This window comes from Diabrotica virgifera, chromosome 5, assembly GCF_917563875.1.
Source record: "Diabrotica virgifera virgifera chromosome 5, PGI_DIABVI_V3a".
In the NCBI taxonomy this organism is placed as follows: Eukaryota; Metazoa; Arthropoda; class Insecta; order Coleoptera; family Chrysomelidae; genus Diabrotica; species Diabrotica virgifera.
Window position 1 is genome coordinate 157,288,659 of NC_065447.1, and position 72,089 is coordinate 157,360,747.

Here is a 72,089-nt window from a genome sequence, read left to right on the forward strand (position 1 = left end):
GATCCAAGCAGAGAATACATCAGGATAATATATTCTGTGATCCAAGTATTTTTTTGTTAAAGATGTTCAAAATTGTAAGCGTTCCATAACAATATATTATTAAAAAATCACTTTAACACTTTTTCTCTTTTCTCGATTGAGTATTAGTTTTTGTTGTACAAATAAATTATTACAATCACTGAATACATAGTTAGTAAAAAAATTATCACATTTATTAACTGAATTAATAATTTGCAATTATAAAAATAACAGTTATCCAAGAACATTCAAAAGCCATCTCTTTAAATTATTGATGACATTTTCAAGTAGAATGACATTCTAGTAATATTTACATATCCATACCAGTGTGAATTTTACTACACGTAATTTGCCGTGTAAAGACAGAAAAAGTAGGGATACATGTAAAATATTTGCGAATTATGTACCCATAGCCTTAATTAGTTCAGTGACAGTTTTACCTACTATACTAAATTCAAATAAGTCGTGCAGTGCATGTAAACAACAATTTAAGTCTACAGTATACAGTTGAGTCCGGAAATCTTTAGCCGTGCGTCATCATTTAAAGCATACGGAATAAGTCGATGATAAGTCGGAAATTGAAATTTACTAAACGCAACAGTAAGTCACTTACTGTCACTTGCTGTTGCGTTTAGTAAATTTCAATTTCCGACTTATCATCGACTTATTTCGTATGCTTTAAATGATGACGCACGGGTAAAGATTCCCAGACTCAACTGTAGATGGTACTCGTTTATTTCATACGACGTTGTATTAATACAAAAAATTATCTACAGACACTTTTAACTAATTTTTTCTACCAAATTTGGTATGTATGAATTAAAAAAAAAACAAGTTCTTTTAAAATCTGCAAAAATATACAGGGTGTCCCATTTAAATTAAATAAGTTACGGGTATTTCCGGTGAAAACGGAAGTGGAGTAGTAACAAAAATATGGCAACAGATGCCTTTTGCGTCACTGTACTTGCATGCAAAGTTTCATAAATATTGTTCCTTTCGTTTTAAAGATATTTGCTTGGTTTCACACTTTATCCAAGTCAGTTATTAGGCCAGCCATGACTTACACGGCCGAAACAAGACCAGATACAAGCAAAACACGAATACATCTGGAAACCAACCAAATGAAGATCTTAAGAAGGATTGCTGGAAAAGGACTACAGGGTAGAGTAAGAAGTGAGGAAATAAGACTCATATGTAGGGTAGACAACATAAATACCTGGGTAAAGAACAGAAAAAAAGAGTGGAATGAGCACACAAGCAGGATATCTGAATCCAGGGAAATATCTCCTAACTTAAAATGAGACATGCTAATTAATAGGAAAAGTATAACTAGGCCTCCAAGTGTGTGTAAGAAATTACACCTGGGCTAAGTAACACTGAAATTCAGATATTGTAGGCAACAATGGCATATTATAAAAAGCTAAATTTGAAAAAACAATAAAAGTTTGCTTGTCTTTTTTTAAGAATCCTCCCGAGAAAAAATGTCACATCACAATATAGTCTATTGCACTAGGTGTTACAACGTTTTACTGATTATTATTATTAGGGTGGATATCAGAGCCAATCCACCGTATGAAAAATATAAAAATAGACATAACAAACACAGAAATAAATTTAAATACCGGTATTTCGTCAACTCTCCATATTTGCCTACTAGCCGCGGAGGAAAACCAAACGGTGGATTTGCTCTGATATCCACCCTAATAATAATAATCAGTGAAACGTTGTAACACCTAGTGCAATAGACTATACTGTGATGTGACATTTTTTCTCGGAAGGATTATTGAAAAAAGACAAGCAAACTTTTATTGTTTTTTCAAATTTAGCTTTTTATAATATGCCATTGTTACCTACAATATCTGAATTTCAGTGTTACATAGCCCAGGTTAAATTTATTACACACACTTGGAGGCCTAGTTATACTTTTCCTATTAATTAGCATGTCTCATTTTAAGTTAGGAGATATTTTTCGTGCTTCTTGTAAATCACCACCTTCTCATTAATGGGATTGTTGCAAATTGGAGGACCACTTACTCAGAACTGTTGCCTTTACCATCTAATATTATTACTTCACATATAAATGGACTGATGATGTTTTTTGAACAAAAAAAACGAAACGTACCCAACAATATATGAATTAGTACAATATCGTAGCTTTTTTTCTCCCCTGTTCTGACTGATATCTTCAAGTCTCACAGTGTAAAAGGTTTCCACTTTTTTCACTGTCCACTTTACCATTGTATGTATGTATGTATGTCTGTATGTATGTGGAAAAGTTACACTGATCTAAAAAAAATTTCTGTGTTTCAAGAGAGGGTCAGGGCCGATTTAGAACCGGTGTAGTTTGTGACTTTTGACCACCCATAAGCCAGATGTAGGGCTTGGTAGATACAAAACGGCATATTTTTTGGTCGTATATATCTTAGGTTCAAGGAGAGACAGGAAAACCGAAAATACACCAAATCAATGGCGTTCAGTTAGGCTTTCAAATAGTGCCTAAGCGGTTAGGATCAGACATACACGCGGCTCAGTATAGCCGAAAAACTGAAAAACTAAATCAAAAATGAATAACCATTTTCAATTTCGTTGCAACACGAAACTACAGCCGCATCATATTCTAGTTCAATCAGAGAGTGCAGCAACCACCCCTACTGGTTTCTAAACTTATTAGTCTCTCATCAGGGGGCACATATGCTGCTTTCTCTGACCCAACCAGGATAAACTCCGGCGTGCAGTCACGCATTGCAACGAACGAAATGGCAGGGATGCCTTACGGCAACTGCTAGCAAAAGACTAAGTTTTAAATCTAATAGCACATAAAATAACACTAAAAATATTACTCTACATCCCACCAGATTAAAAACAATGGGAACCTTCGCCGGTTACACATCCGAGGCTTTTACAATTTGCAAGCCATAACGGATGCAGAGACTAAAGAAGATGAGGGAATTGTACAATTTATAATTCACGTCTCATCTGCTCAGCGAGGTAAAGTTCCAACGAGAACGGTTCCCTTAGTACTCCAATCAGAGTAAACATGTAAATAAAAAATGAATAACCAGTTAAACCTCCGAGAAGCCTAGAAGATGCAACCAGAGAAGGTTCCCATTGTTTTCAATCTGATGGGATGTAGAGTAATATTTTTAGTGTTATTCTATGTGCTATTAAGTTGAAAACTTAGTCTTTTAAAAAACTAAACTTTGAAAATTTTGTTTTTTTGACATTTACTCCAAATTACAACCTACAAATTGCGCCAATAACTGAGCGTTTGTAAGAGGACTCTAGACGCGTCTAACGGTGTATATAGGCTTCATAAGTATGATCAAATCTATTTCTTATGGTCTTGATTAGGAGTTATAACCCTTTCACGGTCTTTAGCGGGTTTCTCGAGGTACTTCCAGTAACAGTAACACGTGTTAAGGCTCTTGAAATGGTTGACTCAGTGACATTAAACTGTTCAGTGAGTTCAACTTGACGGTATCCTTCTTCGCGACGTAACGATTCTAATTAAGTCGCTTTCTGACAAATTTCGATTTTCTTGCTCAATTTAAAAGGAAAAACACTTAATAAAATTTAAAAACTCCTTTGAACATTCAGAACAACGTATTAGAACCAAACCAAATTCGAATTAAAATGAAGCACAACTGCATATTTTTAATTTGTTTGCAAAAAACACCAGTATTTGTTACTGTCCTTTAGATATATTTCACAATATACCGACGGTAACAATAATATACCATCACAAAAATCGAAAATTAAAATTATTTTATTTATCAGGATTTTTTAAATTATGCGTTAATTTTGGCGCGCAGTGTATATTTCTTACTTTTCTGAAGACATTGTAAAGTTTCCTACATTGTAAAGTTTAATCGCAAAAGTTGAGTGACGAAATTTGAAATTTATTTTTTTAATCACATTTATGTTAAAATATAGAGCAAAAAGAAGTTTTTTGGAAAGTTTGGAAAGTTTTAGATTAAATGTGTTATCAAAATAAAATGGTGTAACTTTTAGTATTGATGTTATAAATCACCAAAATAACGCTTATTTTTTAATATACTGACCATGGATCAGTATCTCTAATTTTTGTCTTGCTTTATGTTTTTGATGGTGCTGAAAACGAAAGTGAAGTTTATTTTGAATTCTATGTGGGGAAATATTGTCAAAATCGCAATTTTACCCTAAAAATAAAAAAATAAAAAATGAAATCACGTTTTTCGTACAATTAAAAGTTTTTATCTATAAAACATTTTGATCTGAAACTCAACAAAACATTTCTTTGGACTCTATATTTTAACATAAACGTAAATAAAAAGCTAAATTTTAAATTTTGATACAAAACTTTTGCAATTTAACTTTGCAACTCACGAATCTGCTCCTTTTATTAAAAAAAAAAAACAAAATTTTTACATAATAAGACTGAAAGCTTACCACAGTTTCATAGTGCACAAAGGTGAGGAATATCCGCAGTCAAAATTTCAGAAGAAAATATTAAAATGGACCAAATGGGTAGTGAGTTAAAGGCAAAAAAAAACGTGATTTCATTTTTTTTTTATTTTTAGGTTAAAGTTGCAATTTTGACAATATTCCCCCAAATAAAATTCAAACTAAACCTCATTTTCGTTTTCAGCACCATCAGAAACATAAAGTAAGAACAAAATTAGCCATTCACCACACCCGTGGTCACCATCTGGTCATTTTGGGGGTGTGTGCCGCCCGCCTACCAGAAAATAAGGGGATTCTATGAACTGCAACAACAGAATTTCTAATTCATTCTAAATGAATAAATACTATTCTTTGTTAAAATCAAAATCAAGAACTTCATAAAAACTAATACATTTTTATGAGGTTTATTATCTCAAATCAAATTACCTCTTAATAAATAATATAATAAAAATTTCAGATGTATTTATAAGTACTAATTAATATTTAATTATTATTGTTTATAAAAAAAAATTTGTACCTACTAATAAAAAATTATAGATAAAATTTGGGTTATATAAATACGAACTAAGATTATTTAATTAAATCAGCAATTAACAAGTTTTAATTCTATAATATATAATCGCAGCTCTCGATTGATATGTTTAAAATTATAATTTTTTTTTTCAGTGTGGTAGCACTTGGTACTGGTAAGTAAATTAAGTTTTCTAAGTCAGTAAAAATTTCGTGGGTGAAAATTTTTGGTATATACGAACTAATTTGAACAATATAGGTACAATGTGAAACAAAACGGCAGGTCATAAATTAAAGTATATATTCTGGGACCAAAAATAGTTCAATTGAACCCAACTTACAGTATCCTCAAACTAAGTAAAAGACCTTTAAAGTTATAAAATGGAAATAGACTTTTTTCCAATATATCGAAAATTTTATAGATATTTTATTGAAACTAGACATAATATGGCATTCTTATGACGGGAACATCTTAAAAAATATAACAGTAAAATTTGTGCACCTCATAAAAATTTTATGGGGTTTTCTGCCCTTAAACCCCCTAAATTTGTGTGTACGTTCTAATTAAATTATTATTGTGGTATAATATAGTGTTAAACAGAATGTTTTTAAACTTTTTTTACCTTTTAGTACCTTCTCGATAAGCCAGTTTTGATCGAGATATTTCGAATATTTGTAAAATCCACCATAATATTTGTATATGGTTAATAAATAAGATTTTAGAGACCAGGTAATAATTGTATGAAAATATTTTTCATGCAGAATTACCCCTTAAACTTTGCCAAATTTTTTTAAAAACATCCTCTATTGATAAAGAACATGTCTAGTTGTTAAAGCACCTAACTTTTTTATTATCCAACATAAGCGAATCAGTCAAACAACAAAATATTGCGAAAGCATGAGGCTATAGTCAGGTTTTAATTTCAGTATTCTACAAATGCTAGAATATTCCACAGGATGAGGCGAACTTTGAGAAAAAAACACAGTTTGATTCGTACACCCGGTATACAATGAAAATTTACCGCTTTAGCAACAATAATATTATAACGATATTGTCAAGGAATAAGGCTATAACATAGTAAAAAAATCGCTTAAATCGGACAACAGGTTTAGGAGATATAAGACATCAAAAATTATCCATCTATAAGGTGGCCGCTTAATTTTGGCCCAGAGTGTATGTATATTACTAATACATGCAATCTTAAGATTCGATTCCAGCAATAAAATAGCTCGTAAATACCTGTTCCCAAAAATGCCCTTTTTTCGATAATGTTCCCAGACTATAACCAAGCATTGAACAAACGTTGCGTAGCCAATGAACAAGAGGGACAATCCAAATTTTGAGCAGTGTCAAAATGATAAAGTAATTATCCCCAGTTGTAACTAAAATCGAAATGAATAAGAATCGCTAGTGATTGCGACTGTCATGGCGTAGTTGCTTTTAAATTTCGACGTCAAAATAAAATAGAATCAGGGCCCACATCACCATCTTTGTTGGATATATCTTACAACTATGTTCTATAAGTAGCAAACACCAAGACCAAGAAGATCCATTAAGCTTCTAGAAGTTCATTTGTTCCTAGCACAACGCATTATAAATTGAGTAGTGACAACGACTTTAAAATCAGAAATTAATGAGGGTGAAGAGGAAAAGAAAAAAGAATTATTGAAATCCCACAGTCATAGGAAAACAAAAAGAAACGTGTAAGAGATGAAAATAGGTTGTAACGAAATAAAAGAATAAAAAAGAGAATGGCAAGCCAAAGATATAGAACCAAGAAAAAAATATTCAGAACTGGCACGTCACGATGAAGGTCAGACAAGATGGGGTTATACAGAATACGACAAGTGTGACTGCGGTGTAATGCAAAATCCCAAACATTGATTGGTTTGCAAGAACTTGATCCAGTGGTAAACTCGTTTGGCCTAATGGAAGCTAATGATAGGCCCATCGAAGTGGCAAAATATTAGCAATAAATAATTTTAAAGAAGTGATCCGGACACGAAAAGTAAGTAAGTACTGATTTAATTAGATATTTATTGCTCCACTGCAGCCTTAGAAATAATACTAGACTTTTTCCCACTACATACAGGGTTATCAACTTCTGTGACAAAATCCAATATATCTGTTATTATACAATATATGAAAAAAAGTTGTTAATAAAAGTTGTAGACACTTTTAAGGTGCACATTTTAAAATTAGTGAGAAATATACAGGGTCCTTCATAACACGATGCCAAACCAAAGTTATGTTTTTTTTTAAATGGAACATCCTATATTTTATTTCAAAATCTGGTTTCTCTACATTTTTCTGATTCTATAGATATAACACTTGTCTACGGTTATACTGAGTGTTTCAAAGTTACGAGCACTTTTATTAAAAAATCATACTGTTTTGATCGCCGTGTATGTTTCTAACGGTGTGATATAAACTTATTTTTTTAATGCTTTTTACTGTCAATGTTAAAGTAGTTTTGCAAATTTTTTTACAACTACACAAATTGTATACAGGGTAAGTCAAAATGTAAATACAAGATTTTCTTTATAATTTTAAATGGAACACCCTGTATTTCATATTAATATAGAAAAGTTTTATCACTGTACTTACATATCTTTTAAATATTCCCTATACCTAAAGTTATTAGTTTTCGAGATATTTTAGTTTTATTGTTGATAACATGTTTTACTTAGTTATTAATAACAATACATTAATTTATTAAAATTTATTAAAAAAACTAAATTCAATAAAAAAAATATTCAACGTACTTCTTATGTTATAAAAGGTGTTTAAAAGTGACCTCCCATAACGTCTACACATGCCTGGAGACGAGTTTCCAAAGATCTACTGATGTTTGTAAGCATTAAATGCATTAAAAACAAAAACAAATTTTGTTGTGTGACACTTTGAAAGGCGTTTCGAATCCTTATTTTCATAACGTCAACTATTGTTGGCGGTGTCCTATACACTACGTCTTTAATATAACCCCAAAAAAAGAAGTCAACTTCGTTTAATTCTGGTGATCTGGGTGGCCAGGGAACTGGCCCATCTCTTCCTTTCAGGAAATAGTTCATCGAGTTCACCGTTGACAAGTGCGTTGTGGTGAGTAGGGGCTCTGTCGTGAAGGTACCACATATGTTGGCGGATGTTTAATGGTACATCTTCAAGTAGAATAGGTAAATGATTCACTAGAAAATTTAAGTAAACCTCACTATTTACCGATTCCTCAAAGAAAAAAGGACCTAAACGTAATTGCCTATGATTCCACCCCAAACATGTAAGAACCATCTCGTTTGACTATGTGTCTGAGCACATTACGGATTGGTTGTGGAATAATAATGAAAATTGTGTCTGTTTACACTACCATTTTTGTGGAATGTTGCCTCGTCTCCAAAAAAAAGAACAAACTCAAAAAAATCTCTCTGTATAACTATTTGTTGTTGTGACCATTGACAAAATTGTACTCTTCGTTCGGAATCATCCCCAACAAGTTCCTGATGTAATTGTATATGATGGGTGCATGTTGTTTTTCTTGAGTATGTTTTGGATAGATCCATAACTTATATCTTGCTCTCTTGTAATATTTTGAATACTTGTATGAGGATTTTCTGTAACAGGCAGTAAAACATTTAATTCATTTTCATCCGTAGTAATGAACTTTGTTTTTTCCTTTGCTTCATAAACTTCCTTTGCTTCCTTTGCTTCAGTAGGTACTATTAAACCTGTGTAATAAGTTGTTAAATGCTCTCTTATTTGGTTGTTGACGCTATGGACACCGTTCCTTATAAATTCTTGTGGCAACTAATGAGTTTTTGAAAAACTCTCCTAAAATCCATATCATGTCTGTCATTTCTTCACGACTAAAATTCATTGTTAGGTAATAATTATAACAATATGGCAAACAATTATAATCAATAACAAAAATAAAAATGCACAGATAATTAAAATCTTACATCTGACAGTTCTTGTGTCTATTATTTCAAAGCCACCTTAAACAAGAACTTGCAGCAATTTATAGTTCCCATTTCTTCGCGGAAAATTAATATTATTTTGTTAGTAAATATAAAATTGTCGTCTGTACCGGTGCTAAGGTATCAGGTGCCCGCCTGCAAAACTAGCATAGGCGCCCTTCGGTTTTTTAAAATTATTATTTTGTGTAACACCCGCAGAAAAAAGCTCATTATGGCGCCCCCTAAACAACGGCGCCCGCCTGCAGTGCATCCCTTGCAAACCCATTATCGCCGGTCCTGAATTGTCGTTATTGTATAGAATTTACCATAAACTTGGAGAAAAAATGAAATGCAGTCTAATTTTAATTATCATTAACAAACTCATTGGAGTTTTCTAATATTAAGGGTAGGTAATTAATTTACTGTAATAAACGTATCTATGAGTTATCAACAATTAAACTAAAATATCTCGAAAACTAATAACTTTAGGTATAGGGAATATTTAAAACAAATGCAAGTATAATGAAAAAACTTCTCGATGGTAATATAAAATACAGGGTGTTCCATTTAAAAATATGAAGAAAATCTTTTATTTGCATTTTGACTTACCCTGTATACAATTTGTGTAGTAATAAAAAAATTGTACGTTGTTGCAAAACTACTTTAATATTTACAGTCAACAGCAGTAAAAAATAAGTTTATATTATACTATTAGAATCATACAGGGCAATCAAATCAGTATGACTTTTTGATAAAAGTGTTCATAACTTTGAAACACTCAGTATAACCCTAGACAAATGTTATATCTTTTTTATCAGAAAAATGTAGAGAAATCAGATTTTGAATAAAATACAGGGTGTTCTATTTAAAAAAACATAACTTTGGTTTGGCACCGTGTTATGGAGGACCCTGTATATTTCTCACTAATTTTAAAATGTGTACATTAAAGGTTTTATAAACTTTTATAAACAACTTCTTTTCATATATTTTATAATTACAGATATGTTGGACTTTGTCACAGAAGTTGATCACCCTGTATACTTGTATGAATAAATCTAGAAAGTGTCTTGAGACATATTATAGGATTACCGTCTATAATCTGGCAATCACGATATCGACGTGGCACACCCTCCAAATTATTTCTTGAGATACTGATCACGGTGTGGTGAATGGTTAATTTTAATCATAATTTTTGTTTTTGATAGTGCTGAAAACGAAAATGAGGTTTATTTTGGATTTTATGTGAGGGAACATTGTCAAAATCGCAATTTTGCAATAATAATAAAAAAATAATAAAATCGCGTTTTTTGCTTTTAACTCGCTACGACTGTGTTCTGTTCTAATATTTTTTGAAGTTATACTTCTTTACGCGCGATATGAGGGTGAATTTTAATAGGATTAAAACCTTTGATCTCGGCGCAGTCGCATTACAACTTTGTTCTGATTGGATGTTCAATTGACATGACAAATATTATCCAATATGGCAGCTGTGGCACAGCTGTGGGACTGTGGTTTGGTTATGTATGGTTGTTGCGTTTTAAAATTTGTAGGAAGAGAAACAACAAACAAAAAGTTAGTTAATGGTTATACTGACTTTTTAAATAGTTTTCATATTATATTTTTGGACTTAATAACATAGAAGAGATGATTGTTGCATGCCAATGTGAAAGCCTATCAAACTGTGACTAGTATGAGTGCCGCAAAATTACTGATAAAAAACCTATTAGCTCGAAGGCGTGGAGAACTGTGGATAACAACAATCAACCGGGACGATCTACGATCTCGCTTAATCAAAGCTAAAGAATCTTACACTAGTAAGTGTTTTAAAAATAGTTGATCAAATTTTGTTATGATATTTGAACATAGCCACTTTGCACGATGCAAGTGATTGCGAAATTTATTAGTCGTTATACGGGCTCTGATTGGGTGTTGAAATGATCTGTCAATAATAAATAATTGTTCAATTTGAAGGTAAACAAATGTATAATATATTAGTTTTATTGTGGTGAGGACAGAAACAAAAAAGTTTATAATTTGTAGTTATTTTTAAATAGTTTTTAAAGCAACAGGTACGTAATAATTGTAAATGTATCATAGGTACCTACCTATTTGAACCTACCAAAATATATAGTATGTAATACTTTTGTTTACATAATTTGATTACCATCAAAATTTCTATCAATATTCACCTAATATATTGTTTTCTTACTCTATGTTTTGTTGTATTTTTTCAATTCTAAATCATTTCAATTCAAAATCAAAATAATTTGATTTACATAATTCATAAATGTCAAAAGTTTAATCCGTTTATTTAGTCGATCTTCGCACATAACGACACACTGTCTCCGTGGCGAAGCTTTTAATGCGAGTGAACCCCAATACAACGCCAATACCAGCCGCGCTGGTAAGTTGGTTCGAATCCCAATAGAAACTTTTATTTTTTTATTTTTTTTATACATTTTATGATTGTAAGTATATTTATTATATAATTTTATTTTCAGAAAATACGTATTTAGTTAAAAAAATTTCCGACAATTAATGTTCAGAAATCATTTGAGGCATTTTTAATGTGTTTGTGTGTGTTTTATTCTTTTATTATTTTAATTTTTGGCACTGTTTTAATAAAAATGTTTGAGAAGTAGTAAGTATAAATTAGTTTAATATTTAAATAAAATATAAATAAAAAGTATATTAATTTCGTTTATAATCATATAATCATATAATAGAAGTATAACTTCTTACGTGCGTACGAAGTACACACACATTCTTTTTTTCTGAAATTTTTACAATATATATTATATTTCTTACTTTTTTGAAGACAATGGCGCCTGTGTCAAGCTTGTAATCTTATTCTAATAAAAGTTATGATTTTTTTAAAGTAAAATGTGCAGATTCCTACATTGCAAAGTTTAATCGCAAAAGTTGAGAGACGAAATTTAAAATTTAGTTTTTTAATCACATTTATGTTAAAATATAGAGCACAAAGAAGTTTTTTGAAAAGTTTTAGATTAAAATGTTTTATCAAAATAAAATGGTGCAACTTTTAATATCGATGTTATAAATCACCAAAATAACGCTTATTTTTCCCAAAACTGACCATGGGTCAGTATCTCTAATTTTGGTCTTGCTTTATGTTTTTGATGGTGCTGAAAACGAAAGTGAAGTTTATTTTTAATTCTATGTGGGGAAACATTGTCAATGACAATTTTACCCTAAAAATAAAAAAATTAAATCAAGTTTTTCGTACAATTAAAAGTTGCACAATTTTTTATCTATAAAACATTTTGACCTGAAACTCAACAGAACATTTATTTGGACTCTATATTTTAACACAAACGTAATTTAAAAGCTAAATTTTAAATTTTCTTACAAAACTTTTGCGATTTAACTTTGCAACTCACGAATCTGCACCTTTTATTCTAAAAAAATCAAAATTTTTAAATAATAAGACTGAAAGCTTACAAGAGTTTCATAGTCTGCACAAAGGTGAGGAATATACACAATAAAAATTTCAGAAAAAAATATTAAAATGGAACAGAGCTGTAGTGAGTTAAACGCAAAAAACGTGATTTTTTTTATTTTTAGGTTAAAGTTGCAATTTTGACAATATTCCCCCACATAAAATTTAAAATAAACCTTATTTTCGTTTTCAGCACCATCAGAAAGATAAAGTAAGACCAAAATTAGCCATTCACCACACCGTGGTCACCACCTGGTCATTTTGGGGGTGTGTGCCTCCCGTCTACCAGAAATCAGGGGATTCTATGGACTACAACAACAGAATTTCTAGTTCATTCTAAATGAATACGATTCTTTGCTAAAATAAAAATCAAAAACCTCATAAAAATTAATATACATATTTTTATGAGGTTTATTATCTCAAATCAAATTACCTCTTAATAAAATATATATACTAAAAATTGCAGATATATTAATAATTACTAATTAATATTTAATTATTATTGTTTATAAAAAAAAATTAGTACCTACTAATAAAAAATTATAGATAAAATTTGGGTTATATAAATACGAACTAAGATTATTTAATTAAATCAGCAATTAACAAGTTTTAATTCTATAATATTATAATCGCAGCTCTCGATTGATACAATGTTGAAAATTATAATTTTCTTTTCCAGTGTGGTAGCACTTGGTACTGGTAAGTAAATAAGTTTTCTTAAGTCAGTAAAAATTTCGTGATTGAAAATTTTTGGTAGGAAATAATTTGAACAATCTACAAGGTGTAACAAAAAGGCAGGTCATAAATTAAATTATATATTCTGGGGCAAAAAATAGTTCAATTGAACCTAACTTAAGTAAAAGACCTTTGAAATTACAAAATTTAAATAGAATTTTATCCAATATATCGAAAACTTTTAGAGATATTTTATTAAAAATAAACATATGGCATTCTTATGATAGGAACATCTTAACAACTATTACAGTTGATGGATTCGACCGTTACTTGATGGAAGTTCATTTTATCTGACAATAAAACACTGAAAACGTTTGTTTTCTATATTTCCACAAAATTTATTATAACTATGTGACTACAGCTGTTACGGCAGAGTGCCTTTATCAAGTCACAAGTCACTTGAGAAAGGCACTCTGCCGAAACCGCTGCAGTCATATAGTTATAATACATTTTAAGGAAGTATAGAAAACAAACTTTTTCAGTGTTTTATTGTTACAAAAAAATAACAGTGAAATTTGTGCACCTCATAAAAATTTTATGGGGTTTTGTTCCCTTGGGCAAGCCGCACACCAAAGAAACATGAAACGTAAAACATGAAATATGAAACGAAAAACACGTTGTATGAAAACAAAACACAGGTAAACAAATCTTGAAGTCCGCCTACCAATGAAACGAGTGTGATTCATGCTCATAAAACATTTTTATTTTCGGAAAGTTTGATAAATGGCCGGACGTTTATTTATTTAGCAGTGTTTTATTTCCATGAAACGTGATTTACGTTTCATGTTTCTTTGATGTGCGGCGTGCCTTAAAGCCCCTAAATTTGTGTGTACGTTCTAACTCAGTGGTTTCCAACCTTTTTGTACCTGCGCCCCCTTAAAAAAAAAATAAAAAATTGTTGCGCCCCCTTAATTTTTGAATCTAATTCCAGAAATACTCAACTGATATTATAATTTATTTGATGCACTACAGAATAATATACAATACCATGTAAAAATATACTTAAAAAATAATAAAATTTGCTTTTTTATTGGGTTTTATCCCTTTTTTGAATTAATTTTCAGACATTTTTTTACAATTTCCTCCTTGTAATAAACAATTGTTACAGCTGCCTGCCCCCCTTGCAACAGTCTCGAGCCCCCCTAGAGGGGCGCGCCCCACAGGTTGGAAACCACTGTTCTAACTAAATTATTATTATTGTGGTATCATTAGTGTTAAACACAATGTTTTTAAACTTTTTTGCCTTTTAGTATCTTTTCGATAAGCCAGTTTTTATCGAGATATTTCGAATGTTTGTAAAATCCATCATATTATTTTTGTATATGGTTAATAAATAAGATTTTAGAGACCTGGTAATAATAGTCTGAAAATAATATTCTATAATATTACTTAACCGTATACAAATATGTGGTGAATTACACAGTTATTCAAAATATCTCGATAAAAACTGGCTTATCAAAACAATACTAACAAGAAAAAATTTTTTATAACGTTGTGTTTAACTAATGGTACCACAATATTAATTTACTTGGAACGTACACAAAAATTTGTGGGGGTTTAAGGGAACAAAATCCCCATAAAATTTTTATGGGATGCACAAATTTCACTGTTATTTCTTTAAGATGTTCCTGCCATAATTGATTTACCAAAATTGATTCCTAATTGGTTCTTACCAAAAAATTTATTTTCATTTTGTAATTTCAAAAAGCTGTGTAACTTGTTTCACATTTGTACCAAGTATCAAGTAGTCCATTTACTCACGGTTTTTGTTCTGATTTTAAAGAACCGCTTGAATTGACATAAAATTTGGCATACACATAGCTAACAAAACAAAAAAAGTGATATTGTGCCGATGTGTGACTTTGCCCTGGAGGTGAGTTTGATCGCTTCTCGAGGGTGAACAAATATACGATTGAAATAAGTCCGGAAGTCGATAAATTGACTAATTCTAAGCAACTTTTGTTCTATAGCGGTTTTTCACCAACACCCGCTTTACACCAACAATAAATTGATGAAAAAATTGACGAAGTTCTTCAAGCTCAAATTTTACGTGTACAAAATAGGTTTTGGTACAAACACAGTGTTCTGTGATTTTACCGTAAATCAAATGTCCTATTATAGGACATATTTTATTTCGTCAAATTTTCTACATTGTCTTTTTATTCACGGCAACATTGGATGTCAAATTGTGTTTCCTGCAAGTCAAATTTGACCTTAAAAGGCTTCGTCAATTTCTTTATCAATTTATTGTTGGTGTAAATCAGTTATTAGTCAATGCTGTTTGAGTTTTTTGCGAGTGAACATGTTCATTTTTTCAACAGAAAAACCACGTCTTTAGACGGGTTTTCCCAAATAACTCAAGAAGTATTTTATCAAAAAAAAAACCATTCTTAGAAAGCATACCTACCTACTAGTCCAAGAAACGGAGCTTTTCACCTCGCAATTTTTACAGAATGGATCGATTTGCTTGAAAATTTGAGAATACGTAGTGGATAGTCTAACGATCAAAATCTATATGATGCCGAAAGGCGCTTTTACCATGGGGGTGGTTGCCACCCCATCTCGAGGGTGGAAAATTTTTATTATATTTTGATCACAAAAGTTGATAAAAACATTCATTCTAATCTAAAAATGTTCTATACATTTTTTTGATAAAAGGAATATTTTCGATTTATTCGCTATCGAAGGTGTTAGTTTTATATCGAAAAAATCAAATTTTTTCGATAATACTCATTTACGATTCACTTAATTTTTGCCGTCGAAAAAAATTTTTTAAACCAAGTTCTTGGGAATTATTTAACCTACAATTTCATATCTAAACATAGTAAACATATTTTCGTATCTCTGATGCTAATCTTTCTATTCTGAAGAAAATGTCATTTTTTACCAAACTACAAAAATTCGTTATTCGCTTTTAACTCCAGTTTTTTAAAAACTAATCATTCTAAGCCCGTCAAACTTCTAGAATCTATTAATAATACATAAATAAAGAAGAATAAATAAGGCCAATGACTAAAAACACCGCTAACTTACATTATTATGCTTCCAATTCTATTTCTCTTTTTTTTTTCAAAAAAATATATTGATTTTTTAGCCGTAACTTTTTTATTTTTTATCTTAGAAAGTTTGTTAAAAAATAATTTTCTAGGTTTTTACAAGATCTATACGCCTGTTAATATGAAATATTTTTTAAATCCTCATTCGCAAAAAGAGGTGACTTTGAAATGGTTGGTAAAGGCAGTTTTTGCATGTTATTAAAAGATTTAATTGTCAATAGCTCACTCAATTTTTGCCGTAGAAAACATGTTTTTAAACCAGGTTCTTAAGAATTAAATAAGCTACAATTCCGTATTTAAACATTTTTTCGTATCTCTGATGATAATATTTCTATTCTGAAGAAAAAGCTATTTTTTTCCAAACTACAAAAATTCGTTATTCGCTTTTAACTCCATTTTTTTTAAACTATTCATTCTAAACCGGTCAAACTTCCAGAACCTATTAATAATACATAAACAAAGAAGACCCAATAAGGTCAATGACTAATTTTAATTAGGGTGGTGATTAGGAGGCTGCTTCCGATCACTTTTTCGCTGAAAAAATAGGGACTGACATTCTTTTCATTATAAGTCACTTAATTTTTAAGCTAGAAACTTTTTTATTACTGGAGATAGATATTTTTAAATACTTTAAATTAGTTTGAACAAGTTTTTGTTTGCTTGAAAATGACTTTGGCAGAGCCAATTAACCAGACTGGTTTGTGATTGATTGCAGATTCATAGTCATAAATTTTTTATTTTATAACGGAAATTACAATATTATTTTTTTGATACAACATATTATTATATTATATTTTTTTATTATATATTTTCATTTGCGGTAATCACTTTTTTACTATTTTTTTTTTATTTTTTTTCTTTTTTTTTAATTTGTCTTTTCTTTTTTTGTTTCTATTTTTTTATTTATTTATTTTTTTTTGTTATTATTTTATTATATATGTTCTTTTTTATATCTTTTTTTATAATTTTTTCAAACCACATTAACAAATTAATCCTAGTTTACAACTTGTATTTACATAATTTAACATGTTTATAAATGAGATGAAGAATTTCCATATCATTTGTTTATATTAAAGTATTAAGGTTTATTGGGAAACAACATTTTAAATTATTTATTTCCTTATAAAGGTTGTTTATGTTACTTATCTGTAAATGACATTCTAATATGACATGTGTTCTTCTTCTTCAAGTGCCGTCTCCTAATCGGAGGTTGGATATCATCATCACTATCCGTACTCTATCCACCGCTGCTCTAAAGAGTTCTATAGAACTTCATCTATACCAGTCCCTTAAATTTTTTAACCATGACACTATCCTTCTTCCTATACTCCTTCCGCCTCTTATCTTTCCCTGTATTATCAGTCTTAGCATTTCATATCGCGGTCCCCTCATTACGTGTCCTAGATATTGTAACTTTCTTATTTTTATTGTGTTTATTATTTCGCATTCTTTACCCATTTCTCGCAGTACTTCCGTGTTCGTTTTCCTCTGTTTCCATGCTATTCTAAGCATCCTTCTGTAACACCACATTTCAAATGACTGTAGCTTATTTATGTGTTCTTGCTTTAATGTCCAGCTTTCAAGTCCATATTGTAGTATCGAGAAAACGTAGTATCTCAAAGCTCTTACTCTCAGTTCTAAGCTAAGGTCTTTGTTGCAGAGAACTGTTTTCATTTTTACAAACGCATTTCTTGCTATTTCTATCCTGGTCCTTATTTCTGATCATGTTTCTCTGAAATCCAGGTTCCTAGGTATTTGTATTTATCAACCCTTTCTATCGGTACATTTCCCAAATGTATGCCTATTTGTATGTTTGTTTTCTTAGTTATTATCATGTATTCTTTCATTGTATGTCTTTTTTATATTCATTTTTAGTCCATATTCTTCACAGAAGTTGTTTGTTTTGTTTAGTAGTAGTTGGAGTTGTTCAGCAGAGCTTGCCATAATCACGGTCTCATCTGCATATCTTATGTTGTTAACAGATCTTCCGTTAATTATTATTCCTTCACTTTGAGAATTCAAAAGAATTGAAGAGAATTGCTTCTTCAAAAATGGCTTCACTATATGCATTAAAAAGTAATGAAGACATAATACATCCCTGCCGAACTCCTCTCCTGATTTCAATTTCTGGACTGGGTTCGTTATATATTACAATTTGTGCTCTTTGATTCCAGTAACAGTTTGTTATTATTCGTAAGTCCCTTTTGTCTATGTTTTTTGTCTTTAGAATTTGGACTAATTTGTCATGTCTTACTTTGTCAAAAGCTTTCTCAAAATCAACGTAACAAACATGCACATCCACATTCATGTCCATGCATCTTTGAGCTAACACATTAAAAGCAAATAACGCCTCTCTGGTTCCTAGTCCGTTTCTGAACGCAAACTGACTATCATCTATTCCTTCTTCTAGTTTTTTTATTTATACGACCATGTATTATTTTCAAGAATAATTTGAGAATGTGACTTATTAATGATATTGTTCTGTATTCACTGCAATCTTTAGCGTTTGTATTTTTAGGGATAGCACAAAAGGTTGAGAGTAACCATTGTTTTGGTATGTTTCCTGTTTTGTACACTGTGTTAAACAAGTCTACGATAATATTAGATCTCCGATTTTGCCACAAGTACAATTGGGAGTATCTGCCAAGCCGATTCTATGCATGTAAGATGGACTAAGAGCATGATTTGCTCTCAGCCGATCAATGGTCTTTATAAAATGTCTATTATATTCTGTGTTAAAACATCTTCTTGAGGATATCCTAGGGTTACAATGAGTAAAATTTGAGCCAGTATTACATTTTTTGTAATGCAATTGCCAATTATTTTTAAGTTTTTGTCTGCTAAAAGTATCAATATCTGAAGCTGGAATTCAATTTTTGTTTACTTTTTCTCCGATTATACATATAAGCTTATTTAGCAAATTTGCCAACTATTTCATTGTCATTTATTCCCGAATGACCCTTAATCCAAGCAATATTCAATTCAATGTGGTTTATGTGTTTGACTGTTTGAATGTTACTAAATCTGTCCACTACGCTTTTACTGTCAGTAAATATAACATAATTGTTAGTTGGATTCAGTAGTACATACTGAAGAGCAAACATTACTGCTATCATTTCTGCTGTGTATATTAAGCATTCAAGGGGTAAGCTATACTGATGATGGTAATTTTTATTTTCGTGGAACACTGCACAGCCCGTTCCATTTACGTCTTTTGACCCATCGGTAAATATGTACTGAAAATTTGACCATTTTTCTCTACTAAGTATATCAAACATATTTGGCGGTAAATGTGAGTTTAAATAACATGTTTTAACCTTGTTAGAAAATAATGTTTTGACATTTCACTGTAGTAATTGAATAAGTTATTCCCGAAAAATGCATAGTTTTCCCGTCTTTTGACTTTGAATCTACAATATTTAGCATTTGACGAAGAAGAGCTATCACGATTACTATTGGTTTTAAAGAAAATAAAAACAATGGTTTTGTTTATTTTTTTAAAAGGTACATTTTTGTTAAATAAAGTTTTTTTAATAAAACAAAAACTTTTGGAGTTATTAGCAGAAAACTTATTAAAAACATTGATTTTTTCGATATAAAACTAACACTTTTGATAGCGAATAAATCGAAAACAAATAATTTTATCAAAAAAATGTATATAATGTTTTTTGTTTCAAATGAATGTTTTTACCAACTTTGCGATCAAAATATAATAAAAAATTTCCATCTCCGCGATGGCGTGGCAACCAGCCCCATGGTAAAAGCGCCTTTCGGCATCATATAGATTTTGATCCTTGGACTCCCACTGGATCCCACTACTTATTTTCAAATTTTCAAGCAAATTGATCCATTTTGTAAAAATTGCGAGGTTTTGTCCTATTTTGAGCTTCATTACTTGAACTACAATAGACTATAAAAAAGTAAAACAAATTATGTACGTATGAGGTCTCTAGACCCAGTAGAAACAAAGTTATAGCTAATGAAAAATTGTAGGTTCATATTCGTCAAATTCCAAATCGAATATTACAACGAGAAATAACCAAAAAATGAAGCATTCTTGGGACAAACTCATTAGATACAACTTTTTTAAAACAAAGTTTTAAATTTTTTAAAAAGTTTCTAGCATCAAAAGTAAGCTAGCTACGCTCAAAATAAAGTTGGTCCCTTCTTTTTGCTAAAAAAATCGGGAAAATCACCCCCTAATTATCATCTCAATGAAATTAATCGTTACCCCCTTCAAATGTTGATTTACTGATGTCGTGTTTATATTATGATCTGTAAGTTTCATCATTTCAAAGGGCTTATTTTTGAAAAATTTGGTTTTAAAGTAAAATTCTTTTAATTTTAATTTTTAAAAAAATGTTTTTTAATAACTTAAAAATGATTAGTGATACCGAAATTTCAAAGAGTAAAAAACTGAAGGTTTAGCTTTTTTATAATTTTATTAATATTAAAAATTTAAATAATATTTTTAGAATTCAATAGAGTAATTTTATTATTTATTTTTTATTATTTCTAATTAATTCTGCGGCACACTTACTGGGATTTGATCTGCCCAAAACCACATTATATAAAATACAGTTCTGACGGTTACTACTACTACTGACGGTAGCGCGTCATCAAAACGAAAAACGCGTTCCAAGATTGCGGCTTTAATTTTGAATATTTTGTAGCGATATTTGGCACACATATTCGTAATATAGTGAAGAATGGCGGTACAGAGCCCAATTTGAGAAATATGTGAGTATGTGGAAATTACTATGGTAGAATAATATATTAGTTACTAAATACATTATTAAAAAACGAGCCTGTACCGCCATTAAGAAGAACAAAAAAAAACAATTTCTTCAAATAAACTTTTTTATCCTATGCCTAGATTTTGTGTCATATTGGAACCACTAAAATTTTTATCTCTAATAAGAAATCGAACATATTATAACTAAATAACACTGTCATTTTGACAGACCTGCGACAGATTTCTAAGTGTAATAGCACGATTTTCTTATCTGTTCTGTTATTGTATCGATATCTATTCAGTGCAGTCGTGTATTATTTTAAAAATTCGTTAGTGTTGACTCATAGGGAAGTAGTATTGATTTTATAATTAATTTAGTATATTTTTGTGCAATAGAACTAAGTTGTTGGACTATTTGAAAAAAAATTATCATTGTTATTGTTAATTATTGTGAATTTTATTTACATAAGAGTATATTTATTTACATAAAAATATTTCAAACTCTAATGCGAGTATATAAGATTTTAGGAGCATTTTTTATTCTAAAAATATTATCAATAGTTTAAAAAAATGGGAAAAGTTCATTTAAAGTTTTATTAAAAAAAAGGGGTTGAAACTAGTTAGATTGCATTTGGCGCTCTATGAACTAAATAAAATAAGACGGCTCTTGCTTCGCTTCACAACCAAATGATTATTTATTATTATTTTATTAATATTTTTTGGAAATACCCATGTTAACATAAAATTTTCACCCATTTTGGTATATTTTTATAAATATTTATTTACTAATAATAAAATTGTTTTCTACTACATCCATTTAGCTCGGCTATGAGTCTATTGTCAAAATATTGATCTTAGTTGTCAAATATTGCCACTGTTGCCAAAGTTTCGCAGAACTTTCAAAAAAGAGTATGATACTATATACCGAAGTCATATTGATGACGCGCTACTGTAGGCTCTTAATGGATACATAATAATGGGATACCTCTTATATTTATTGCATCAAAAATCATAGTTTAATTTGTATTCGTCTTTTTGTCGGACTTCACACATGTAAACCTCAACAGTTTCGAAGTTAAATTTAAATTGTTCTTCAATTAATCCAATATTTTGCAAATATTAGTTTAATTCCGTATCGTTTGCGTAATATTTACATGTGTGTGTGTCATCGAATTTCCTGACTGTGGACTTAATCCATTAGCCGAACTTATTTTTGCTCTACAGATATTTATCTCACATATTACTATTAAAATAAGATTTTGTATTTTAAAGATATACCTAGATTCTATAACAATAAATGGATAATTTAATCTTTAGCTACAATCATACAATATTTCATTTATATACATATATCTATATCATAAATATATTCTAGTATTATTCAATATTATTCTTTATTATGTTTTTTTTTTATTATTTTTTTTTTTTTTTTTTTTTATTTTTTATTTTTATATATATTTTTTTTCTTTCTTTTTTTTTTCTTTTTTTTTTATTATTATTTTTGTTTGTTTTTTTTTAATTGTATTATAAGGAATGTCAACAAGGAGTACTTCTGCTCAGGGGTCTTTCAGAGCAATGCACACACACAAGACTAGACCACGGAAAGGTAGGTAGACAAATGGGATAAACACAGGTATTATAGTTTACAATTTTAATTTTATACTAAGTATGTGTTTAATTAGGATCTCATATACACGTTCGTCTAAACTAGATAATATTGTTATTAGATTAAAAGGTCTTGTAATATTGGTTTCTCTATATACTTGATTCATGAAATGATTTATTTCGATTATCTTTAGTCTACAGTTTAGTATCATGTGTTCTGCAGATCCTAACTCACCACACTCACAAAGATTACTATCACTAAGACCTATTTTAAATTTGTGTTCTGGAATTAGACAGTGTCCAAATCTAAGTCTGCATATATATGAAACAACGATTTTTTCGCCGTGATAATGATTAAACCAGGATTTAGCTGGAATATTTAATTGTATGTTTTTATAGAATAGCCCTTTTGTTGAGTTGTTATACCATTGTTGCCAGGTTTTGGTTTTATTGCTAGTAATATTAGCGTAAATATCATTTAATGTTAATTTATATTCACTGTCAATTTCTTGTTCGGTAGCCTTCTTAGCTAAAGTATCTACTATTTCATTGTGTTTAAGATTAGAGTGGGCTTTTACCCAACAAAATGATATTTGTTTGCCCTTATCCTTAAGTGCGATATATGCCTTAATAATATCAATATATATGTAGTTTGATATGTCCTTCAAACTTTCCAGTTTAAGTAAAGCACTTTTGCTGTCTGTAAGGATTAGGAATTTCTCTTCATTATTGTTTATACTGCTTATATACTGCAATGCTCTCAGTATTGCAATAAGTTCTGCTGAAAATGTTGTAAAATTTTCATTAAGTCGTATACCCTCTTTATACCTTGTCCTAGGGTCCCACACGGCAGCGGCCACCCTCGAATTCATTTTTGAGGCATCGGTATAAATTTGGTAATGTCCCGGAAATAAAGTTTCTATATCCACATTAAACATGGCATTCCTTAAGTACACTGGAAATTTCGAGTAATCTCTCATGTAGGTTGGTTGTATGTTTGGTATATTGTTTAGATTTATCTGAAACATAGATGGCAGAGTTGATGTATGTAGTTTATTTTTAAATTGTCTTAATCTATTGTAACTTTCAGCAAGTAGTAATGTTGTCTTTTTCCTCCAGTATTCTGTGGTTAGGTCATTTATACAAAGTTTGTGGCAGTTGTTACATATTATGCTTTCTTTAGTTATCATTTTAGTTATAAATTTTTCACACAGAATTTTCCTTCTTAACCATAACGGTGGTTCATTACATTCTACGCTTAGGTTTGATATTGGAGTACTCATCAAAGCTCCTATACATAATCTGAGACATTTATTTGAAAGGATGTCTATTTTTTGAAGATGGGTTTTGGCGGCTTGATTGTAAAAGTAACATCCGTAATCTAATATTGACCTTATATATGACCTATACATTAGTAATGCTATGTTGGGATCTGCTCCCCAGGTTGTATAGTTTACTGCTCGTAACGCATTGTACCCTTTGTCAGCTCTTGCTACGATATACTCAATATGATCTTTCCAAATCATTTTCCTATCCAGTATAATACCCAAATATTTAACTTTAGGTTGAACTTTAAACGAGACATTTTGCAACTCCACTACTTCTGGAATGTTTCGTTTTCGGGAGAATATACAAGCTTGTGTTTTTTTTGTTGATATGTTTAATGCTATTTGATCTAGGTCTTCTTGTAGATGTTTAAATACTGTATTTATTTTTCTACTGCCTTGTTCTATTTCCAATTGGTCTACATATATGCATATATCATCTGCGAATTGTAATATTTTACCTTGTTTGCTAGTAATTATGCTTTGACCTATATGCGCTGTATAAATAGTGTATAATATTGGACTTAAGATGCTCCCTTGGGGTAACCCGATGTTTGAAACTCTGGGTCCTATTAGTTTGTTATTGATTTGAAGATAAAGAGTTCTATTGGTGTAAAGTTGATGAAGTTTCCAGCAGAGTGTATCTGGCAGTCCTATTTCCTTCATTTTGTGGTATAGAAGTTGTAGGTTCACATTGTCATATGCGTTTTCTATGTCTATGAATGTAGCAAATACCGACTTGTTGGCGGAAAATGAGTTATATATATCCAGTATTAAGTGCGTTAAATTTTCCATCGTAGAACATGATTTTCTAAAGCCGAATTGTGTTGCAGGTATTTTAGAATTTTTTTCTAACCATAATTCTAGTCTACATTTAATCATTCTTTCCATTGTTTTTAACACACATGATGATAGTGAAATGCCTCTATACGAATCCGGACAGTTTGGTGATTTGTGTGGCTTAAGAATTGGAACTATGATGTACTCTTTCCATGCACGTGGTATATCCATACTCATCCAGATATTGTTTATTACGTTTAGTAGTTGAACTTTCTTATGTATGGGTAAATTATACAACATACTATAGTGTATACCATCTAATCCTGGAGCTGAATTATTATGTCTTTTTAGGCAGTTCTTTATTTCTTCCAGACTAAATGCTTCAGTGAGAAACATGTTGTCTTCGTTTGCTTCGTCATTGTCATGTCTATTATCCGTTGGGTTCCTGTGATTAATTTCTCCTTCTATAACCCAAGGTCTAGCAATTTTATTAAAAAATATATCTGTCCACTCATTTTCAACTATCGGATTATTGGGAGGATTATAAACGTTTTTTAATTTTCTGATTTCATTCCATATTTTGCTAATAGGTGTATTTTTATTTAAACTACTACAAAAGTTTTTCCAAGAAGCTCTTTTGCTGCCTAAAATAATTCTTTTTTTATAAGCTTCTGCTTGTTGATATTTTAAGTAATTATCGTAATTAGATAGTCTTTTAAACTGCAAAAAAGCTTCTTTTTGTTGTCTTATAGCGTCCCTACAATCATCATTCCACCATGGTTTATTAAATTTTGCATTGGGCCCTCTCTTCCTCTCTGGAATAGAGCTTTTACTAGCTAAATTGATTGAGTCACAAAATGTGGAATATTCTTGCTCTGAACCATCTGATATATTATTATTCTTTTCATTGTTTAAGAGATAGGTAAAGAAAGCCCAGTCTGCCTTTTTAATATCCCATGTAATTCTAGATCTAGATATATCATTAGTGTCAATGACAGCATTGCTATTAGTAACGTTACTATCAGTATTATGGTTAAATTCTATTACTATTGGGTAGTGATCAGAACCCAGACTCAAAGTTTCTGTGTGCCAATCAAATTTGTAATAAATATCCCTAGAGCAAATTGTTAAGTCTATAGCAGATCTATTTAAATGCATAGGTTTACGAATTAATGTTTCTGACCCATCATTTAGGAAATTAAGTCCACATTGCTCCATAGCCTCAAAAAGATAAATACCTTCTTGATCGGTGACATCACACCCCCACATTTTATTATGGCAGTTGAAATCTCCCCCTATTAAAAAAGGTTTGTGTAAACTATTGAAAAATTTAACCCATTCGTTTTTTGACACACATAATTTGGGTTTTGCATAAATGGAATATAAGTTTAAGTTTTTATTATTTATCTTAATCTGTACTGCAACGCACATGACATTATTTATTTTATAAAAATTTAAATTGTTCTGAAAATTGATATTTTTTCTTAATAATATCGCTACTCCTGCATAACCATCTGATCTATCTTCACGAAAGATGTTATATTGGGAAAAGCTTATCTTTGAATTTGGTTTTAACCAAGTTTCACTTAAAAGAATAGCTAAGAATTTATTTTCGAAAATGTACTTTTCAAAATGGCCTTTATTGTTCACTATTGATCGTGAATTCCATTGTAAAATCTTATTATTTACTAGGGCCATTTAAAACTTTTTCTATATTACTTTTAATGTCGTCTAAAATTTGTTTGTTTGCTATTGGAATTAAGTTTTTGTCTAAGAAATTTTTAAATATTGTTACTATATTATCAGTAATTTGTTTACTAGTTAGTGAGTTTTGTTGGACTATTTTTGTTTGATTTTGATATAATGGGTTGTTTATAACTGGTAGCGACGGGTAAGCAGAAGCGCTTGCAGTGTCCAGTATATTTTCGTGTTCTTTTGAATAAGGATAAACTGATTTATTTTGAGCTCCTTCGCTCCATTTTCTTTTGGTTGTCACTGTGTACCTATTTCCTGTGTTTGTTGAATTTAGGACTGTTCTATAGCTACTGCTGTATTTTAATTTTGCTTCTTCAAAAGGTAAATTTTCATTTGCCATTATATATTTAATACCCTTTTGTTTTTCAAACTCAGCGCATTTGTTTCGATCTAATGCTGAATGGTTTCCAAAACATAATATACAAGTGGGATCTGTTAAATCACATACATCTGAATCATGTTCCTGTCCGCACTTGCTGCATCTTTTCTTACCACGACATTGTGACGTAACGTGCCCGTACCTAATGCAATTAAGGCATTGTATTACTCTTGGAACATAAGGTTCCACTTGGTATATCATTCGCTCAATGATTACTTGTTTTGGAATCATTTGGCCTCTGAAAGACACCACTATCGTACCCGTCTCCACCAGTTGATCATTTTCTTTTCGCTTTATTCTTTTAACGTTTATTACTTTAAAATTGCCGTATCTTGGAACAATAATACCTTTTAATTCGTTTTCTGAAATATTTTTGTCTACCCCTTTAATTACCCCACTCTTTTGAGTAAAAAAATTTGGAATATATAAATCGTAATTTCTTTCTATTAACTTTTTACATTCCACTAAAATATTAGCGCTTTTATATGTGTTACATTCAATTTTAATTTTATTTTTTCCTATAATATTAATATTAACAATATTATCTTTAATTGCAGGTACTGCACCTAAAATTAAGCGAGCTGTCGCGATACGATGCAATCGGCCGATGTTCCCTTCCTTATTCTGCATAAAAACAAAATAAGGACCTTGGTCACCTTGACTGTATTTATTTTTCACCTCTGACATTATGGACTGGCCTATATTATTATTTGTTTTATTGCTTACCTGATAATCTGGTAAAAAGTTTTTTGGATTTGTTATCGGTACCTGTTTTGATTGTGTATTAATATTAATATTTATAATTTCCTCAGACTGTTTTTGTTTTTCATTAACTTCATAATCCATATTACTAGCAACATCGTCAATCCTTCCTCTGTCAGGTGGATTTCCTCTGCCATCTGAATTTAATTCCATTTTTTGGTAAAAACAACAACAACTCTAATAATTAGCACTTCGATCACACAGAGAACTATTCGCTTCCGCTGCTACAATCGAACTGTAATATTTACATCGATAATAAAAAACACTGCCATTTTGTCAGAATAAAATCAAAAAATAAACTAAACCTGCTTTTAATATTTTTTTCATGTGAAAAAGTTGTACATTAATTTAAAATATTTAAAACTTACGGCAAAAATTGGCAACCTCGCACAGACGCTGTCATAATTCAATGCAAATATTATAATAAAGACAGAAAAATATTAATTAGAAAAATTTATTATTTTGGTGAATATCAACCACTATTTCATTATACCTACTTATTAATCCAGTATTCTAATAAAAATTACGAAATCTTTCGCACTAATATGATATACATAAAAGTTAATTAGAAATATACAGTACTGTGTAACGAGACTCCCCTTTTTGCGTAAATTGACTCTTCCATCTATTTCGTGTCGTGACGAACTAATTTTTCATTTTACCCCAAAATAAAAATTAATATTCCTCCAATATAAAAGCTGCGCTTCAAAAATACATTAAATTTGTAAAAACAATGAAAATGACACTCTTGAGGTATTATTTCGTCTAAAAATAAATTCTTTCTTTAGAAAAATCGTTTAGTCCGAATTGCGTTCCGTTTCTTGGGCCTTGTCGAATTGCGTCCCAAATATAAGCCTGGCCACCGATAACGTCTAGTCCGAATTGCGTTTCATTTCTTAATTAGCCAACCCAATTGCGGTAAGAGGATAGCTTAATAATATAATAAATATTAGGTAAGCAGGGAAATATAATAAACGTAATATCAACTAACAGTTTATTTTTATATAATATATTATATTAAAAAGCACCGAATTTATAACTAACACATTTAACGAAATTGTATCTTGAAAGTTCACCCCTGTTATACTGGTTAATTTTCTGTTCGAGAAAAATATATTTGCTGGAGGTAGTAGCTTTATCTACATTTCCAGAAATATTTTGTTTAACAGAATTTATTTTTATACAAGAATCGGTTTGAATGCGCTTTAATGTTTCAACAAACAAAAAAATATTAGGATGTGGAGACAAACAATAATTTTTAAATTTTGAATGAAATCCCTCACAAGAATTAGTTGTTCTATATATAGATGCACTATTCTTTGCCCAAATTTGTGGAGGAAATGTGAAGTCCTCTTCGATATACGTTTCAACTAGATAGTTTGCAAATGCGTCAACTCGATGATCATCTGGTTTTTCAGGCATAAAATCTTCCACAAAACAATCTCCAACTTGGCTCGGAGGAAACACATAGGCCTACATTAGGCCAAAAATATGCTTCAGCCATTTACCTATTTCTGAGTTCTCGTTCTTATACTCAGAACTCAACCCTACATTTTGTACTTTACGCCACCTCTAACAAGATTATAGAATAAATTTTTTATTTCAGAAAGTACTTGCATTAAAGAAAAAGTTTGAAACAGGTCAAATTTTATAAAATACATCTTTAAAAAAGAATGAGAATATTTAGGAGCCAATTTTTTGAAAGAGGTTGTGACGACATCTTTTTTTATGTCAAAAAATAAATTTTTTTGAAGATATTTTACCTACAATTCTTGTTTTAACTTATATCAACTGGTATTTTTTTGTAAAAAAAAATGAAAAAATAAATATTTGAAAAAAGAAATTACAGTGAAGTTTGAAATAAACATATTGAAATGTTTAGTTTTACAGCAAAACAATACGATGACGTCATAACTCAAATTTTTCTTAACAATCTACTATTTGCCAGTTACATTGCTGTAAGTATTACTTACCAAGCTTGAGCAAGATCGAGAAATCGACAACCAACAACATTTGCTTCCGGAAAAACTTCTCGCACGCTGGAGTGGATACCTAATTCGTAATCAATCACTATTTTCGTTGGATTTAAATTGCATCCCAAATCTTTACATTTTTTCTTTAATAATTCGAATAATGATTTCTAAGTGAATTTTTGCTTATCAGGTAACAAACAAAATGCAACCGGAACATAAATGTCATTAATCAATGTATGTAATGTAAACATTTGAAAAAAAAATTTGTGCAATAATCGAATGTTCCATCCATAAATAAAGTGGAATTGTTACACATAAATGAAAGATTAGGCAGACATGAAAAAACAACAATATTAAACTGTTCATCATTAATCAACAAAAACTGTTCATTTTTGATAGTAAATATTTCAATTTGTTTCAAAAATTCTTGAACATCCTTGGCTGATTTTGGCAATTTTGGAACCGTTTTCAATCTCGTGCGATTAATGTTCTTTTTTATGTATTGGACATCTTTTGTTGACAGAGAGGTAAGTACTTCGCTTTGCTTTTCGATTTCCTTATGTAACAACTTCGCAGGTCGTTACGCAATATCTTCTGTTGCTTTTCTTTTAAGAGAATTGTTAACTTTCTGGCGAATTAATACTTCTTCAGCAAGCTCATGATTGTGTTCACCACTAACTTTTGAAAACACATTATTTAATGTATATAGTTTTGCTTTACACATTTTATTTTTACAATACCACACAGTTTCACCAAACTTTTTTAATTCACGAAACTTTCTAAATTTGAATTTTTGAAAAACTGTAAGTGGTTTTCCCCGTTTCATTTCATTCATCATTTCAAAATCCATTGCGCGGTGCGATTGTCTAAGTTCACTCTTTACCGTTTGGAAATAAACTGCAATTTTAAAAATTCCACCCTATCAAGTTAATGCGGGCCATTCACGATCTGATTTGTAGTACCTCTAGTGGTACGACAAGAGAGAGATAGTGATACGTTGGATCTAAAATCAGACCGTGAATGGGTTGTAGTACTACTAGTAGTACCACTAGTGGTACTACTAGCGGTATTACAAAGAAAGTTCGAGCGTGAATGCCGATGTTGGATGTTGGATTAAAAATTTCCACTACACTGAGAGTCATAAGTTAAGGATATAGAAAATGTATGCTCATTTTCATCGTTGATTTTTTCGTGAACGGATTAACGGATTTCGCTAATTTTTGTTTTTATTATCTTAGATATTTCTTTAGTATTTACACAGTTGTGCAAATATTTAATTAAACTTCTTTTTTGTACTTATACCGGGTGGAAGAAAAGTAATGTTTTTCTTATGTTTGTAGTCTTATGTTTTGTGAACATTTTGTTTTTTGAATCTCCCTGATATCTTTAGCTTTCTAAAGATAAAGAAAATAAAATAGAAAATAGCTGGTTTTACTCCTTAACATGTATTTTAACTGAAACAAAACTAAATTAACAGTAAAAAATAACAGTTAACAAAACTTTAAAAACAGAAAGGCACATAACGTAAACGATTGTCGATCAGGTAAGCGGTATGCCCAGCACAACATAAGAGAGACGAGATTGTTTAATGGAGGCTATATGATGTTTTGGGGTGGAATTTCCTTGAAAGTAATACGGATTCGGTGTCTACCTGGAGGCTCTTTAAATATCGAGAGGTACATTACACATATTCTTTTTCTTTGAACACTCTTTTTCTTTAGCACTATATATAGGAAATATTTTCGTCTTAGTGGTATGATAAGACATGACCTCCTCACATATCGCAGTCGTCAGTTAAAACACATATTAAAAAGTAAAACCGTCTAGTTTCTTTGTTATTAAAGATATCAGAGAAATTAAAAAAATAAATGGTTCACAAAAGATGAGACTACAACATAGTATCGACGCATAACCACCATTTTACCTTTTCCTCCATAAAGGGTGTCTCAAACTTTTGTTTCGGTTAAAACACATGTTAAACTACAAAACCGTCTATTTTCTTTGTTTTTAAAGATATCAGGCACATTCAAAAAACAAAATGTTCACAAAACATAAGACTATAATACGATTCCGATGCATACTCATTATTATACCTCGTCTTCCCTACAGGGTGTTTCAAACTTAACATGAGAAAAACATTTCTTTTCCTCCACCCGGTATAAGTACAAAAAAGAAGTTTGAGTAAATCTTTGCACAACTGTGTTAATACTAAAGAAATATCTAAAATAGTAAAAAAAATTAGCGGGATGTATGTTGTATGTCCATTTTTACTTGCTGCATCATCAATAATATATTCCTTTACAAATAATTTTGTATTAAGTACCTCTACTAATTGGTCTTTAGTGTACCAATCTTCAAAATATAAATCTTGTGATAATAAAAAATCTTGCAATTCATCCTTTCTAGAGTATTTATTTGGAATTTTTTTAAGTTGTCTAGAATGATATGATGCATTATCTAAAACAATAACACTGTTGTCTGCTAAATCTGGTAATAAGTTATTTTTAACCCACGATTCGAAAAGTTCACCCGTAATATCTTGATGATAGTCCAAACAGCTGTCTTTAATGTCTTTTGCATTTAATAGTAAGCCATCGGTTACCCAACCATCTTCCCCTCCACAATGTAAAATCAAAATGCATATTCGTTTGCCCCTGGAAGCTGGTACATTAACTTTGCACTTTACATTGTCATTACTCCAACATTTGCCAATTGTTGCGTTATCAGTCTTGTTATCGGTCGTTCAGAATTTCGTGGAAATGTAAAAACCTTTAGCACAGCAGAGCTGTGACAAGAACCCGACAATCGAGTAAGAGGAGTCATTGATAGGTATAAAAAGGAGCTTATATCGGCAACTTTTAGCAGCAGCGTAAATAAAAACATTATTGTGATTAAAGATAAAAGCATTATTTTGATTAAATAGACCTAACAGTTATAATTATTTAAATATAATATATTATTTATAATTGTACCTAATGAAATTATATTTTACAGTACTTATTTTTGCGTTTTTCTGAATACTATTCTGTAACAAGGCAAAATATTAAAGAGGAACTATTAAAACAGATGTCATTTGATCTAAGCACATGGATATTTTGTTCGGTATACCCTTATAGGATGGAAAATTTTACACGACCCTCTGGTATACCACTTGTACACCAATTGGTATATCTCTTTAAATTTCTCATTTATCTGTAGCCGGGCTTATACTTTACCATCGTTAAATTATTTATTTGGCGATGTGTTTATAAAGATGTCAGAGGACAATGAGGCGAAGTATAAATCACGGCAAATTTCAAGATTTGCCTGATTTGGAGCTTAACAATGAAATATTTTAGGAGGAAAAAAACGACTTTTGTTCATTTTTAAATGCAAATCCCAGCTCCAGTTTAGTTTACTAAAATAGAATATAACTACCCTCCATCTTAAAAAGTCGTAAAAATTACAAGAGTCGTAAAAATTAATTACTTCATATCATCCCTAGACAAATGCTAGAGAAACGAAACTTATGGCATGCTTAATTATGAAACCTCAACTCTTGTACCCAATTTTTAAAAACACAAATCCTCCGAATTATATTTTGCATAGACTTTACTCGATACATTTTTTAGTGTACACCAACGTGAAAACAGGTGGCTGAAAGGTAAGACCTTTGTTGGCGGCTAGAAAGATAAAATGTTGGGGCGTGAATGGTCTGGTAGTACGACTAGAGGGACCACAAAGTAGTGTCACTCTCTCTCTCTTGTCGTACCACTAGAGGTACTACAAATCAGATCATGAATGGCCCGCTTACTCCACTTTCTCTTATTTTTACTAAGAAACTAATTAGGTAAACCCTGTAAACCCAGGTAATACTGTGTAAGATTAAATTTTATTGTTAGAAACGGAACGCAATTGACCATACAAAACACATTAGCGATATTACCTGAAAATACCTCAAAATTTTGGACGCAATTCGGATACCTCCAGAAAAATATGTCCTCTAGAAAGTTTATCAAGTTTGCCAGGAGTAATGTTGAAATTTTAGAGTTCCAGTAGTTTATACAAAAAGAGCTTGTAAGGTCGAAGTACACAGCAGCTAGAATGGGAATGCGAACTAAAGGAAATTTAAGAGTCCTCTAGATTCCTCTAGATTCTTCTAGACTTCTTACAACATAAATTGAATAGCTAATCTTTCCCAAAAATTATTTTACAAAAACTAGTTTTATTGCAAATTAATTTTGTTTTGTTGTAACAGGTCTAAAGTGCTTTGAAGATATGTGTGAGGGTGACGATTGCGATAATTCCAATATGCGCTTTTGGAATAATATTACTGAATGCAGCCATGAATTCAATTATGATGCACCTGGATGGTGCACAACAATAGTATTAAAAGGTAAGATAATCCATCAAAAGTTGCTAAAGTTAAAATAAATTAATTAGGATCACATGTGTGTGCGTGCGTGCATGCGTGTGTGTGTGCGTGTTTAATTGCATAAGAGAGCAGTCTATTTGTCACTTCTCCTTCTAGTATGATATAATTGATCCAAATAATGGCATAACCCAGACATCCAAAGTGAAAGTTGTCCTCCAACACCAAATTGTTCTATATTATGGTCCACATAATGTTCAGAAGAAAGTCACATCATTTTGAGCGTCGGGTTTGTGGGGGTAGGGGGGGTGAGGGTGGGTGAGAGGGGGGTGAGGGGGGGAGAAATCGGTAAATTCGTAGTTTTTTAGGTTTTTCGTCAATATTTCTAAAACTATGCGGTTTAGCATGAACAACCTTCTATACAAAAATGTTCTACATTAAATTTGCACTAAAAAAGGTCCTACGCATAATCCTTTTAAAATGAACGGTTCCATAGTTACGGAGGTAGTATAGTAAAATTGGCCCAAGAAAGACCTAACCCAGACATCTAAAGTAAAAGTTTTCCTTAAACACCAAATTGTTCTATATGGTCCACATATTGTTCAGTAAAAAGTTACACCATTTTGAGCGTCTGGTTTGGGGGGGAGATGGGGAGAAGTCGGTAAATCAGAAGTTTTTTTACGTTTTTCGTCAATATTTCTAAAACTATGCTTTAGCGTAAACAATGGTCTATACAAAAATGTTCTACATAAAATTTTAAACAAAAAAGGTTCATACATAATTGTTATAAAATCAACGGTTCCAGAGTTACGGAGGGTGAAAAGTGGAGGTTTTCGATACTTTTTATATTATCTGGGCAATTGATGATGATTTTGGGTGGTAAAGTTGACTTTTCTTCAAGGTCTTATCACTAACATATCATCGGCCACAGAAAAAGCAAATTTTATTTACAAAGACAACCCTTTTAAAGAAAATTTCTATAAATTGCCCAAAGAATATAAAAAGTATAGAAAACCTCGACATTTTACCCTCCGTAACTCTGGAACCGTTGATGTTATAACAATTATGTATAGAAGATTTTTTGTTTTGAATTTCATGTAGAACATTTTTGTATATAACATTGTGTGTGTGTATGTGAAAAAATGGCTTGGATGCGAGTCCGTTAGCCACAGATTTTTATTTTATTTTTACCTCAATTTATTAGTTTTGTTATATTTATACGTATTTCACTTAAATGATTATATTTGTTTCTTTCAAGTAGTTTATGAGTAATTTAAATATTTCCATTTTATGACAACTTAGTAGATATTCTATACTAATTGGAAAATAAACTTGTGTTTGTCGTAAATTGTAATATATTTGATTTATATATCTCTAGTTAATTTTGCATTCCAAGAAAATATGGTTTAAATCTCTAATCGAAACATTATCACAAAAACATACTGATGAATTAATTATTCCTAATTTGTGCAGATGTGCCTCATATTTCCCGTGTCGAGTTTTTAATCTGACGATAGTAGAAATATCTTGCTTTGGCAGGTTATATTTAAATATGTATTCAGGTGGCGGAGGAAGTTCTTGATGTAAAGAAAAATATAAATTTTTTGACATGCTTGTAATATTTTTCCATTCTTTTTTCCATATTTTATTTATTCTAACTTTGACGTCATTTATTGCATCTGTCGATAAGATGTGAGTTAGTATCTCACCTTTTTTGATTGCATCTTTGGCCAACTCATCCACTTTCTCATTACCCAGTATACCGGCATGCCCTTTTGCCCATATAAATACTACTTCCACTTTAGACAAATTATTTTTTATATTACATAAAATTTTTGATTTGTATGAACTAAAATCAGTATTTTCAATTGCATATATTGCAGATCTGGAGTCTGTTATTATCACAGCTTTTTCAATATTATTCTCTTTGATCCATTCTAGAGCTTTTTCGATGGCTATAATCTCAGCTGTAAAAATACTACTAATACTAGATAATTTGTAATTATTATGTTGATGGGTATTTTGCACATACATAGCACATCCTACTCCTGTTTGATTTTTAGAACCGTCTGTATAAATTACTGTGTAATCCACAAAGCCGCTCAGTATAGATTTTACTAAAATATTATTTAAATGATTTGATTCTGTATATTTAGGAATTATGATTCTGGGTTTTTTTATCAAAGTTTTATACGGAAATTTATAAATTGGTAATAATTTACTCTTGTGTAAATCTGTATAATTCCTGGTTTCAATGAATGCATCTGTTAGTGGTGGTGAATTTTTTATTCTCCAATATTTACTAGTTAAGTTTTCCATGTTTAATAAAGCCAGATTTGTTAAAAGGTCTGACTCAGTGTTTCTTAGCTTTATGCAGTATTTTTGAGCTAAAAATTGTCTACGTAAATTTAATGGGATTTCATTACACTCTGCTAGCATAACGTTTGTTGGAGTGGATACCATTGCACTTAAATATATTCTCAAGCATCTGTATTGTATCCGATCTAAAATTTTTAAGTTCGTATTGCTTGCTGATCCATATATCCAACACCCATAGTCCACGACTGACCGAATACAAGCATTGTAGAACAATAAAGCTGTTTTGGGATCTGCACCCCATTTTCTGTTGGTAATACACCTTAGTATATTTATTTTTTTTTTCACACTTACCTTTGATGTATTGAATATGTTTAGTCCACAGAAGTTTATTATCTAATACTATCCCTAGATACTTATACTGATTCACCACTGGTATAGTACGCCCACTCGAGGTTACGTTTCCCGGTGCGCGCAACCTATGCCTGGTGAAAAACATAATATTGGATTTTTCTGTGGACATTGTCATATTATTTTCATTTGTCCATTGTATAATAATTTCAACTATATGCCTCAATGATCGTAGACAGTCGTCGTAGGTTTTTTGGATGGAGTATATACAGATATCATCTGCATATTGTAAACATTTAATATTTTCGTCAAACAAACTATGAATACTAGCAGAATATAAGTTGAATAATGTTGGACTTAATACTGAACCCTGTGGCAGACCTTGATTTACAACTCTTGGTCCGTGTAATATATTTCTATGATCTTTTAACCATACTGTTCTATTAGTATATAGATTTAATATATTATTACAGATTTCATTATTGAAACCAAGTGAACACATTTTATATTTTAGTATGTTAAGATCTACTGAATCATAAGCTCCTTTTATATCCAGAAACAAACAAACTATGTACTCATTTTTAGACAGCGCAATTTGTATATCTGTAACTAGCTTTGTTACTACATCCAATGATCCAAGACCTCGGCGAAATCCATACTGTGTACTAGGTAAAATACAATTTGATTCTAAAAACCATTCTAATCGAGCTTTGATTAATCTTTCAAAGGTTTTACTTATACATGACATTAAAGAAATTGGTCGATATGACTTGGATAAATTTTTGTCTTTATTAGCTTTTAATAATGGTTGTATGATATATTTTTTAAAATGATCTATGTATTGCTCTCCTACCCACCAACTATTGAAAACTTTAATTAATTGCTCCTTAGCTATTATGGGTAAATTATAAATTAATTCATAGGTAATAAAATCATATCCAGGAGTAGTATTCTTCGCTGTTTTCATTGCAACCTCCAAATCTTCAAGAATAAACGGAATTTGAAGCTCATTGCAATCTATTACATGCATATTATTATCAATAGTCTTTAATATATTTGGTACATAAGTTGGTGCATATGTATCTAATAATTCCTCAATAATTGATTGCGTTAGTGGAGATTTTTTGTGAGTGTTATTCTTATTTGATATTTTTTTAATAAAATTCCAAATTTTTTATATTGGTGTGTTTTTATTTAGTTGATTGATAAATTCTACCCAACATTTTTTTGTTTTTGTTTGAATAGTAGTTTACACTGTGCTTGTATTTTGCGTAGATCTATATAATTTTGAAAATTTGATACTCTATTATACTTCTTTAAAGCGTCTTTTCTATCTCTCACTTTCTCGTCGCAATCTCTATCCCACCACACTGGTCTTGTGTTTTTCTTACTAGCGGCTGTGCGGCATTTCATTGCCTCACAAGCTGCTTTATTAATATTAGAGACTAACTGTTCAAAATTGTCTTCAGTGGAAGTAATACTTTCATTTTCCATGCTGTGTGTTAAAATATTTTGATAGTTTTCCCAGTTGGCCGAAGATTCAATCCATTTTCTACTTGGTTGTATTATGCTGTTATTATATCTCCTTGTTAAGATTGTACTTATGGGAAAGTGGTCTGAGCCTAGCGTATCATCTAAAGGATTCCATCCTATGTAACCGATCAAGCTTGGTGAAGTAAGTGTTAGATCCACTGGAGAAGGATTTTCATTTGGTCTAGTAATTTTTGTAGGTCTAACATCATTTAAAACAATAAAATTGAGATTTTCTAGAGCGTCTGCTAAATTTTTACCTTGAATATTGTCGTGCACCGAGCCCCATATGCTATGATGTGCATTGAAGTCCCCACAAATTATACTTTCTCCTTGTATTTGTGTAAATATGTTCGTCCAATCATTTTTTGTAGCTTGTACATTTGGTGGTTTATATATACATATGATTGATATTTTGAGGTCTTCTATATATATTGCACAAATTTCTATTTTTGTATTAAAGTTGTTTCTAAATTTTATTTCAGAATAACAAAAATGATCTTTTATAAGTATTCCTACGCCACCATATCCATCTGCTCTACTTTTATTTATAAAATTATAATTATTTAATCTAAAACTTTGGTTAGGTGATAACCAAGTTTCATTTAGTGCAATTAAATCAACGTTTTGTGTTTGGTTTATATGATTTAAGAGATTTGCTTTATTTTTTATTATAGACTTTGCATTCCACTGTAATATATTAAACTCCTTATTCATTTTCTTGATTTCCAGCATCTTGTTGAATAGATCCTAATAAATTTTTTAGTTCATTTTGTGTCTCTTTTATAACCTGCATTTCTGTGACATCTAAATTAAGTTTTTTATATATATTTTCGAATATTATAGGTAGTTTTTGCATTACTATCATTTCTAATTTTTCCTTGTATATCTGAAAGTCTTCTCTGTGCGGATTAGGTAAGATTGAATTATTTATTTTAATTTTGTTTTGAAAATTTGGTGTTTCTTCTATAATAATCGGTGAAATAGCTTTACGCTTTTTTGGTTGTGATTGTGGTCGTGGTACCCAATTTTTATTTGAACTGGTTGGCGTAGATGATATGTCAGAGTTATCAATTTGACTCATTTGTGGAAAATTTTCCAAATTGTTCAATACATCAAATCTATTATTAGAAGTTACTTTAGAGTAACTGCTATTTTTTTCTAACAATTCCGCTTCCTTAAAAGATAAATTTTTTTGTGACATAATCTTTTTTATATTTATCTGCTGCAAATAGTTGGGACAATGTTTGGAAATAGACTGATGTCCATTTGTTTCACAATGTATGCAATATTCTTCTTTTGTGCATTCTTGAGTGTCTGCATTTTCGTGTATTTGGCCACATCGTTTACATTTATTTGTGGTACTTCTACAGTACTTTGCTGTGTGTCCATACCTTATACATTTGAAACACTGGACCACTGGATAAACATATGGTTCTACTACAAACCTGACCAAATTTATTTTTACATATTGTGGTAAATTATTACCTAAAAATGTCACGATAAGCATTTGTCTAGGTTCATATTGTACCTCCTTATCTGGGCCTAGTATTTTCTTCGTCATTCTTTTTACCTGTACTACTTCTCTTTCGCTCTCAATATTATCTAATATATATTTGTCAGTTAAAAATGTGTCAATTTCTTTGATTATACCCTTCTTGTGATTAAAAAACATAGGTATGTAAGCAATTAAATTATTTTTTTTAATAACCTCATGTTCAATGATTTTATTTGCCGTATGGAATGTTTTAAATATAACTTTTACTTTGTTTCTACCTATTAATTTAATGTAAACAAACTCGTTTTTAAAATTAGAATTATTAAAAAGAAAATGACCTACTTTTACTGGTGATAAACGATAGCTATTATCTACTGGTTCAACAATGACATAAAAGGGACCTATATCTATTGCTGCATACCTGTTCTGGATATCATAAACTTTACCATTATTTTTTGTTATATCCATTTCTGAGTTCATAACGCTTCTATCAGGTGGATCCTGTTTAGGCGGGGGCTGATCCCCGCCTATTTTATCGTCCATATTACCTTAATACTATAGTATAATAAAATTTCCAATACCTTACCTAATCAGAAGAACTAAATTGTCAGTAAACTATTCAAAACTGCAAATAACAAATTAAAAAAAACCAAACGGGAACACAAACCAACACACTATCTACGAAAAAACCGCCAAAATTCAATATTTTCTGTAAGAGATCCAAAAATTATTATAACTTTGGCATTTGTCAACTTGACACGTGTATATAACATTGCTTGCGCTAAAGCATAATTTTAGAAATATTAATAAGAAACTTAAAAAAACTACTAATTTACCGACTTTCCCGATCTCCCCCCAAACCGGACGCTCAAAATTGTGTAACTTTTTACTGAACAATATGTGGACCATATAGAACAATTTGGTGTTAAAGGAAAACTTTTACTTTGGATGTCTGGGTTAGGCCTTTTTTGGACCAATTATTACTACACTACCTCTGTAACTTTTGAACCGTTCATTTTAGAAGGATTATGCATAGGACTTCTTTTATTTCAAATTTAATGTAGAACATCTTTGTATAGAAGGTTATTTATGCTAAACCGCATAGTTTTAAAAATATTGACGAGAAACCTAAAAACTACGAATTTACCGAATGCTCCCCCCTCTCCCCCCAAACCCGACGCTCAAAATGGTGTGACTTTTTTCTGAACATTATGTGGACCATATAGAACAATTTGGTGTTGGAGGATAACTTTCACTTTGGATGTCTGGGTTTGGGTCTAGTTATACCATACTATTCAGAAAAAATAATAGTTCACTATATGCCTGACATTTTAAATTTTTGTTCAAACAACTCTTATCTTTTATTTTGCACAAACAGGGCTTGTGCCTATACATGTCGAAAATTTCAGACGCTATTTCTTTCGTCCATTGCATATTTTGAAGTTCCAGAAAAACACGTGGTCGAACTTCGGTCGCGTACAAACACACAGTCCATTCCCGCGACGGAACAAAACTACTGGCGATCTAATAGGTTTGTTCGTAGAACGATCAGCAACCGTTGCCAACCGTCAGACGCAAGCGCGTTCGTAGTCTACGAACTCGAACTGTTAACTGCGCAGCGCCAACTGTTAACTGCGCATGCGTCTGATGGTTGGCAACGGTTGCTGATCGATTGGATCGTACTACGAACAAACCTAATATTTCAGCGATCTGGAATGCCTGAGGCATAAACGTGAACATAAAATAGAAGGATTCACAAAGGGATTGGTCGGAGGCAGTCCAAATCTTTTAAAATCCACCTTCGTATGTGCCAAGTTATGTAAGTCCTCTCAAAAATTGACATACTTTGTCTAGATATTGTAGGATAAAGCAAATATGTAATTGAAATAATTAAAGGTGGTCTTGTTACACCAAAAATTTGAAGAATGTGATTGTGTTAATTGGTTTTTTTTCTTTAATTTTGTATATACATGTATGTTCGTGTATTGTATGTAGCATATGTATGGTGGTAGGTATATGAGATTGTAGGTGACTTGTTCTCAGACTTCCTTTATTCCGCTATTGTTGGTATGTTTTTGTTGTTGCCTTCTTCTTTTAGTATTGGCAACCAAAGCCTACTGCATTCTGCTGATAGGATTACTACACATGTTTCTTCGTTAAGTAGGTTGAGGGTTGCTACTTTGACTTTTCTCTTTTTCATGCCTGTTTCTTTCCTTGTGGTCTGTTCTCTTTATCTCAGGCACAGCATAAAGAGGGACAGTAAAACCTCTTACATGTCGGCACTTTGATCTCAAAAAGTAATACCGCGGCAGTATGCAATTGGTAATTCACCAGTGGTGGATGCGGGTTTTCTCTGTTAAAACCCGTATGTCTCTATGCATGCTCTAGCAATGCGAGAGTGGGGCAAAAGCTACTGGGAACATTGCGCGGTCGCCATGCGCGACTAAAGATTTTACTTCCAATTTTTCGGAGAGTGGTTCTACTGTTCCCTTTTTATACTGTGTCCCAGGCATTTTTGCTTATCTGGGATTTATAGAAGTCTCTGTTATTGATGTATGTTTTAAGCTCATTTACCCTGAGACTTAGAGTTGTTTTATAGATTTAAATCTTACTTGTATTATTGGGTTTGGACACGATAGATCTCAGAGTGTTTGATGTTTTGAGTGTTGTTCTTATGTACTTGTTTCCTATCTTTTTGATTTTTTCTGATAAGCCCTTTAGATATGGTACAGTTGACATCTTTGAGTCCCTTCTTGTGAGTCTCTCTGTAATTTTTGTGTTGTTTTATTTTTTTTTCAATCTTGTGGAATTCCCTGTCTCAACAACGGGTAGTTATTTTAGTCAAAACTTTTGTCAGCAGGTTTTTCTTTCTTCTCGAAATACATTGTCCTTGGAGCAGGTGCTTCAGGCTCTATCATTTGCATTTGATAATTCCTTTTTAATGTTGACGTTGTAGGTGAGGTGGTACTTTAAATATCTGTAAGTGTGGGTTGGTTCGATCTTTAAGTATTGAGAAAATATAATTAACTGTTCTTCTTCTTCTTTTTCTTCATCTAGCGATTCACGTCCACATCTGAACATAAGCCTCTTCAAGTCTTTCTTTTCATTGTTTTTTGTTGTACGCTACTTGTAGCCAATTTTTCCCGGCAGTTCGTTTCAGATCATCTGTCCATCTCATAGGAGGTCTGCTTCTGGGTATTTTGTGTTGGTATGGTCTCCAGGTTAGAATTGTTCTGTGCCATTTTTTAGATCGCTCCTAGCTACATGTCCAGCGTATTCCCATTTCAATTTTAATGATTTTTGTACCACATCGGTGACTTTGGTTTTCTGTCTTATCCATGTGTTTGTTTTCCTGTCCTTAAGTGATATGCCAAGCATTGCTCTTTCCATCGCGTGTTGAGTGACTCTGAGTATGTTAATATTCTTTTTTGTGATTGTCCATGTTTGTGCCCCATATGTTAATATCGGAATGGTGCATGCATCAAAAACTTTAGATCTAAAATGTAGTTGAATTTGCTGATTTCTGAGTATATAGTTCAGTTTGCCGAATTTTCTTCTTCTTTTAATTTTTTCTGTTTGAATTTCCCTATTTAGTATTATTTTTTGTCCTAAGTATATATTATATTCTTCAACTTTTTCTATAACTTTGTCGTTTATTATTGTCACGGTTTCTTCGGAGTGCATGACTTTTGTTTTGTTTAAATTATTTTCAGTCCTATTTTAGAAGTTTCTGTGTGTAGTTCTAAAAGCATGGTTTGAAGTTCTTGTAGGTCAGTAGCTATCAGGATTATGTCATCCACAAATCGTAGATTACTGAGGCAGCGGCCATTGATGTTTATTCCCTTATATTTCCAATTTAGATTTTTAAAAACGTCCTCCAAAACTAAAGTGAACAGTTTGGGTGATAGAGTGTCTCCGTGTTTGACTCCCCTGTTTAATGGTACAGGGTTTGTGTATTCGTTTTCATTTAGGTAGTATGTAGCTGTAGCTTGGTTCATAGTTTCTTTTATTAAGTTAATATATCTGCTGTTTATTCTACAGTTTTTCATTGCGTTTATTACGGCCGTCTGTTTTATAATGTCGAAAGCATTTTCGTAGTCTACAAATGCTATAAAAACTGGAATCTTGTATTCGTTACATTTTTCTAATAATATTTTTGTGGTCGGAAGTTGAATAGCCTTTTCTAAAACCTGCCTGTTCATATGGTTGACATTCATATAATTTCCTTGTTAGTCGAATAGTTATGACTTTGGTGAGTATTTAAAACAGTTGCGACAGTAGACTGATGAGCCTTTAGTTTTCCAACTTTCGATAATCAACTTTCTTGTGTAATAAGATTACTTTAGAGTTGTTCCAGCTCTTAGGGACTTTGCCCTGGTGTAAACAACTGTCTATAAGCTTAGTTACAATTGCAATGAGTTCCTTACCTCCTTCTAATAAAATATCTGTGGTAATCCTAACTTCTCCTGCAGCTTTATTTCTCTTCATATTTTCCAATGCTGTAGTTACCTCTGAAATTGTTACTATTTGCATTATTTCCGATCCAACATTTTTTATTAATTTCCGTACTGGTCTCATTTCATCGTCTTGTTGATGTGTTCTGTAGAGTTCCGTGTAAAATTCTTCTAATCGTTTCAATATGTTTTCTCTAGTTGTGATTTCATTTTCGACTTTTCCCATTAATGATATTATCTGACGTCGTCCTAGTGTCGATCTGAGGCATTTCATACTCTTATTTTTTTCAATAGTTGTTGTTATTAATTTTCCTTATTCTTTTCTTTTTTGTTTTCTGATTCCTTTTCTAATCTGCCTATTAAGTTCTCTATTATAGATACTCTTCGGTTCCCTTTTTGTTAGATTTATTTAAGATCTTCCATTTTTCTATTTATTGTAATATTTCTTTGTCTAATTCATTGTATGTTGATTTCGGTTTTTTCAGTTGTAGAATGCTTTTGTTTACTGTTTCGGTTATAAGGTTATTCAAATCATCAATATCATTGGAGTTCATCTGCTGCATGTTAACTTGATTTGATGCATGCATTATCTTTTTATTAAATTCACTATTTTTTATTTCTTCAGATGTCCATTTGTATCTTTTTTCGTGTATTCTTTTTCTTTCTAGTTTTTTGTTTATTACTAGTTTTGTTCTTATTAGTCTATGGTCGCTTCCTAGGTCAAACTGATTTAATACCGATACGTCCTTTACTAGGTTTCTATTGTTCGTTAAGATAATATAATCTATTTCATTCTGTGTCTTTTTATCGGGGCTCATCCATGTCCATTTGCTGCTTGGTTTTTATTGAAAAAGGAGTTCATTGAGTACATGTTATGTTCATTCATGAAATTGAAATTAACTGTTAGTGCTGTTTTATTAGCTATTTTGATGTTTTAATACGATTCGAAGATTATTGATAGTTTTGGTGTTAATTCCTGTATGTAGGGTAACACACAATATTTTGGAAGACATTAGTTAGGATCAGTGCTCTGGGTATTAGTACTTGTAATAGTGCTAACAGTTATTAAGTTAATTAGGGTGGTTGGTGTTTCTAAGGGAATATTGTACATCTAATAAAAACATATACAGGGTGATTGATTAGTAGGGTAAAGCTCAATAGCTCCGCTATAGTAATAGATAGCAATAAAAGTTAATAACAAAAATTTTAGCCACCTTTGAGCTTCACATTACAAAATTAGTTATAATGTTACAGGGTGTTCGATAACACAGTGGCAGTTATTTTCTCAGTAATGTTAAATGGAACACCCTGTATTTTATATCATTATTGAAAATTAACATTAACGTACTTTAATTTTTACATAACATTCCCTATGCCCAAATTTATTAGCTTTCGAGATATTTTCATTTTTCGGAGCAAATTATTTTAGGTGTTTAAATTTATCTAAATTTTAAGTAAGCCATGACTGAATTGACAATTAAATATTACCGATTATCAATTCGGTAATGAATGTAACACTGTAGCAAATAAAGAAATAAAAATAATTTATTAGTAATACATTTTACAAACAAAAACACAACCACTATATGCAACATTTTTGAAACAATTAAAAACTATCTTTTTATGTAAATGCAACAAATAAACAAAGAAAATTACTAATAAATTTTACAAAAAAAAACACACAAACACAAAATACAATATTTTGTGAAGACAATTAAACACTACTTTTGCATGTAAATTTAACAATGTAACAAATAAAGAACGAAACATAATATAAACAGTAATACATTTTGCAAAAAAACATGTTTGAAAAAATTAGAAGCTACTTTTAATAAAAAATTTTTAATATTTAATTACATAAGGTGCTCAAAATTATCTCCTAACACATTTATGTACGCCTAAAAACGATCATTGAATGAACTACTTACTCTACGGAGCATTTGTAAATTAACACATCGAAATACACTTTGTATTCTATTTTTCATCTCATCCCTTGTTGTTGGAGGTATTTTATAAACTTCATTATTAACGTAACCCCAAAAAAATCATTCCAGTTTATTAAATTCTGGTGATTTGGGTGGCCACGCTACTGGTCCATTGAAAATTGAAAATATCTCGAAAACTAATAAATTTAGACATAGGAAATGTTATCTAAAAATTAAAGTACGGTAATGGTACTTTTCAATAGTGATATAAAATACAGGGTGTTCCATTTAAAATTACTGAGGAAATAATGTACTTGCGTTTTGACTCACCCTGTATTTGATATAAATAAAATTAGCAATATCGACCATTCTTGAAAATTTTGACAATAGGTTAAAAAATATGGTAATAATAAACCATTGTTGTTTTGCTTATTTTTATTCATACATTGAGTTGAACTTGTTACGATTTTCAAATAAAATTGGTTATAACTTTGTAAATACCCTGTATAACATAACAAACCTTTATATTTTTGTGATGGAGAAGTTAACAGGATTTCGAATTTAAAATAAAATATAGGGTGTTCCATTTAAAAAAACATAAGTTAGGTCTGCCACAGTGTGTTATCGAACACCCTGTAACATTCTAACTAATTTTGTAATGTGAAGCTCAAAGGTGGCTAAAATTTTTGTTATTAACTTTTATTGCTATCTATTACTATAGCGGAGCTATTGAGCTTTAGCCTACTAATCAATCACCCTGTATGTACGAGAGCTATCCAGAAATTTCGTTACGTTTTGATCTGTAGCCGCTAGGGGCAGGACTAGCGTGGAAATCTCAGCATCGTAGCGTTCCTCCGTTCAGTAGCTCTACAGCCATGCTAGCTCAAAATAACTATCTCTTCTCGTTATTTTACAACAGCTGTTTGAAATGTGTGCCGCGATCGAAAACTCCGCCAGTTGTGATGTGAGGTGCGATAAGACGATTCTTGTTGGCTAAAAATAACAAACCAATTGAAATTTATCCCGAAATTTGTGCTGTTTATGTGAAAAATGTGATCACTGAAGGTGGAGTGCGTCAATGGTGTACTAAATACGACTAAATTCAAAAATGGCCGAACCAATGTGCACGATGAAGAACGAAGTGGACGGCCGGGCATTGTGACTGATGAACTTGTCTCTTCTATGCAAGTGGGAGGTGTTTCCTCATCTGTCGTATATAGTCTGGGCAGATTATCGGAGAACAGGCCATTTATGGGAAAAGTTATTTACCAGCAATTTTATTGCTGGAATCGAAACTTATGATTGTATATATTAATAATATAGGTATGCAAAGTCCACAGATAGTGTGCTACTTTTTTTATAAACAAAATGGCGCCCGAAAATCGTGTTTTTTTTTCAATTTTTGCTCTATAACTCCAAAGATTTTAATTTTACACCAAAAACACCCAAATAAAAATTCACCGTAATTAAATTCTGCATAGGACTTGTTTTTCCGGTTTTTCCCGATTTACTTCGACGAAAATTTTCCCGCAAAATGCCGGTTTTTCCAAAAAAATCTTTAATTTTAAGCAAAAATTTTAGATAAGTAATTGTTTATCAATAATTAAATAACTTCGTAGCATCAAAGCTCTTTTCGTATAGATTATAATTCCAGAAGCCGATGGAAATTGAATGAACAGTATAGCAACAATTGAATTGTTAATTAAAATTTACGGTCGCTATAATAACCACAATAATTACGATACATAAGAATAACTATGATTTTTGTATAAAAAGACACTGCACCTATCTAATGTACTTTACAGAATTGAAATTGGACTATTTAAGCGGCCTCAGGAATATTCTAAAATTATAAACAATTTTTTGGCTTATAAACAAATAGAATATCTTGGGAAATATTAAATTAAATTCAATCACGAAACCGGTATTGGAAAAAAGCGGCCGGACGCTTCTTTTAAAAGAAAAAACGTTTAATTGTGATGAGTTTAATTGTTTAATGAAATATATAAACAATAGGATCATAATTTTCGAACCATCACCTTTTTATTTTTATCCTCTTTCTTCACACCAACTTTCATATCTTTAAAATAATCATAAAATATATTATTATAATAAAAACTATCGAAAATACGAGTGAAAATTGTCAAAAATAGCAAAATTCCAATAAAAAATTAGGTTGAAGAAAATGTAATCTCAAAGTTCAAAATCGGTATACATTAAAAAAATGTATTATCTCGGTTTCCCATGAAGCAATTTTCTTCATTCTTTTTTTGTTCCCAAGTAACTCGAGTAGAGCCATCTAACTAACGCATTATTAAATGTCAAAGTTGCTTTTGTTTTGTTATAATAAATTAATTTATTTATTATATCAAAATTTTTATTTTGTTTAAATAAAGATTTTAACGTTAAAAGGTACACTTGTAGTAAGTTTATCTAAAAAAAGTCTACAACTGGAAAAAATATGTAATTTTCTTTTCTTATAAATAAATTAATCCATTATAACAAAACAAAAGCAAGTTTGACATTTAATAACACGTTAGTTAGATGGCTCTACTCGAGTTACTTGGGAACAAAAAAAGAATGAAGAAAATTGCTCCATGGGAAGCCGAGAAAATGCATTTTTTTTAACGTACACCGATTTTAAACTTTGAGACTACATTTTCTCTAACCTGATTTTTGATTGGAATTTTGCTATTTTTGTCAATTTTCACTGGTAATATCGATAGTTTTTATTATAATAATATCTGTTATGATTATTTTAAAGATATGAAAATTGGTGAAAAGAAAGGGGATAAAAATAAAAAGGTGATGGTTCAAAAATTATGATCCTATTGTTTATATTTTGCCGTAAATGCCGGTCAACTTTAACCGGTTGTATCTTAGGAACCACTCATCCCAATTTTACGTTTTTTCTTTTGAAAGAAGCGTCCTGCCACTTTTTTTCTAATACCGTTTTCATGATTTAATTTAATGTAATATTTCCCGAAATATTATATTTGCTTATAAGCCAAAAAATTGTTTATAATATTTAAAATATTCCTGAGGCCGCTTAAATTCTACAATTTAAATTCTGTAAAGTACATTCGATAGGTACAGTGTTTTTCTATACAAAAATCGTAGTTATTCTTATGTATCTTATTTATTGTGGTTATTATAGCGACCGTAAATTTTTAATTAACAATTCAATTGCTGCTAAACTGGTTGTTCAATGTCCATCGGCTTCTGGAATTATAATATATATGAAAGGAGCTTTTATATTACCAAGTTATTTAAATATTGATACACAATTACTTATCTAAAATTTTAGTTGAAAATTAAAGATTTTGTTGGAAAAACCCGCATTTTCCGAGGAAAATTTTCGTCGAAGTAAATCCGTAAAAACACGTCTCTATGGAGAATTGAATTACGGTGAATTTTTATTTGGGTATTTTTTTCGTAAAGTTAAAATATTTAAAGTTATAGAGCAAAAATTGAAAAAAAAATACGATTTTCGGGCGCCATTTTGTTTATAAAAGAAGTAGCACACTGTCTGCGGACTTTGCATACCTATTTTAATAATATATACAATCATAAAATTTGATTCCAGCAATAAAATTTCTGGTAAATAACTTTTCCTTGTACTTTGTTAATTAGCCCAGAGTAATAGTCCGGATCTTGCACTTACTACCTGTTTCGAGTAATGAAGACCTGGTTTGCAACGCAGCACTTTGATGACGATGCGGAGCTACTAGGTCTGGATCCCGCGTATGAAAAAAAAGTTGATTAATAGCAAGCTGAAAATTTGTTATTAGCTGAAGGGTGTCTAGTCGGACAAACTTTGATATATGGGAACACTGGAACAGGGGAAGTTTTAATTGTGGAACAGGTTAAAAATTTGGAACGGTCAGACCACGAAAACGGCACATTTATTTTGTCCGATAGAATAGACTTAAACTCTTCGAACAGAGATTAAACTCTCATGCAAAAATCAGACTGGTATTTATCACCAAATGGGCGTTTTAATGAGTGGAACATGTAGAATATGTCAAATGATAGGAATTATGACAGGTGATAAATAGCAGTCTGATTTTTGCATGAGAGTTTAATCTCTGTTCGAAGAGTTTAAGTCTATTCTGTCGGACAAAATAAATGTGCCGTTTTCGTGGTCTGACCGTTCCAAATTTTTAACCTGTTCCACAATTAAAACTGCCCCTGTTCCAGCGTTCCCGTATATCAAAGTTTATCTGACTAGACACCCTTAAGCTAGTAACAAATTTTCAGCTTGCTATTAATCAACTTTTTTTTTCATACGCGGGATCCAAACCTATACAGGACGGCGTTGAATACTTGGTTGAAGTCTCAGGCGGCAGAATTGTATAAAAATTGTATTTCAAAGCTAGTTCACCGCTGTGATAAATGCCTGAATTTGATATGTAGAAAAATAGTATATTGAGTGTCTCTTTCAAATGTATACTTATAATAAAATCTTTTTTGTATCTTAAATAAATATATTATATTATAATGCCATATAGTTATACTATAACCTATAACAAGTAATTTTTCAGATTATCATGGACTAAACAGAGTTATGAGGTCGTGTGCAAGATTCTATGGTGCAAACTGCCCCTATGGTGCAAAATGTGATTACTGCAATCTGGATTTATGTAATTCAGCACCACCCACAAATATGAACATTGTTGTTGTTATCTCCACTATTTTTTTAGTTCTGTTATCATTGTGTAAATTTTAAACAAAGAAATTTATTATAATATTTCAAAGATATTCTAAAATACAGAAATACTCAGTCTTGTTTTTTAATTATTGCATTTCAACACTTTTATCAAACAAAGATAAATCTAGCTCAACTCATAATCTAAATGAATATCAACAATCAACCAGTGAAACAAAACCAGAGGATATTTTTGGCATTAATAAAATTGTATACATTTATGAAAATCAATCTTAAGGAAATGCTGAAAAATCTTATGTCACAATGCTTATTAGAAACAAACCAGCAACCTTTGATATCTATTCTGGAGCATGATTTACACTCACTTATCTCAAAATCGAAAATACCGAAAAGAAGGACCAAAACAGGAAAAAACATGAGGAATCACTAAAAAGTGGAATGTAAGAAGTACGTACGAAGAGGGTGCCTTAAAAAATTTAGATGATATTATGGAGAATTACAAAGTAGACATCCTGGCCTTACAAGAAACAAAACAGTTGGGAACTGAAATAGTCAAAATAGGAAAAAAACCTTTTTTAAGAGTGGTGGGACAAACAGATACAGTAGAACCGTAAAGTAGCGTCACCGTAAATCACTCGACTAAACCATATACGCCGAGAAGGAGACTCATAATGAAAGATTTATTTTTTCTGTTATCTTTTTCTGGTAGGTACATATGCATGTATTATTATGTATAACTTTATCAATCAAAGATAGAATAAAAATTTATTTTTTTTTATTTAACGCGGGCACATAAATTTGATACACCCTGTATATTGATTTGTAACTAGTTATTAGAAGGTAGCTTTTACGCAGTGGGTTTCTCCTTAATGAGTTTTTCCCTGAAGAATTAAAGACATTTGTAAATAAGTGAAGTGAAAGACAATTTATTTCGGATTATAATTTTAAAAAGATTGTTTGTTACGGGAAAGGTAAAATCCACAGGTAATTTTAATTATTAGTTTTTAGAAAAATAAAGGTAGAGAGATTTGTAATTTTAAGTCTGTTTGTTTAAACACAAGAATTTTTGTATAATTTCCGAAAAGTAATTAATTTGAGTAGAAGTATTGTTTGAAAGAATGACTGGATTTTTCGAATGAAAAAGAGAAATGTTTCTGATTGTCTTGGCAATTTGGAATTAGGAAAGGGAATTTTGAATGTTCAGACAGTTTGGAAAAGAAAGATCATTGTGTGGTCGGTATCCGAGAAAGGCAGTCGAAAGTTTTCGCGTATAGTTCAGAAGCAAGTACTAGTGGTTGTTTGATAGTGGAGAGTAGCTGAAAAGTGGAACGAGAGACAAATCAAATTGAGAAGAAAAACCTCTTTGATTCTGTAAAGTCCAAGGGTGTAAGTTACAAGAACTATAGTTATTAAAGTTATTTATGACACCAAGTAAAAAAGATACTTGGGTCTCAGGAGATTATTATTGAGCGAAAGAGAGGAGAGAGTTTTGGAGTTTATTGAACGAGTACTGGTCAAAAGCGGCCTGGCTTGTGTTTTGGAGAAATAGTTGCTGGTATGCTGCTGGATTGATGCTGAGAACGGAGAGGGCTTTGATTGGTAGCCTAACATAATCAACAAGGAAGAACTGTTTGGGTCAAGAGGAGACATCATTGTGTGTGAATCAAAAAGGTCAGTCAATAACTTATGTGATAGATGTTCTTTATAATCAGAAGTTAAAATATTTGCGTAAAAGCATATGAATTAAGGTTCCAACATTTCAATAATTTAATAGGAAGTATAAGTAGTTTTGCAAATACCTAAATTTGTTTGTTTAGTTTATTTTATAAATGGTATCAGGAACAAAGCGATAAATATTTGTTTAAATTAGATTAATTATATGGTAAAAGTTTCGTTTGGGCAATTATGCCCACAGGATTTAATTGATAGATTTTCAGAGCATTGCTTTTGATAATAAAGGTATTTGTATGTGCTTATTTACGATTTTTATATTTATTTCCTTTTCCTATTTTATCCCGATAAGGATCATCTAAGAGATACTGAAGCCAAGAGAAAGGATAAGTATAACCTAAGATAATTTTAGTTAATTTTTATGAGAAAAAGGCACCCTGAGATTTTTTATTTATTGCTTATGTATGATTTGCGTCAATTCAATAATTAATTAAATAAATACTCAATTAAGATAAAAGTAATAGAAAGCAGATCATAACAACATGGCGAACCAACGTGAGGCTTGAAAGTATCTCTGGTTGTGAATTTGAAAGAATAGGAAACGGAATAACAGGTGAAGGAAAATTTATTTGCCCGTCGGAAAAAGTTGATATATTTAAGATTTATGAAATATTTTTTTGAGTTATTTTTTTTTATCTAGGTACAATTTTACATATTTATTTTATATTTTGATTGATTTGAATTTTGATAAATTTAAAAATTTGTGTGATAAATTGATTAAATTTGGGGAGAGAAAAATTTTCGTATCTACAGCATACAGGGTATTTTCGAATTTCGTATCAGGCGGGGATAAATTTTAACTACATGCCGACCACCAGAAGCAAAAGCAAAGAAAACAAAAAACAAGAGGAACATTTAGAACAAGAAGAACATTTGGAACAAGAAGAACATATAGAACAAGAAAACATTTTCGAAACAACAATCATGGCAACAGAAAAACAGGAATTATCAGGAATAGATAAATTATTACAACTGATGCAACTCCAGTCACAAGAAATGGAAGAAAATCAAAGGGAAACACAACGAAAAATGGATGAAACACAACAAAAAATAGGTCAAAAAATGGATGAATCACAACAAAAAATGGATCAAAGAATGGATGACTCACAACAAAAAATTGATCAAAAAATGGATGAAACACAACAAAAAATGAAACAAGCAATAGAAGAAAATAATATAAAAATGGGAAAGCGTCTGGACAAATATGAAAATGAAGTAAAAGCTTGTTTAGAAAATGTTAGGAAAGAAATGGCGGAACAAGACAAGAAGATAGAAGAAATGGAAGCAAAATTTGAAAATGCTTTACAAGAAGACAGGCGAGAAATAGAGAGAAAAATGGAGGAAATCAGGAAACAACAAAATTCCGGAGAAAGAAGGGAAACGATTATCCATAGTACAGAGGATGTGAAAATAAGATTTGGCGGGAATGTAAAAAAATTACACCCAGTAATTTTCATAAATGATTTAAAAAAGAAAGTACGATACATTGGTAACTTCGAAACAGCCAAAGAAACGATAAGGAACCATCTTAAAGATGAGGCGAGTTTATGGTTTGATAGCAAAGAAGAAGAATTGGACAATTGGCATAAATTCGAAAAAAGTTCCTGAGTTATTTCTGGGGAAAAATACAACAGATAGAAATAAACAAGGAGTTGCAAAATGGGAGGTACCATGATAGAATGGGTATTTCAGAAAAAACATACGCACTACAATTATACAACAATGAAAAACACCTACATTACAATTATTCGTCCGAACAGTTAGTAGAACTGATAGCCAGACATTTTGAAGATACCTTAGAAGATCACATAACTTTACAAAACTACAAAGATATCGACAGTTTGTGCCAATTCTTACAAATACGAGAAGCAAAAATGAGAGAAAGAGAAATGAGAAGATCGCAAGAAAATTATAGACAACGCGAAAATCAAGACTATAGAGATAGAAGACAAAACTTTAGGAGATATTATACAAGAAGAGAATTTATTCCGAGGAGGCAAAACGAAAATAGAGACAACGGAAGAGGAAACTATGAACAAAGAAATCGGCAATGGAACGAAGACCGATATCGAGAAAACCAGAATAGAAATAACACCCGCACATATCAAGAAGACAGAAATGATAATAGAAGGAATGAACAGGAAAATTGTGGAAACCGATACGGGTCCGATAGACCAAGAGAAAATGGAAGAGCGGTAAACAATACGCAAATAGGTAAATATGAGGATGAGAGACAAAGCGACGGAAGAAAAAGCGAAGAAGAACAGCAAGCGTATTTTCACGAAGGCGCTCACTAAGCACAAAAGAACAAACAGGAATTTTTTGTCACCCGAAGGAATTTATTAAATTGGCAGGAAATAATGATAAAAGAAGTGTAGTAAATTTAAAATTTCTAGATGGTTTTATTAATGAGAAACCGATTAAAATTATTATTGATACTGGTTCGGAAATTACATTGATTAACAGGAAATTAATAGAAGAGGTTGATTTAACGAATTTAATTTACAAAAATCCCAGGGTAAATTTAGTGGGCGCAAATAAACGGACTTTGGCAACAATAAATGAAGGAATATGAATAAAGGTTCGATTGGGGAAGAAATTGTATGCACTACAATGTGTTATAATGCCAAACATGATGCATGATATGATCGTAGGATTGGATGAATTGTCAGAAAAACATGTAGTGATAGATTTCAAAAATAACACGATGAAAATCACAGATGAAAAAGAAGAAGAACAGGACATTCTGGAAATGGACAAGGAACAAGAGAAACGGAAAGAAGAAAATTTAGACAAAAAACAAACGGTGGAAATGAATTTGGCAATGAAGCAAGGACAGAAAAGAAAGAGGAGAAAGCAACAGAAGATAATTAAAGAAGATGAAGCTTGGAATTCCTCGAAAGAAGAGATAAGCCCAGAAGAAGAAAAAGAAGAAAAAAGATTGACAAAAGAAAATGAAGCATGGGATTCCTCAAAAGAAGAGATGAGCCCAGAAGAAGAAAAAGAAGAAAAGAGATTGACAAAGGAAAATGAAGCTTGAGATTCCTCAAAAGAAGAGATGAGCCCAGAAGAAAAGAGATTGACAAAGGAAAATGAAGCTTGGGATTCCTTAAAAGAAGAGATGAACCCAGAAGGAGAAGAGATCAGAATAGAAAAGGAAGGCGAAAGAGATACAATTGAAACTGTAGTATTTGAAGAAGAAGTATGCGAAATGGAGGAGGCAGAATACACAATTAATATGTGTAAAGAATCAGAGGAAAAAGAAAGAAAATTTATATGTGGAGAAGAAAAGGAGAAGGAACTGCATGTAATATTGAGGGAGTATGAAAATTTAATAAATGAAGAAAACAAAGTAGCCAAAAAGTATGAACATTCCTTTGAGGTTAAAAACGTAGAAAATTTTCGATCGAAAACTTACCCAATCCCATACAAGTACAGACACTGGGACAAAGGAAGCAATTGTTTTTCAGGCGGGACTAAAAGAGAAAAGTGTTGTTGTCGAGAGAAAATCATTCTTTTCGTTGCACTTATTAAAAACGATTTTATCTCAAAACAAGGCGGGGATGTTATTATGTATCACTTTATCAATCAAAGATAGAATAAAAATTTATTTTTTTTTTTAATTTAACGCGGGCACATAAATTTGATACACCCTGTATATTGATTTGTACCTAGATATTAGAAGGTAGCTTTTACGCAGTGGGTTTCTCCTTAATGAGTTTTTCCCTGAAGAATTAAAGACATTTGTAAATAAGTGAAGTGAAAGACAATTTATTTCGGATTATAATTTTAAAAAGATTGTTTGTTACGGGAAAGGTAAAATCCACAGGTAATTTTAATTATTAGTTTTTAGAAAAATAAAGGTAGAGAGATTTGTAATTTTAAGTCTGTTTGTTTAAACACAAGAATTTTTGTATAATTTCCGAAAAGTGATTAGTTTGAGTAGAAGTATTGTTTGAAATAATGACTGGATTTTTCGAATAAAAAAGAGAAATGTTTCTGATTGGCTTGGCAATTTGGAATGGGGAAAGGGAATTTTGAATGTTCAGACAGTTTGGAAAAGAAAGATCATTGTGTGGTCGGTATCGGAGAAAGGCAGTCGAAAGTTTTCGCGTATAGTTCAGAAGCAAGTACTAGTGGTTGTTTGATAGTGGAGAGTAGCTGAAAAGTGGAACGAGAGACAAATCAAATTGAGAAGAAAAACCTCTTTGATTCTGTAAAGTCCAAGAGAGTAAGTTACAAGAACTATAGTTATTAAAATTATTTATGACACCAAGTAAAAAAGATACTTGGGTCTCAGGAGATTATTATTGAGAGAAAGAGAGGAGAGAGTTTTGGAGTTTATTGAACGAGTACTGGTCAAAAGCGGCCTGGCTTGTGTTTTGGAGAAATAGTTGCTGGTATGCTGCTGGATTGATGCTGAGAACGGAGAGGGCTTTGGTAGCCTAACATAATCAACAAGGAAGAGCTGTTTGGGTCAAGAGGAGACATCGTTGTGTGTGAATCAAAAAGGTCAGTCAATAACTTATGTGATAGATGTTCTTTATAATCAGAAATTAAAATATTGCGTAAATATGCGTAAAAGCATATGAATTAAGGTTCCAACATTTCAATAATTTAATAGGAAGTATAAGTACTTTCGCAAATACCTAAATTTGTTTGTTTATTTTATTTTATAAATGGTATCAGGAACAAAGCGATAAATATTTGTTTAAATTAGATTAATTATATGGTAAAAGTTTCATTTGGACAATTATGCGCACAGGATTTAATTGATAGATTTTCAGAGCATTGCTTTTGATAATAAAGGTATTTGTGCTTATTGTGTTTATTTATGATTTTTCTATTTATTTATTTCCTTTTCCTATTTTATCCCGATAAGGATCAACTAAGAGATACTGAAGCCACGAGAAAGGATAAGTATAACCTAAGATAATTTTATTAATTTCTATGAGAAAAAGGCACCCTGAGATTTTTTATTAATTGTTTATGTATGATTTGCGTCGATTCAATAATTAATTAAGTAAATACTCAATTAAGATAAAAGTAATAGAAAGCAGATCATAACAGTATATACGTACATATGTATTATATATGAGAAATAAATGTTTCGATTATCCGTGCATTTCAGATATCCGTGCCAACGTCCGGTCCCGAGGAGCACGGATAATCGGGGTTCTACTGTATTTTGGAGTTGGATTTATGGTGACAGAAAAAAATAAGTAAATTAGTTATAGACTTCCAAGCAATATCAGATAAAATATGTTATTTAAGAATAAGAGGAAAGTACAGAAAAATTAGCATCATTAATGCACATGCCCCCACTGAAGAAAAAGACCTAGAAACCAAGACAGAGTTCTATGAGAAGCTAATTAATTTGATCGATAAAATTCAGAAATATGACATAAACATAATCGTAGGAGATATGAATGCCAAAATAGGAAGAGAAGAGATTTACAGAATTATAACGGGTGGGAAAAGTTTGCATAAGGAATCAAATGAAAATGGAAAAAAATTAATTGAATTATATAAGGATAATAATATAATATAATAAGGATAAGAAAGTAGAAAACTCAAAGAGGTACCACAAAAATGTATATTATAAAAATGTCATACAAGGACGCGTTTCGGCTCTTATCGAGCCATCATCAGCTTGAAATACAGGAGCAAAGTCTAAAACTGTCCTACAATATAAAAAGGAAATTTTTAAGCATGTGGTGATCACGCCCACCTCGGCAAAGGAACTTACCAGACCAGGAAGGAGGAAGAATCTAATAGCTTACATTGTATTGGGTTCTTTAGGTTTCATTCTAAGTTATAAGTAGTGCATTAGACATTAAGGGTATAAAAATTCATTTTAAGATTTAAATGACTTCCTCTTTGAGAGAACCATCTTGCGGACAGATCAGGTGCAAGGAACTTTTCGGTGAACTGTCAAATTGCTGTCAGTGATGACAGATGACATGTAGTACTCAAGAATGAATTTGTCGTTAGGTGGTAAATGTTGTAACTAGAAGACCTCACAGACTAGGGAAAGAAAAAAGAAGAAGATTAAACGTCAAATTCAAAATTCGTAAGGTGAAAGAATAGAGGAAAATAAATAGGACAATATTGAATGTATACGGTATTAAAACGAAGAGGAAAAGCTGAAAAACAATGAAGAATAGCAATAACCAATAAAATTTGATAAGTAATTACCGAGGTGGACAAGACCACCCCAAGTTCAAAAAGAAGTAGGACAGTTTAAGAAAAAAGAACAAAGATTCAATCAGGACAAAACATATTAAGATAGCTCCATATAAAATACATTAAAAAGTCAAGTATCACAGTACAGTTGTGTCAATACAACTTATTAATTAGATATCACAGTTTTTTTTTCCGTGTCACTGAAAGATTAAACCCAACCATACCAACACCTAGTTCACTCATAAGTATTTGAAATAGAAGAGTCTATAGACTCGGTGTATAAAGTTATTAGGTGATATTATAGGTGTTGTCACGGTTCTGCTGCAAGATGTTACAATCGTAATGAAGCCCTACAATGATAACAGTGACAAAATTATTATTGAAAATTAAAGGTGTATTTGAATGTGTTACCTGGCAGTATAGTATTTGAAATAATAAAGAATTAATGTTGAAATGTTGTTGTTTGATTGAAAAGTATAAAGTAATTTATAACTATATTATGACAAAATATTATATTTATTGTAATATGGGAAATGAAGACAAGTAGAAAAGGTGGCTATGTTATTGAAAAAATTAATTAAAAAATTATTATTATTATTTGTCAAAGAGAACGTTAAAAACAGGTCATAACGACAACAGCAGCTCAACCCCAAGTAGACACCACCAATCACTTCAGTGTTCAAAAGAGCCAAGAAAAAACTAAATAACTCCACCCGAGTTATCAATAGTATACTTATATTTATAGAAGGAAAATGGAAGAGGAAAATTAGGAAAACCAAAAAAGTGTTATCTAGTAGAAAGGAAGAGGTAACGATTAGGTTCAATATGAGTAAAAGTTAACCAAGAACTTAAGGAAGATCAAAATTATTGGTTGACTGAAAACTATTGTTTGTTTTTATTTTAAAACATTAAATTAAGACAAATATAAGGTTCAGTTGGTAGGTGTTGTTCATTAAGGACATTTACAGATGTGTTGTTAGTAGCTTCATGTATTTCGAAAGCTTCAAGTATGTTTAATCTATTTCCTTTATTACAAGAATGAACTATTTGAAAATCAGAGGTAGAAAAATTGTGATTGGTAGATAGAATATGATTGGCAAAAGCAGAATTAGTATTATGGATATCAGTATCTTTATATTTTTCTATAACTTTCAAATGTTCAGCAAAACGAGTGTCTAGACGTCTCCCACTCTGTCCAATGTAAATAGAATTACAAGAAGAACAGCAAAGTTTGTATACTCCTGATTTGTGGAAAGGTGGAACCAAATCCTTAGAGTTCACAATAGATCTGAGGTTATGATTGGTTTTGAAGGCGATGGGGATATCATATTTTTTGAAGATTTTTTTTGTACTTGATAAGAGTGAGGGCCTAGAAAATGCAAAGAACCATAAAATGAGGGAGTGGTATTAGGTGATATGGTAGGGTAAGATAAATTCAGCTTATTATGGAGTCTGACCAAGAGTTTATCAATAAGATGTAAAGGAAAATTATTATTGACAGCTAGCTGTCGAATAATATTAATTTCTTTATTGAAGGCAGTATCAGAAAGAGGTAGTCTTAAGGCACGCGTAAAGAAGCAGTTGAAAGAGGCTATTTTATGTGAGAATGGATGGTTTGAGAAAAAATTGATCAACGTATCAGTAGTTGTTGGTTTTCTGTAAACTTCAAAAGTAAGGGTTTTATTAGGTGGGTTCCTGGTGATGAGAAGGTCTAAGAAAGGAAGTGAGAACTTATCTTCAAACTCAATAGTGAATTTTATCCTGTCATGTAGGGTATTGAGATAACTAAGAAAGTTTAAAGCTTCTTCTTTGGTGCCATCCCAAAGAACAAGACAATCATCAACATATCTAAAGTAGAAAACAATATTATGTTTGAAATCAGAGTCATGTAAAAAGCCTGTTTCAATGTTACTCATAAAAATCTCTGTCAAAAGAGGGGACAGGTTACTTCCCATGGATAGGCCTGTATTCTGAGTGAAAAAGTTATCATTAAATTTAAAGAAATTTTGCTCCAAACATAAACCTAAAAGCGAGCAGATGTCTAAAGTATTGTGTGTTGGAACATCATTAGAGAAAAGAAGGGATCTTGCCAATTCCACGCACTCAGAAGGTGGAATACTAGGAAATAAATTAGTAACGTCCAGTGAAAGTAAGATACTGTTGTCTGGGACTAAAGTATTTTTGATTTTGTTAGCTAGATCTACTGAGTTCAGTATTGAATATGGGTTATTGAAATTGGTCAGCTTTTTCAAGTTGGAATTTAAAAAAGAAGCTAATTTACTACATGGTGAGTTTGAAAAGTTTACAACAGGACGGATAGGAATGTTAGGTTTATGTATTTTAGGTAATCCCCTAAGAAGTGGAGTGGTGGGATTCATAGTCGTTAAACGTAAAGGTGAACTATCTAAGGATTGAAGGCATGTCTTGTAAAGTTTTAAAGAGTTCCTTAAATATGAGTGAAATTTAACAGTAGGATCTTGGTTAATAAGTTGAAAAGAAGAGTCTGATTCTAAAAAGGAGTTCACTTTTGAAATGTACTCAGGTTTGTTGAGAATTACTATGCAATTACCCTTGTCAGCTTTGGTTATAGTCAAATGACAAAATGACCAAAGCTGACAAGGGTAATTGCATAGTAATTCTCAACAAAACTGAGTATATTTCAAAAGTGAACTCCTTTTTAGAATCAGACTCTTCTTTTAAACTTATTAACCAAGATCCTACTGTTAAATTTCACTCATATTTAAGGAACTCTTTAAAACTTTACAAGACATGCCTTCAATCCTTAGATAGTTCACCTTTACGTTTAACGACTATGAATCCCACCACTCCACTTCTTAGGGGATTACCTAAAATACATAAACCTAACATTCCTATCCGTCCTGTTGTTAACTTTTCAAACTCACCATGTAGTAAGTTAGCTTCTTTTTTAAATTCCAACTTGAAAAACTGACCAATTTCAATAACCCATATTCAATACTGAACTCAGTAGATCTAGCTAACAAAATCAAAAATACTTTAGTCCCAGACAACAGTATCTTACTTTCACTGGACGTTACTAATTTATTTCCTAGTATTCCACCTTCTGAGTGCGTGGAATTGGTAAGAACCCTTCTTTTCTCTAATGATGTTCCAACACACAATACTTTAGACATCTGCTCGCTTTTAGGTTTATGTTTGGAGCAAAATTTCTTTAAATTTAATGATAACTTTTTCACTCAGAATACAGGCCTATCCATGGGAAGTAACCTGTCCCCTCTTTTGGCAGAGATTTTTATGAGTAACATTGAAACAGGCTTTTTACATGACTCTGATTTCAAACATAATATTGTTTTCTACTTTAGATATGTTGATGATTGTCTTGTTCTTTGGGATGGCACCAAAGAAGAAGCTTTAAACTTTCTTAGTTATCTCAATACCCTACATGACAGGATAAAATTCACTATTGAGTTTGAAGATAAGTTCTCACTTCCTTTCTTAGACCTTCTCATCACCAGGAACCCACCTAATAAAACCCTTACTTTTGAAGTTTACAGAAAACCAACAACTACTGATACGTTGATCAATTTTTTCTCAAACCATCCATTCTCACATAAAATAGCCTCTTTCAACTGCTTCTTTACGCGTGCCTTAAGACTACCTCTTTCTGATACTGCCTTCAATAAAGAAATTAATATTATTCGACAGCTAGCTGTCAATAATAATTTTCCTTTACATCTTATTGATAAACTCTTGGTCAGACTCCATAATAAGCTGAATTTATCTTACCCTACCATATCACCTAATACCACTCCCTCATTTTATGGTTCTTTGCATTTTCTAGGCCCTCACTCTTATCAAGTACAAAAAAAATCTTCAAAAAATATGATATCCCCATCGCCTTCAAAACCAATCATAACCTCAGATCTATTGTGAACTCTAAGGATTTGGTTCCACCTTTCCACAAATCAGGAGTATACAAACTTTGCTGTTCTTCTTGTAATTCTATTTACATTGGACAGAGTGGGAGACGTCTAGACACTCGTTTTGCTGAACATTTGAAAGTTATAGAAAAATATAAAGATACTGATATCCATAATACTAATTCTGCTTTTGCCAATCATATTCTATCTATCAATCACAATTTTTCTACCTCTGATTTTCAAATAGTTCATTCTTGTAATAAAGGAAATAGATTAAACATACTTGAAGCTTTCGAAATACATGAAGCTACTAACAACACATCTGTAAATGTCCTTAATGAACAACTCCTACCAACTGAACCTTATATTTGTCTTAATTTAATGTTTTAAAATAAAAACAAACAATAGTTTTCAGTCAACCAATAATTTTGATCTTCCTTAAGTTCTTGGTTAACTTTTACTCATATTGAACCTAATCGTTACCTCTTCCTTTCTACTAGATAACACTTTTTTGGTTTTCCTAATTTTCCTCTTCCATTTTCCTTCTATAAATATAAGTATACTATTGATAACTCGGGTGGAGTTATTTAGTTTTTTCTTGGCTCTTTTGAACACTGAAGTGATTGGTGGTGTCTACTTGGGGTTGAGCTGCTGTTGTCGTTATGACCTGTTTTTAACGTTCTCTTTGACAAATAATAATAATAATTTTTTAATTAATTTTTTCAATAACATAGCCACCTTTTCTACTTGTCTTCATTTCCCATATTACAATAAATATATAATATTTTGTCATAATATAGTTATAAATTACTTTATACTTTTCAATCAAACAACAACATTTCAACATTAATTCTTTATTATTTCAAATACTACTAATGATACCACTGCCAGGTAACACATTCAAATACACCTTTAATTTTCAATAATAATTTTGTCACTGTTATCATTGTAGGGCTTCATTACGATTGTAACATCTTGCAGCAGAACCGTGACAACACCTATAATATCACCTACAGTAGGAAAAATGAAAGAATACCCATGAAAGAACATATAAAACACGCTGTATTTTCCTGTCACCGTGTCATACAAAAAATTGGCCAGCGCAAGTCCATGTAATAATTATTATTACATGGACTTGCGCTGGGCAATTTCTTTGTGACACGGTGACAGGAAAATACAGCGTGTTTTATATGTTCGTTCATGGGTATTCTTTCATTTTTCCGACTGTAATAACTTTATACACCGAGTCTATAGACTCTTCTATTTCAAATACTTATGAGTGAACTAGGTGTTGGTATGGTTGGGTTTAATCTTTCAGTGACACGGAAAAAAAAACTGTGATATCTAATTAATAAGTTGTATTGACACAACTGTACTGTGATACTTGACTTTTTAATGTATTTTATATGGAGCTATCTTAATATGTTTTGTCCTGATTGAATCTTTGTTCTTTTTTCTTAAACTGTCCTACTTCTTTTTGAACTTGGGGTGGTCTTGTCCACCTCGGTAATTACTTATCAAATTTTATTGGTTATTGCTATTCTTCATTGTTTTTCAGCTTTTCCTCTTCGTTTTAATACCGTATACATTCAATATTGTCCTATTTATTTTCCTCTATTCTTTCACCTTACGAATTTTGAATTTGATGTTTAATCTTCTTCTTTTTTCTTTCCCTAGTCTGTGGGGTCTTCTAGTTACAACATTTACCACCTAACGACAAATTCATTCTTGAGTACTACATGTCATCTGTCATCACTGACAGCAATTTGACAGTTCACCGAAAAGTTCCTTGCACCTGATCTGTTCGCAAGATGGTTTCTCTCAAAGAGGAAGTAATTTAAATCTTAAAATGAATTTTTATACCCTTAATGTCTAATGCACTACTTATAACTTGGAATGAAACCTAAAGAACCCAATACAATGTAAGCTATTAGATTCTTCCTCCTTCCTGGTCTGGTAAGTTCCTTTGCCGAGGTGGGCGTGATCACCACATGCTTAAAAATTTCCTTTTTATATTGTAGGACAGTTTTAGACTTTGCTCCTGTATTTCAAGCTGATGATGGCTCGGTAAGAGCCGAAACGCGTCCTTGTATGACATTTTTATAATATACATTTTTGTGGTACCTCTTTGAGTTTTCTACTTTCTTACCTCGAGACCACATTTGAGAATGGATACTTCTCTTCATGTTTATAATAAGGATATTCTCTTAGAAAACTTTCAGAAAAAAACACAGTATTATTGTTACCCCCGGTATATAATGTAATGACATCTACCTGTTCATCAACACTATTACTACATCCATATTATTAGAGAATAAGGCTATAACATATTGGAAAAATTACTAAAATCAGACAACAGGTTTACGAGATTTGTGACATAAAAAATGACCCACTTTTAAGGTGTCCTGATTTTTTTGGCCAGGAGTGTAAATATTTATGTACTGAATAGTCTTCCCGAACCTGTTTAGACGCCTTTATTATAAAATAGGATAATTGTAACAATGCTATCCAAATATAAACTATGATCCTTTTGTAATAGCTATTACAAAATAGTTTTTACCTCACCCGGTACAAAATGACATTCTCCACGCGTGATTACAACCAAATTGCGTCCTATTATTTTTACTCGTTGCAATCATTAGTCCTTATGAGACGCAACAACAAGAGTGACAAGGACGATATAGGACAATGAAGAAGAGCGGAAAAGCGTCGACCCGTCTCAGAATCCACGGCACAAGCGCACGACGCCATAGGAAAAGATTCGATCGAATCCTGGCTCCTAGATATATCTCCGTTCACAGTCAAAAACAAAAATCATCGAATATTGCCGCTTAAATTCGTTGCAACACGAACGATCCTCGATCCTCATTTGTTATTACGTCGTCAACGAGATCTTTCAAACAATAATAACAAAATAAACGCGCCTGTCGTTTGTTTAATTTCCTTGTCACTAGATTTTGCGGTAGATTACGGAAGTTGGGGTTATTTTGTGATCTGTGCGAGGGCTAAAAAGGACGAAAATGACGGATGTGTGTGCGGATCAGGTGGTTGGAGACGAGAAAAAACATTTGAACGGAAATCATCATACAGGTAAACACAAAAATGTAACTAACATGAAAAAATACTTTTTTAATTGTATTTTTGTCATAAACACAAAATTTTGTCGGTAAACACAAACTGGCAAAACATTGAACTTTTGTTTATTTTTTTTTTGTTACACGAATTATTGTTTACAGCAATATTTCTATAACATTTAATCAAATAAACGTCTTGTTTTCAATATTTTATTATAAATAAAATCTCACTAATCCTTGCACAACTATTTTCTAACAAAATATTGCAGAAAATGTGTAGTGTGAGAAAATCCACATCTAAAATAAATTTAAGTAATTTATACCACGTTTACGCAAATTTAGTAAAACACAATTTATGTGTGAATCTTTGGTTTAAATGTTTATTGTATGGTAAATTTGATTACAAAGGAAAAAATAATTATTTTGAAATCGTAAGCGACGACAATTTTATTTATCTAATTAATAACCACAAAACTTCAAAAAAATATAATGTACTTCTTCTTCAGCCTTTTTGCTTCCACTCCTGAAAAAAGGTATCCCCATTCTACACTCTTCTCTGTTTTGTGTTATTTAGTGCCAGTTTTCTCTACTTTTGCTTTACTGTCGTCTAGCCATCGTTTTTGTGCTCTTCCTCTACCACGATTGTGCTCGCGTGGTTTCCAATGTCCAATGTTTCTGGTCCATCTTTTGATGTTTTTTTGTCGTTCCACGTGCCCTACCCAGTTCCATTTCAGTTCCATTTTTATAATGTAGATAGGTACTATTTAAAATAAACATCTAAAAAAAAATACTTTTTTGGATATAATTATTTTTTCGGATCTAAAATTACTGCATTTGTTTTGTGGGGCAATGTTTCTTAGCTTTCTTGTTTTATAAATTTCAAAATTGCAATTATGTTTGAGAAAATTGTTGAAAAATTATTTATTTTAATTCATCAATTTATTGTTATTCTTCCTGGTCCATTTAACAACGTTTTGTTACTGATAAAATTTTTAGTTTGCCTGAAAAAATCAGGTTACATGTTACATATTAAAATACATAAAAAAATAAATACACACACACACAAACACACACACATACCTATTGTTTATATACAATCATGTACTACCTTAACATATTTTTATCTATTACATATTTTTAAAACATATGGTCCTGATTTTTAAATATAATTTACAAAACTTATTCTTCTTCTTCTCTTTGTGTAGACATGCCTCTGTTTTTTTAATGTGTCTCCAGTAAGTTGTCGTTCTATTGTTTCCGTGATCGTGATCTTCCCACTGATCGCCTTCTTATTGGGGAACCGTATCTTGCCGTCCTTACTACTCTATTTGTTGTCGTTCGGCTTATGTAGACGTTCCACTCTACTCTTTCCTTTCTTACCCAGTTATTAATGTTGTTGCCCTTGCATCTTCGTCGTATATCTATACTTCCAGCTTTATTCCATCGTGTCTTATCTAATTTTTGAAGGGATTTCATCTCTGGTTTTCCTAGAATTCTTTTTGTTCCTTCTGTATCAGGTCCTGTTTCTGCACTGTATATATGTTTCATTATTGGGCTGATGGCGGTTTGGTAGATTCTGTCTTTTATTTATTTTCCGATATTTTTATTTCTCCGTATTGTTTCATTCAGGCAACCTGCCGTTCTTCTCTACTTGATCTTCCAATTCTGTTTGGAGCTTTCCGTAGCTAGATAGTGTGATGCTTAGGTATTTAAACTCCATCAATTGTTATATTTTTTTACTTTTTACTATTTTTAGTTTTTACTTTTTTTTATTATTTTTTTCTACGTTCTTGCATTATTTTTTTGGATCTACATGAATTTAGATAAATGTTAAATTTAAGAGGAAAAATGCGTTCTCACATAGAAAAATATTATATCAATATTTGTTAAATCTACCGCTATATCTAAATACCCTAATTTTTCCCTTGGTGGCTCAGCTAGCATCCAAACTGTTTTATCACTGATGATGATTTTTAATAATATCGAAAACGTTGTGTGATGTAGCCCTTAAAGGGATTTTTAATAAAATTTTATACTTTTTACAAAGGATTTTTTTTTCAATTTTTGTGATTGATGGTATACAGCCAACTACAGGAAAAAATTTTCTTTCCCTTGTGTGGAGTTTTATTTGTTAAATTAACTAAGAGTTGAATTGTAACAATGTTTCTATCTATCAAAATTTAGATATTTAATGTTGGACATAGCCTTCCTTCCCCTCGTTCCTCATGTCTATTAATCTCGAACCGGTGTGATATTTTAGGTAATATAATCTCTATCTATAGTCGAGAATCTTACTGCGTCTTTCATCTATTTCTCTAATAAATGGGGCAGCTTCTACTTCAGGTTTGCTATTTGGTTAATAGCATGGTTAACTTGTATAATATTTTATGATCCAGATATTTTCCCTTATAGTCTATTAACTTATGTTGATCATCCTTCGATATATCACTCTACATTTTTTCGCAGGTCTCACCATGTTAGCCCTTGTGACTGGCCATGTTTGAAATCCGTATGTAAGGGCGAGAAGAATATACTGGTTGAGCAGTTTTGTTTTTTGAATATAATGTTTTTTGTTATTAACATAACTTGATAATATTAGCTTATGTTTTGTGTAAAATTAATTAATTAATTAAGATTTTTTAAAACCATTTGAGATATATTCGTAAGATACTTTTCTTACCACACCTCGTTTAGCACATCCTCTACTACCATCAAAACTTAAAATATTTTTCTCGTGGCATGCGGGATAATGTGTTTGAAACTAAAAACATTCTCGGGGAAGGGGAAGATGGTCCCTCTCTGGATCTGCCCTTAATGTAAATGCATACAAAATGCTAAGGCCTTGTTCAGAAGGGCGGTTTGCCAACGTTTGACGCCGCGGTTTACTGAAAAGCCCAACCGCCGCGGTTCGAGTTGCCAAGAAACAAATGGAATCGTACATATGCAACTGATCCGTCGTCAAACCGCGGCGGTTGTAAGTTTACTAGGGGAGGAATGAGACCGCCAGTCAATCGCTCTCATGTGTACGATGCAAAGGTCGGCTAACCGCGGCGTCAACCGCTGGCAAACCACCTACATGAAAACAAGCCCTAAGCGGCACACACTGTATCAATAATAATACTTCTTCGTTTCACGCACGCACGTTTCTTCTTCTAGAGACTTTTCTTACACTATGAGCGGCCCTAGGTAAATATCTTGAATGTTCTTATCTTCCATTGCATAGAATGCTGTAAATATTGAATTTTTCTCCATTTCCGTCAGTCAGCTCAGGTTGGTCAATACTCTTATTTTTCTCAATGAATGAATGAATGAACTCTCATAAAACCTGATAGAAGTAAGGTGGAAGCCCTCGAAATGTATGTATATCTACGGAAGAATTCTACGAAAGTCCTGAACAGAACACAGAATCAACCTTCCAATTCTGAAAGTGATTCATATAAAAGACGGAGCTATAAACGAAAGTTAACCGAGCACACCTAAATTAAGGCCGTACAGCCAGAAGAATGGGAAACTATGCAATTATGGAATTATTTGTAGTAGAAGAAAAGTTAGATATCCAAAGACCAAGAGGAAGATGTCCAACACGATGGGCAGACTAAATGAAGACTCCGGTCGGAAAATCCCTGTGTAAATCCGTCCATCTGGCACAGAACAACAGCCAATGAAGCAAGCGAGTTAAGAATATTTAGGGTGTCACCACTCCCTGATAAGGGATCAGAGAATGAGGAAGAGAATTTATATATTGCATTTATGGCCCTAAAATTTTGGTAAAATAACTTCTAACCCAGCGATACTCAACCTTTTTCTTTCCTGGGCCACATAGTAGCTATTGCCACAGCTTGCGGGCCGCAATCAAGATGAAGTAGTATACAGGGTGATTCATTGGGAAACGGAAATACTTGAATGGTGAATAGAGGTAAATGAGGCGGTTCCAGACGTACTAAATTTATTGCTCCACCGAATTTATAACCGAGTTACAGGGTGTTTTATCTATTTTGTCCATTTCTTTGTGGACCCATAACTTTAGAACCACCTTGTATATTTTTTTGATATTTGGTACACATGTCACATTTAGAACCCAAACCGCCCAACTACTAATCACAAGAAAAATCCAAGTCCGGATTAAACAAAATTATAAATCCATTGTAACCTTGAAACAACATCCTGTATATTGAAATTTTCAAAACCCGTTTGCACATTTGAAAAGAGCTTTAATGGAGCTTCCATTTTTTGCGCAGACAATTCAAATTTTTAAGAACTCGAACTTTCAAAACAAAAATTTTGATATAATTTCAAAATTAATGTCATTAAATTATCTGCGCAAAAAAATTAAAGCGATCAATTAAACTTAGTTTTTTGTGCTCTTTTCAAATGTGCAGACGAACTTTGAAAATTTTAATATACAGGGTGTTATTTCAAGGTCACAATTATTTTAATTTTTTTTTTGTTAATCCGGACCTGAATTTTTCTTGTGATTACTAAATGGGTCGTTCAATGTAGTAAATAAGTATTGATTATTTTTAGAATAAGTATTTGTTCATTAACCTTAATAATTTATTATTAAAAGTTAATAATACTTTGCCTTTTAATAAGAGTTCTTAAAAATTTCAATATAATTTAAAATTAAAGTCATTAAATTTTCTCCCTCACGCCCAAACACGCCTCAAACACATCGGCACACTATCAAATAATTTGAAAAACACGTGAAATTTGACAAATAGTTTGATCACAGGGCCCTTTACTTAGCCTTCGGGTCGCATAAAAAACGCTAAAGGGCCGCAGGTTGAGTATCACTGTTCTAACCTAACCTAACCTAACCTTATGAGTGCATTTATGCATTTATTACCCGGCCTGTTTTTCTTTTTTGAATTCCGGTTTTCTCGTGAATATAGCTCCCAACATTTAAAGGCTTCAAAATTTTATGCTTAATTAATCTTCTTCATATTCCTTTTTTATCAGACCAATAGTTCATGTATAACTAAAGGTCATTACTACCATACATGAAAAAATATCAACAGAAAACAATTCATTTGAAAATTTAAGTTGATTATATAGTTATGAGTCACTGTCAACTGCAAATGTTTTGGCATAAGTGTCTGTTGTTTGTTTCAACAAAAACTATTTTATTTTTGGATCCAAACTAAAATAGGTTCGTATTAACTAAACATTGAACTCATAAAACGAACAAAAAGTACATGGATAATTTTGTATCTGCATCAAAAGTAAAGTATCACCACTTTAATTATAATAATAATTGTTGTATATAGATCTATATACACGTAAAGATACAATGTTTATTACGCACAACTATTTTTAACTTTACAATATTTGTTTTCTAAAAAATTTAGTTTACATTGTCTACAATGTACACAGCCGGTATTTATATTATTACAAAAAAAAATATTTCCAAGCCATAAAAATTACCATAAAAATGTTTATGAGTTAGTTGTATAGACTATAGCTATAGATGATAAAGATTATAAATTTTGACTTTAAATGAACTTATTGAAATATTTGTAGGTCTTGGGTAAAGTTTATGCACTTAATTATTTATTAAGTATTGATTTTTAAGTAGTCCAAAGCCGAAATTTGTTTTTCGCCTAATAATTCTTGTTTCCCTTTTATTAGGAAAAGTTGTTACAACCAGTAATTGAAGCCACGAAAAGGGATGTTTTAGAAAGCTGACATACTTCAGCTGACGTCAACGGCTTTTCCTAGTCCTTTAGTACCTAGTCACACTAGTTAGGATTAATATGACAGGGTTGTCAGTCTGTCAGTCTATGAATGCTGTTTTTACACATCTGTAAAAAGCGCTTATCCCTTATTCTAGTTAATTCTTCTTCTCTCCAGTTATCATAAAGAAGTTATTTTGAAATGACCGCTAAAACCAAAACATATTTTTGTAATCAGTTTTTCTAAAAGCTTTAATTAAAATTTATATTCATAAATATCACGGCTTTTAACTTAATCCCGGAAATCATTAATGTCTTATGTCTTAATAGCATGTTTAAGGAAACCCAAATATTTAGTTGTGTATTTAGATGTTCAGAATAAAACGATTTTAAAAATAGGTAGACTGTAAAAATCAACTTGAAGACACTTTTTTGTGAAATTATCTCCAAAATTTAATTGTTTATTTAAATAAACTGTGTATGAATCGGTCATTTTAAAAACGACATATTATATCCACTGAAGTACTTTTCAGAAAAACCATTTTAAATGTACCATATTGTTTGAGGGGGCAATTATTGTGGCTTGGTACTTACTTATTCAGGGTATTTCATTGGGAAACGGAAATATTGAATGGTGAATAGAGGTCATTGAGGTGGTTCTAGATATACTACATTTATTGCCTCACCGTTGTTTTATACACGAGTTACAGGGTGTTTTATCTATTTTTCCCATTTATTTCTGGAGTCATAACTTTAGAACAACCCTGTGATTTTTTTTGATATTTGGCACACATATGTCTCATTTAGAACTTAAACCATCAAACCACTAATCACAAGAAAAATCCAGGTCCGGACTAAAAAAAATTATAAATTCATTGTGATCTTGAAACAACACCCTGTGTATTAAAATTTTCAAAATTCGTTTGCATATTTGAAAATAGCAGAAAAA

At 31.4% G+C, this 72,089-nt stretch overlaps 1 protein-coding gene across 2 annotated transcripts; it reads left to right on the forward strand.

Moving 5' to 3' along the window:
- Positions 1-5,039: 5,039 nt before the first annotated feature.
- On the forward strand, positions 5,040-50,706 carry LOC126884529 (uncharacterized). Of its 2 annotated transcripts, none has more exons than XM_050650475.1 (3): positions 5,040-5,147; positions 33,722-33,859; positions 50,454-50,706. In XM_050650475.1, exons 1-3 carry the CDS (start codon positions 5,099-5,101, stop codon positions 50,636-50,638), a joined length of 372 nt encoding a protein of 123 aa, XP_050506432.1. In that variant the 5' UTR covers positions 5,040-5,098; the 3' UTR covers positions 50,639-50,706. The 2 variants fall into 2 exon arrangements, with proteins under 2 accessions (XP_050506432.1, XP_050506431.1); XM_050650474.1 differs by lacking the exon at positions 5,040-5,147 and adding an exon at positions 12,964-13,078.
- The last annotated feature ends 21,383 nt before the right edge of the window (positions 50,707-72,089 follow it).

Excerpts from the sequence above, each read along its gene's own strand:
- LOC126884529 (XM_050650475.1), top strand. The coding sequence starts at position 5,099 with ATGTTTAAAATTATAATTTTTTTTTTCAGTGTGGTAGCACTTGGTACT. Across the intron at positions 5,148-33,721 it reads TGTGGTAGCACTTGGTACTG|GTCTAAAGTGCTTTGAAGAT; the intron begins GTAAGTAAATTA and ends TTGTTGTAACAG. Across the intron at positions 33,860-50,453 it reads CACAACAATAGTATTAAAAG|ATTATCATGGACTAAACAGA; the intron begins GTAAGATAATCC and ends GTAATTTTTCAG.